Source organism: Vulpes vulpes, chromosome 3, assembly GCF_048418805.1.
Source record: "Vulpes vulpes isolate BD-2025 chromosome 3, VulVul3, whole genome shotgun sequence".
NCBI lineage: Eukaryota > Metazoa > Chordata > Mammalia > Carnivora > Canidae > Vulpes > Vulpes vulpes.
The window spans coordinates 80,968,368-81,038,626 of NC_132782.1; the positions used below are offsets into that span (position 1 = coordinate 80,968,368).

Here is a 70,259-nt window from a genome sequence, read left to right on the forward strand (position 1 = left end):
GCAGCAGAGGAGAGCCCTAGACTAGGGTCCCCAGGCCTATACCCTGCTCTGCTACCGGCTCTGGGGCCTTAGTTTCCCCATCTGTAAAATGGACATGCTGTCCCAGTGGCTCCTTTGACCTGTTTTCCCGCTCTTCTGTTCTCTGCTGCTGTCAAAGCCTCCCTTAGGGGAAGAGGGCTCTTGCCCCTTACAGAAGCCCCTTTCCTGCACCCACTCCCCTATTCCGTGTGGCCAGGATGAGAAGGAGCAGCTGGCTGGGTATAAGGGGGGTGACACCAGGGGGCCTAAGCTGGGGAAATAGCCTGGAAAGGCTGGGTGGGGAGGAAATTGGAAATTTTTTAAACCTTGACAGCTGGAGCCCTGTGAGTCAGTGGGGCAGATGGAAGTGATTAGGCACTGGCGGGAGGTCCAGTGGGGCGGAGACAGGAACCCATGCGGTGAGCTCTCGGAGCTCAGACCTAGGCGGGTGGCTTCCTCCCAGCCACACTGCCTCCAGGGACGCAGGGCTGCTCCTCGTGTTTGGAGGCACTGAGCCAGGCTGTGCACCAGGCTCATGTGCTGGGGGCTGAAGATGCTAGAGATGGGGACTCCAGGCAAGAGAGGGAACCCCAGAACAGGAGAGAGGCATGGGACACTGGGTGTCCTCATCTGGACAGCAAGCATTATGGATCCAATAACAGGGGGTCCCCTCGTACCCACTCCCCACCCCCAGAAGGTCCTAGGACCTTCCCTAGTGATAATACAAACATCCCCAAAAGTCCAATCTGTATTCCCTCCTTAGGAGGCTATGCTTAATGTCCCGCAAATGATAACTCATCTCTGAGTGAGAGGAAAGCAGGGAGTAAGCCATTTCACAAAGAATTCCACTTTCAACCATTTATTGAGCTCTTCCTGGGCCAGCCTGGGTTCAGCTCTAAGGAATGTGAGAAAAGCCCTCTCAGTCCCTGCCCTTGAGAAGTGTCCAGTCAAGTGGGGAAGACTGCTGCACACGGCTATGGAGAATCAGAGTGAGAATACCCCAGCGGAGCCATGAGGAAGCATGCAGGATGCAGAGGCTGTGAGCTGGGGCTGTGGAGAGCTGGGTATGGTCCTGGGGAGACACTGAGGAGGGGGGCCGTGGGAGAAGCCAGGAGGAGAAGGAGGGATGTTGCACTTTGATGAATAAGGAGGTCCCTGGTCTCACTGGAATAGTGGGCAGCAGTCAAGTCAGAGTAGATATAGGGGTGAGGACAAGGAGAGGAAGTAGCGGTGAGCCAAACCCAGCTGCAGGGGCAAGGGGTAACTGACAGGTGAGCCTGAAGGGGAGGGCTGCGGAGGGTTGGAGACACATATGCAAAGCCTCTCTCAGGGCCCAGGCCTAGCTAGAGCCACATTAGCCATCCATCCTCAGGCCCTCCCCACAGACCCGCCAGCCACTCCCCGGATCACCACAACACTCAAGCATGACATGACTGTGGGGTACCAAACCAGCTGTGCCAGAGCATTTTGTGGCTACATTCCTCCCCAACCATCCCAACCACCCTCTCAGTGTTCGGCAAACATTCGCCAATGGCCACTGTATCCAAACCTGTGTCAGGCTCTGTGGCACGGAAAAAAGACAAGCATGGTCCTGGCCAAGGAAGTGAGGCAGATGGAGCCTCCATGGTTCCATGGTTGACAGTTGGAAGGAGGGGACCATTCTACCTGGGAGGGGGGGATGCTGTGGGAAGGAGGTAGCTCTGGAGGCAAGACTGGTAAAAGAAGCAGGAGTTTGCCAAGCAGGCCCAGATGAAGAGCTGTCATGGGCACAGAGATGGGGTGTGTGTACAGGGGGCCTCATAGGGAATTCAGAGCAGGTACCCAGGACCATTCCCTGGAGGCCATGGGGCCAGTCATTAAAAGATTTTAATCAGGGTGCATCTATAGTGTAGAATATTACTCTGGTGACTAGATAAAGCCTGTTTAGAAGAGGGGACAGACATAAGAAGGGCTTAGGAGATAAAATTTATAGGATTTGGTAACAGAATGTAGGGGGTTGGGAGGGGAAGAAGGAGGCATCTGGATAGCAGGGAGGAAGGAGGCACTGCAGGTGGAAAGAGCTGATCTGGTGCCATCACCGAGCTTCTCCAAAATCCAATGGCTTTGCAGCATCTGGGACATCTCAGCGATGACGTCCATGAGGGCTGTCAGCACACAACTGGCAATGGAAGTCTTTAATGAGGATGAAGGGTCTTAAGCAGAAGGCCAAAGAGCTCACAGTGTTCTCATGGCTAAGATGGGGAGGCACTGGAGGCTGTAAGCAGGGAAATGACACAATCAGATTTAAAAAGATCATTTCAGCAGTAGGGAGGAGGCCTGGGCAGAGAGAGAGACTGGAGGCAAAGAGACCTAGGATGAGGATGCAATGTCTGCCTTGAGGCCAGGCCTCCAACAGAGGCCAAGGTCAGAGAAAGGGTCATAGTTCAGACCCTCGAAAGCAACTAACCTAGGTTTCAAGGTCACAGTGGATCTTGCTTTTTACAGAAGTAGGGTCTTGACAAGTTGGGTCATAAAAGATGCTACACTGATACTTTATGTTAAATCCTATTTTATTTTTTTTTAGGGATCCCTGGGTGGCGCAGCGGTTTGGCGCCTGCCTTTGGCCCAGGGCGCGATCCTGGAGACCCGGGATCGAGTCCCACGTCGGGCTCCCGGTGCATGGAGCCTGCTTCTCCCTCTGCCTGTGTCTCTGCCTCTCTCTCTATCTCTCTGTGACTATCATAAATAAATAAAAATTAAAAAAAAAATTTAAATCCTATTTTATTTTTTTTAATATTTTATTTATTTGACAGAGCACGCACAAGCAGGCGAAGCAGTAGGCAGAGGGAGAGGGAGAAGCAGACTCCCCGCTGAGCAGGGAGCCTGACATGGAGCTCAAACCCAGGATCCCGGGATCGTGACCTGAGCCAAAGGCAGACACTTAACTGACTGAGCCACTCAGGTGCCCCAAAATCCCATTTTAAATGACTCAACCCAAAAACAAAATCAAGAAAGCAATTCCATTTGCAATAGCATCAAAAAGAACAAAATATTTCAGAATAAATTTAACAAATTTATTTTGTTACACCAAATCTTGTTACACCAAAAACTGCACAACATCATGGGGGAAAAAGAATGAAGATCTAAATAAGTGGAAATATGGCCCATGTTCGTGGATTGTCTAATTCATAAATATTGTTTAATATACTACCAAAAAACAGATTCAGTGTAATCTCTATCAAAATCGCAATGGTATTTCTTACAAAATGGAAAACTCATCTTAAATTCATATGATAGTTCATATGATAGTTGGGAGCCCCAAATAGTCAAAATAATCTTGACAGAGAAGAACAAAATCAGAAGGCTCACACTGCCTGATTTTAACACTTACTACAAAGCTATAGTGATCAAGGCAGTGTAACACTGGCATAAGACAGATATATATAGATATATAACTCAATGGAATAAAATTGAGAAATAAACCATTACATATGTGGTCCATTGATTTATTTTTTAATTTTTATTTATTCATGAGAGACACACAGAGAGAGGTAGAGACACAGGCAGAGGAGAAGCAGGCTCCATGCAGGGAGCCTGATCCAGGACTCAATCCCAGGAATTTGAGATCACGACCTGAGCCAAAGGCAGACGCTCATCTGCTGAGCTGCGCACATGCCCCTGGTCCATTGATTTTTGACAAGGGTGCCAAGAACGTTTATTAGGGAAAGAATAGTCTTTTTCAACAAATGGTGCTGGGCTGTTGGGGATTTACCCCAAAGATTCAGATGCAATGAAACACCGGGACACCTGCACCCCGATGTTTCTAGCAGCAATGTCCACAATAGCCAAACTGTGGAAGGAGCCTCGGTGTCCATCGAAAGATGAATGAATAAAGAAGATGTGGTCTCTGTATACAATGGAATATTCCTCAGCCATTAGAAACGACAAATACCCACCATTTGCTTCGACGTGGATGGAACTGGAGGGTATTATGCTGAGTGAAATAAGTCAATCGGAGAAGGACAAACATTATATGTTCTCACTCATTTGGGGAATATAAATAATAGTGAAAGGGAATATAAGGGAAGGGAGAAGAAATGTGTGGGAAATATCAGGAAGGAAGACAGAACATAAAGACTCCTAACTCTGGGAAACGAACTAGGGGTGGTGGAAGGGGAGGAGGGCGGGGGGTGGGGGGGAATGGGTGACGGGCACTGAGGGGGACACTTGACGGGATGAGCACTGGGTGTTTTTCTGTATGTTGGTAAATTGAACACCAATAAAAATTAATTTATTAAAAAAAAAATGGTGCTAGGGCGACTGTGTATCCACATGCAATAGAGTGAAGTTAGAACCCCCTACCTCACACCACATACAAAAATTAACTCAAAATAGATCAAAGACCTAAACATAAAGGTAACACTGTAGAACTCTTAGAATAAAACAAAGAGGTAAATCTTTGTAACCTTGGATTTGACGATGGTTTCTGAGATGTGACACCAAAAGCACAAGGGAAAAAGAAAAAACATCCATCGGGTATCATAAAAATGAAAGACTTCTGCACATCAAAGGATGCTATCAAGAAAGTGAAAAGACAATTCACAAGATATTTGCAAACATATTTCAAATGACTTAAGAGAATATGTTGCATAAAAGTCTCCTCTCAAAAACTTCTCCATGGTGGGGGTGGCAGAAGAAGACTCTTCCCTAACATACAGGGTGCAGGGTATCCTGTCCTGCCCTTCCTGGAGCGCGTTTCCCCAAAGGCGATCTGCCCATCTAGGAAATTAGGGAAATAAAAATCAGAGAAGGGTGGGAAGAAGCAGGGACACTTGCCCCTGGGGCAGCCACAGTTCTCTGGGAACTTACTCACAAATTCCCCGAATTCCCCCATATTAATTTTAGAACGAGTCCTCGAAACCCGAGGAGGCCGGGGACGCCCCGGCGCCAGTTCAGGCAGCTCTCAGAAAGGGGACAGTGTGAGGGAGAGGCTGTCTGGCCTGGCCTCCTCTCCCGGCCAGACCTCGTCCATGGGAAGGTCACGAGAGGCACGAGCCAGGGCCAAGCCCCGTGCAAGGCGCGGGCTCAGGCAACAAGCCAGAAAGTCCTGGGGCCTGAGGCCTCAGTTCCCAGTGACATCAGTGCAAGGTGTCAGGGGGCCTGAATCATCGGGGCCAGGGCCAGCCCCCTCCCGGGGGGAGAGCATAGCAGAGGTATGAGGCAGCCCGGGCCAGGCAGGCGGCCCTGGACTGGGCTGGACACCGTGACTGTTTTATAGAATTAGCAAGTGGGACCCGCCACAGGGGGGCGGGTGGGGATATCATTGTCCTGGATTCCAACAGGCTGCATCCCCCCGCCACCTCTTTCTGATTCACAAAATTAATTCCAACGGCTAGAGAGAGGAGCCTGTCAGCAGGGCCAAGGGGTCATAAACACGGGGAATATTAATAACTGCATCCAGGCTGCCTGAGGGGCTGGGGGGGCCTGCTAGAGGGACTGACTTCTCCTCATCAGTGATATGGAAAGAGGAGAGTTTACTCAAGCCTGGGGCAGGTGCTGACCTCCATCAGGGCAGGGGTTAACCCAAGCTGAGGACAGACCACAGGGGTCTGTTCGGGCCTCTGTTTCCCCCCAGAGAGGATTTCTCTCTGCACTACCAGGGTGCTCCTGGCCCCAGAATGCAGCCAGGTGTAAGCTAGGGAGGCCAGGGGTGTACCCTGGCTACGTAAGGATGAGACTCTTCTCGGGCTCAGGAGTAACTCATCGGCATATATGAATGCGAACACACACACACACACACACATCTGTGCATATCTCTGAAAACAGGACTAGCTGTAGCTCCCTACTTTCCAGCCAGGTGGACCTAACCTGGGTGTGTGGGATCAAGTCAGGATACAGTGTCCCACCACCCCAGAGGTGCACGCTGACCAGGCAAGGATGGGCTCCTTCTTTAACTAGACCCCGACTCCCCCAGCCCTTCCCTGCAACCTCTCCCTGCCATGAATCAAGCTTAGGGGTACTTACTACTGGGAGCTAAAGAAAGCCTCCTGTGTGGACACACACACACACACACACACACACGTCTCCACGTCTCTGACCCCTACTCCCCCACACTTAGCAGGGCACAGTCTGTCCCACTAAGGGGAACAGAAATCAGGGCAGTTGGCACGTTCCGCCCCCTCCCCAGCCCCTTAGGTCCTGAGAACATCATTCCAAACAGACTTCAGGACCTCAGTATCAGGGGGTCACCAGCCAAAGAAAGGAGTTGGTGAAGAGAGACAGCTGGAAAGGCAGAGTGGGTTCGGAGGCATGCCCAGGGCCCCACTGCAGATGGACTGGGAGAGCCCCCGCCCCCCGGGAAGCCCCCAGCTCCCAGCTGCATGGCTCCTGGCTGCCAGGGCTGGGACAGACACAGACGGATGGGGACTGGCAGCAGCCGGGGCTGGGAGCCTGCCGAGTCCCAAGCTGGAATGAAGAAGAAACCTGTCCAGCGATGAGATCAAGGGGATGGCACCAGTGTCTCCCCGGGGAGCCGAGCTCTGCGTCCCAGGACATTCCAAACTGCGAACAAAACATGGGTGGGAGGCCAGCCAGGCTGGGCCAGTGCCAGGTGGGCCCCCCCACCCCACCCCTCCCACCCACGGGGAGGCCGGCCCGCCAGTGGGACCGGCTGGGAACGTAGCATGAGCTGCTGGGAATGCTGCCCGTACAAGTCGCCTGGGGACGCAGCGTCCAGACACCTGCCACGTTCCCTCGGCGGGGCGCCACAGCCGGGCCCTATATGGAGCACTGTGGGCCACCGAGCCGCACATCCACCTGTGCTGTGCCATCCCACTGAGCAAACACCTTCAAAGCCATGGTCGCATTTAATAACCTCTGAAGGAAGCCAGGCCTGGCAGTTTTCCCCGTTTTGTAGGAAACTGGGGGCCGGAGTGGAATTTGCTTGAGGCCACACAGTTACTAAGAAGCCGGTGGAGGTTCTCACCCAGGACTTCTGCCTCCCACATATGAGTCCTTTCAACCACACCCAGTGCAGGCAGCAGGAGGCCACCAAAACCCTGGCCTCAGCCTCCCTGAACAAACCCCCATCCCACCACAGGGCCCCAGAATTCAACAAGTTTCATGCATTCGTTCTATAAATAGATAAACTGGAGCTAAAAAAAGACAAGGGCTTGCCCAAGGTCAGAGGACACCAAAGGTAGAGGTAAGAAAGATTCTGATGATGGTGTTCACAGGTACCATGCCAGGCAGGCTGATGTCAAGACAGCCAGATAGCCCTCAGCATCCATGGCTCAGAGAGCTGGGGAGTAGGGAGAAATCCTGATGGCTTCCTGGAAGAGGTGTTCTCCCCAACAGTCCAGTCCTCTGTGAAGCCCATCAAGGTGATCCTTGGTAGAGATAGCAATAGGTCAATAAAAGGAAAATCGCAAAGAAGAATCAGAAGCCTTTGGGGTGAGCTGTCCCTTCTGCTGTTCAGGCCTCAGTGGTCTCATTGGTGCAATGGGGGCAAATGAGGCAGGCTCCCACTACATCCCACAGTGACTTTCCGGGTCAGACACTCATGGTGCAGGTCTCTGAGGGCTAGCCCAGGGCTGCTCAGATACTGACCACCAAGCAGTTAGGAGACCTCAAGTTGTAGCAGGGTGCCTGGGAGAGCAAGGCAGGTTGCCCCCAGTTTAGCTTAGGCCCCGGGGAGGAGCCCTATAAAGCCTCAGAGATATGACTGGCGCCGGCAGGAGCTGATGGACAGGAGATATGGAAAGGATGAGCGTGGGTAGCTGGTGTCAGCGGCTTGGATCCCATTCCATAAATGACAGGAAATGGAGGACACTGAGTAAGGCAGCGTCATGGTCACATTTGCCATGGCATGGGGGACACTGGCTTAGGGAGGGAGTCATCTGTACGGCCCAGCAGTGCCATGAGATAGCATGCAGAGATGGAGAAGGAGGACGAGAGAGTGGCTGTGGTCCCCCTGGGGCGGCCTGGAGAGGCAGGGTGGGCCTGATGACGGTATGCTGACCCTCAGGGAACCTGGCAATCACAGTCCTCTGCTGGACCAGGTCATGCTGACCGAAGACACAACCGACATCTGGCTCTGCAGGCTCCTCCCAGTGGCCACTGCTTGCGATGCATGAGAGAAGATGGAGATTCAAGGAGGAATTCATCCCTCCTGACCCAGCAAAGGCTCACTGGGCACCTACTGTGTGCCGTGCTTGGGGCTGGGTGGGGGGGCGGGGGGGGAGTTGCCTGGAGACTAGGAAGATTGAGCCTCATCGGGGAGGGAGCACCCAGAGACCCACAAGCCATGAAGCACTAGGGGGACTGGGCAGTGAACAGTGGCATGAGAAGGACCTGGAAGACCGGGACAGAGATGGGAGGAAGGAGAAGGGGCAGAAGAGATGGGGGTGGCAGGTGGGGGGCGGTACAAGGGACAGTGGGAAAGCACAGGATTCTGGGGCTTGGCAAGCAAGTGTGGGGTTGTGGGGAGACTTCAGTGAGTTGGGGGCTCAGCAGTCCAGTCCATCTCCGGACTAGGACTGGGACCCCAGAGCCCACCTTCCCTCCAAACCCCCTGCCTTGCCAGGTTTTGGTGGAGACACAGAAGCAGGGCTGTGGGCCGTTTTCACCTTTTAAAAACCACAGATATCCGACACTGGGCACCAGAGCCAAATTTCTGGGAGAGACAGAGGCCCTGTGGGCGCTTCGCCTGACGTCAATCGGGGCTTCTCTTTTGTGTCTGCGGCTTTGACAGGAGGAGGCCAAATTAGGGGGCTAAGCTGAGAGAGGGAGAGAAGGACAGAGGCCAAGCATGGCCAAGCGTGGCCCCTGGTTCTTCTGACCTGCACTCCTGCATGCAAAACCCTTGTTGTGGTCGTTTGGGGGCCCTGCTGAAGAGCGGGACAGGTGCCAGGTACTGGCGAGGGGCCGGGGGCATCTGGAGTCCAGGGCCAGAATCTGGACCCCTTGCCCGGCTCCATGCCTAAGCCCTAACATTAAAGCCACACTTGTGGTCTGGAAGACTCTGCACCAGGGAAGGAGCTGTTTGGCGACAGAGGTGGCACCATCAGGGACTAAGAGACAGTAGATGCCTCCTTGGCTACTATCCGGTGGATTCCCAGGAAGGTCTGTCCTGCCTGCCTCCTCCCCCTGCCTATCCAGCCAGAGCTCCTGCAGAGGACTTGGACTGCCCATGCACCCACCCTGCCAATCCTCTTGACACACCTGCCCAAGCTGCTAGCTCAAAGCTTCTGCAGAACAACCCAACTCCCCAACTCCTGTCTTTCTCAGACAGGAAAACTGAGGCCTGGAGAGAGCCAAGGGGCTAATTGGCACATCCCATGTCCCCAGGTCCAGCACAGGCATCAAGACACATTTGCTGAAGTGCCTTCACCACCCACCCAGCCCAGCCCTCATTCTGCCTCTGGGCTGCTTAAGAGCCTTCAAGGGGTCAGGGACCAGCTAGTTGTGCGGGTAGGGGTCAGGGACAGGGATCACCTTTGACACAAACCCACCTTAATCAGCAACACAAGGGTCTCATCCTCATACACACTGGGCACTTAGTCTGAAACTTGACCCCCAACCCAGTGTGACCCCAACACCCACCCTAAGCTAAAACCAACCACAACCCCAGAATGAGCCTGAATCCAAATTGAAACCTAACTTCACCACTAGACTGAACTCCAGCCGCAAATACGGGCTGACTGTGGAGCCCACTCTGACCCTAATCCCAATCCCAGATTAAGCCCTACTTCTGATCCTAACCCCAGATTGAACCTTCAACCTGACCCCAAGGCAAGGCCCTTCCCAGGGAAGGCTCCAAGGACACCAGGATATAAGCCCCAACTCCTCTGCTGTCAGGGAGGGCAGCACACTCCTCTGAATGCTGCCCCCCCCCCCAGGTATGAGGAAGGGGGAGACAGTACAGGCCACTACAATATTGGGTCACACTGGCCAGCACCATATCCCGGCCTCAGGTTTAACAAGTCAGGGGGGAAGGGAGTGTAGCATAGCCTGCCTGCCTCAGTGCAAGGTGACCCTGGTGGGATCAAAGTAGGGTCAGACAGGCCTGTCCTGGACAGAACACTGGACCCATACATCCATACAGGTCTTTCAGGAATGGTGGCCTGAGCCACTTGCCACGGGGAGGTCCTGCTCCAGGAGGGACCATTCCGCAATGGCATCGAGCCCTCCTTCACGAAGAGCAGAGCGTGCCCAGAGCCATGCTCCGCAGAGGATACAACAGGCACGGCCATGCATGAGGCTCAGGCTCAGGGGTTCAAAGCCTAGCAGTGTGGGAACCTCCAATCTCTGGGCCCTGCCTAACAGCAGGAGATGCAGAGTCCGGGGGTAGAGGGGGGAAGCAGTCTAAGTTCTCGGGATGGCTAGGTACTGGAGAACCCCCAGCCTGAGGGGTGCTCCTTCCTCCCCCCGATGCCCTTTGGCCTCAACGCAGAGCCAGACCCAGAGGAGGCCTGCCTGAGCCCCCTTCTGCATCACCCCAGGCCGCGGCCTCCCTTCCCGCCTCACTGTGAGAACGTGCGCCTGCAGCCGCAGAGAAGAAATCAGCACGAAGGAATGTGCTGTCTGGGGGCCAGCGGACAGGATGGGCTTGCCGGAGAGGGAGCGAGCAAGGAGAGCTCCGGGACATCGGGGCGGGAAGGAAAACAGAGATGTGCTGGGGCAGCAGGCCAGGCAGCACCGGCACAGCAATTGTTCCCAGCCCCAAGGGTCAGGTGCACTGGGCTCGCCGCCGAATCCCAGCCTCTGCTCCGCGTGGCCCCAGCCTTCCCCACGCCCGCCTGCCTCCCTCCTGTCCCAGACCCTGACCTCCGGGGCCTGGCCCAGCCTAGGAAGAGGACAAATTTGTCCTCCGTGCTCCCAACCAGCTCTGGGCCTTTGTCTATCTCTTGGCACATGTCACCTCTCCCCACTGAGGTCCGTGACCTTCCATAGCCTTACTTTGTCCAGACCTCCCCGTGGGAGGAGGCTTCTGGTTTCAATGGCCTGAGAAGCTGGTCCAATGTGCACATTAGTAGCTGATAATAGCTTAGACTTAACCCATCAAAGTGTGGTCCCCAGACTAATAGCATCGACATCACCCGGAAACTGGGTAGAAATGCGAATTAGCAGGCTTCACCCCAGACCTACAAAATCAGCCCTTGCGGGGGCTTTCCCATGCATGCTCAAGTTTGAGGACCACTGACTTAGGGTGTGACCAAGGTCAACTCCACAAATGTTGATGGAAAGAATAGGTAAGTGAATGAACATGGACTGGATGACTTTCCAGAGACCTCAGCAGAGGCTGGAGTAGAATGGTTCCTGTCTGGCGTCCAAGCCTCAGGGACAGTTGAGAGCTACAGCCTGGGACAGCAGAGGACTGACCAGCTGGACTCCCTCGGAGGTGGAACAGGCTCTCAGACAATGTCACCTGCAAGGAGCCCATCCAGTGTGTCAGGCCTGGGGCCCAGGCAGACTCAAAGTGGATGATGAGCCAGAGTCGACAGGAAGATGGGGTCCAGCAGGTCAGTGGGATGTAGCCGCAGGAATCTGGGACTTAGGAACCGGGCAGGGTTGGGGACGTCCAGCAGCAGACAGACAACAGGGGCCCCAGGAGCAAAGCTGAGCCTCCATTATCAGAACTGTGACATCAGGGGCACCTGGGTGGCTCAGTGGTTGAGTGTTTGCCTTTGGCTCAGGGCATGATCCCAGGGTCCTGGGATCTAGTCCCGCATCGGGCTCCCCGCATGGAGCCTGCTTCTCCCTCTGCCTATGTCTCTGCCTGTGTGTGTGTGTGTGTGTGTGTGTGTGTGTGTGTCTTTCATGAATAAATAATTTTATTTAAAAAGGGAAAAAAAATAGGGAATCCCTGGGTGGCTCAGTGGTTTGGTGCCTGCCTTTGGCCCAGGGCACGATCCTGGAGTCCCGGGATCGAGTCCCGCGTCAGGCTCCCGGCATGGAGCCTGCTTCTCCCTCCTCCTGTATCTCTGCCTCTCTTTCTCTCTATGTCTATGATAAATAAATAAATAAATCTTTAAAAAAAGGGAGGGGGAGAACTGGGACATCAGATCAAATGCCCACTACCTGAGCATTGATTGAACTCAGTTCCTTCAGAAATTCCCTAATTGAAGTCAGGCCAGTCCCCCAGAGTGGGGTCCGGGGACTCCAGCTGTGAGGAGAGGGCAGGGATCTGCTGGATGAGAACCCAGCAGTGGTACCAGTCTTGTTAACTCATCTCAAAATCTGGTCGTGCACTCAGATCTCTCCTGAAGCTGGGACCGCTCTTTCTAGAACTTCACACCAGCTTGCTGAGGGAAGCCCTCCCAGCTTTCCCTGCTGCCTGGGTCTTGCCCAACCTTGACCACAACTGACCTAATTGTGGCTCACATTTTCAGAGTCAGTCAGAGAAATGGGCAAGGCCTATCCTTATCCCCTTGTTCTGTCCACCTGCCAGCTCATCTCCCTTCAGTGCCAAGGAAGAGAGGACAAACCCTGTGGCCAGATCTCCACACTAGCTTGGCCAACCTCCTGTGGCCAACTTCATCCAACATTATAAGGATAATTTCCCACTTGACATAAAAAGAGAAATATCTTCACCCACAGCCACCATCTCTGCTGGGTGTCCTGAAGTTTCAAGTCCATAAGGTGTCCTCTAAACACACATGGCCCAGAGTATGTCCCACTTGTCCTGGAAAAGAGTCTATTAGGAAAAATGGCATCGGTATCAAATAAGCCTGGGAGATACTGTGTACCAGGGCCTCTTCTTAGGGGATCAAGTCCCTGTTAATAATTTTTTAAAAGATGTATTTATTTATTTGAGAGAGAGAGAGAGCACAAGTGGGGGTGAAGGTGGGGCAGAGGGAGAAAGAGAGAGAATCCCATGCAGACTCCCTGCTGAACACAGAGCCCGACTCAGGGCTTGATCCCATGACCCTGAGATCACGACCTGAGCCGAAATCAAGAGTTAGATGCTTAACCAACTGAGCCACTCAGGTGCCCCACAAAGTCCCGTTAATAATTAAAGGCTCTGATAAGTCCTGTCAAATTCAGTGTTTCCCTAGTTTCTTGGATCCAGAATCTTTTTTTTTTCTCTCCCCAAACAATGTTACAGGAACATCACCTGGGATACACATCCAAACTGCAAGGTGACATAGCCTCCCCACCACAAGCTTCCTTCTGGAGTTCCAGGGAGGAAAAGCAGAAGTCGAGGAGTATCTTGTTCAGAGGCCCCGTGGCGGAGAGAGCAGGAGACTCTGGAGACCCATGAGGGATCAGCATGGATGTCCTTCTCTCAACCTCCAGGAGACCCCAAGTCTAGAACCACTGTCCCCAGAAAAGGTGTCATTGAGCAGAAGTCTCAAAAGAAGGGCAAGCCTAGCTGAGAAGGGGGGTTGGAGGGGCTGCTGCTCATAGAATAGAGGCATGGGTCGGCTGGAGTGCCCAGCCAGCATGACAATGACACGCAACTCCCAGCATCCCCTGGAGCAGGCCAATGGCATCCTTTGGCTGGACTTGAACCAAAGACCAGTTCATGTCTCTATCTCGCTGCCCTCCTGCCCAGCTGGGCTCCCCATCCTATCTGGTGCCAATTCCTCTGCATCCCCCGAGACCTGGGACCAACCTCCCAGGCCCCACCCGTGTGCCTGGAGGGGTCCTCTCTGGGGCGGAGGGGAGAGAGTCCTGCGGCAGCCTCCCGGCCTCCTGCCCAGACTCTTGGCTGCCTCCTGAAGCCGGACAATGCAGGGAAATGTTTGCACCCAAACATCTCCGCAGTTTCAGGAACTGCCCGACCCTGCCCAGGAAAGCGCACTCCTGCAGCTCCACCCTCTGCCCCCTCGGTCTGGTGACCAGAGACCAAAGCTGGCAGGGTGGCCCAGCAGAGGGGTCGGCAGAGCAGAAGGGGTCCTGAGCATCCCCGATGTGGGCAGGAGCCGAGCCCCGGGTCACCTCTCTCTAGGCATCGGGGCTTTCCTTCCTGCCTACATCAGAGAGAGCTCTGCCCCTGCCTGTGGGGTATGCAAGAGCCAGATTGTCAATATTTATCTGGAGAGCTGCAGCCCTGGATTAATCTGGCCCGGAGATAATGAAAATAGCACTTTGATGTGATTTGAGAAATACATTCATTCATTCGACAAGTATTTGCAGCCCTTGGGGCCTGTGCCAAGCCGGGCATTGGGGATGCAGGGTTGGCTTAGCCCCTCCGTGCCCTGGAGAGGTCGAGGGGGAGACACGGGCACCCAGAGAGAACAGGGGGCAAGTGGGCCCGTCATCGAATGCACCCACAGCTGTGGCCACCCAGCTCGGGAAGCCACGGGCCGGCACCACTCGTAAAAGTAGAGGCCATCGTCCCCGTGTTTGGTAAAGACTCAAATGCCTTCTGGTGGCTCCCCAGCCCTCAACCCTGCCCATCCACTCAGACTCTGCCCTCACCAACCCCAACAAGCCCTGAGCTGACAAACACCAGGTGCGGGCCCACCAAGGACGTTGGGAAAAGCAGAGAGGAGAAGGCAGGTGTGCCGGACCTGTCCCGCGTGACACTGCCACGGGGTGACCTCTGGGCATTCCTGTGCACGGAGCTTCGGGGCGCATCAGCTTCCCATTTCCAGCAGTGGGGAGGAGGGGAGTGGAGGGGAGAGAGCCAGTGACCCCAAGCCCCAATGGGGCTTGCACAGCGGCCGGCCGGCCTCTTCTTCTTAGCTGGGAGGAGGCCGAGGCCCAGATGGAAGGAGCCAGGGGCCAGCTAAGGTCAAGGCAGCCAGCCTGCTTGTCGCAACCCCTCACGCCCACCTCGCCCTTGTGCCAGAGGCCCTGTTTTTGTCTTTCTTGATGGGGGGTGGGGGGTAGGGGTGTGGCTCAGGGCCTCAAGTGATGAGTTAAGTGACAATGAATTTGAACCACATGGAGCTCGGGCTTAAGGGGGAAAGTGTTTTGGTGAAATGCAGCTGGGATTTCATCAGCCCCCACCAGCCCCCCCATAGACGGTACAAAAATAGTCCGGGCCAGGCAGGCTCTGACCCACAGGCCTGGCCCAATTTCGCCGCCCCCTGTCCCGGAGAGACGCTTGGAGTGGCCTCTTTCCCTGAATTTGGATTTCGTAATCTTTCCTTGTTGTTTTGGTCGCCTGTTTGTGAACTGGCCAGGTTCGTATGGGAGAAGTTGCTCCCTGACGAGCTCCCCGCTGCTTGGCTTGGAAGAGAGAGCGAGGCAGGAAGACCCTCTCTCCCTGTTGGTAACAAGGCCCTGGGCTGGGGACAGGGGGCTGGAGGCCGGAAGGATGGTTGTGGGCACAGCCCTGGGGACTGGTCAGGGAGCCCTGTGACCTTGGGAATGCAGGCGGGCGGTAGGCTCCGGACACAAGGGCGAGAAGTTGGGCTTCACTAAGCAAGCAAGAGCCAGAAGGTTCTGTGAACATCTCAAATCCAGCCCTGTCTCTCAGAAGGGGAGAGAGGCCAGTGGCAGGAGGTAGGAATCACCTATGACAACCTATTAACGGCACAACCGGGACTTACCCCAAAGCAAGGACTTCTGCTTCCCAGCCCAGGGCATGGCACCAAGGAGGCATCCAGGGTGTTGGGGGATGGAGAGATGCTCAGAGCACTTTGCCCCAGGCTTCAGCTGGGAGGAAGGAGACAGAGGGGGAGCCGGACACCCCGGGGCAGACCTAGAAGGTGGACAAGCCTCTAGCACTCTGGGCACTGATCATCCCCTTCCCCAGATGGGAATGATGGGAGCCGCTCCCAAGGGCCCCTCCTGAGGGTAGGAAGGGGAAGGGATGCTACTGATGCCCTTGCAGACCCAGCACCAGGGCCTGTGGGACAGCAGCCCCCCGAGGGAATGAGAGGCACCCATGGGGAAGCCAGGCGCCATTGGGATGGGGACAGAGCCCTCAGCAGCAGTGTCTCTTAGACCAGCTGACAGAGCTGCTGACCCGCCAGTCCAAAGTCAGGTGCGCTGGACCAGGGCTGGACCCTGCCAGGCTGGGGCGGGGGGGTGCAGCCAATGAGCACTGGCTCTGAGAGAGCGGGGCTGCAGAACCACAGACCTACAGAGGCCACCTGGGGAACCAGTCTCTTATGCTGGGCACCCGAGTGTCCCTCCAGAGCACCGAGGCCCAAGGAGACTTGGTCCTGGGGAGCAGGATGGACATGGAATAAGTGGTCCAGGCACTGGGACCCTGGCAAGTGGCAGCAGATGGTTCTGGGCTCTCCCCCAAGCTACTAGCTGAGCCACACCTTGCCCATCTGACTCAGGCACTCGGTGAGGCCCGAGTAACATGATGGACATCGGAGGACAGCATCCCAGGTAGGGCCCTAGGAAGTCTACCTGGTGAGCCTGTGAGGGATGCTGGGCCAGCTGGGGGTCAAGCCAGGGCTCTCTAGGCAGCCCAAGGCATGGGCACTGAGTCTACCACCCCTCCTGGCACTCACAGCCTGCCCAGGGCAGACGAGGGAGGAGCTGTCCTGCCTGAACTAGCAGCTTCCTCCTCTTGCCAAGTTCAACCATGTAGAGTCCAGTTAATCTGGGTTTTAGCAGGAACCTCCTCCACTTCCTTTCTCCCCAGACCAGAGCCCCCCTCGGAGAGAGCCAAGTCCCCTAGGACCACAGGACAAGACCAGCATCTGTCCTTCCTGCTTTGGTCTCCCCACACTGGCCTGGGCCACAGAACTGCAAATGCATGCAGGAGACATGGCCTGGGGACCCCTTCCCCCCAGTCACTGCCTCCTGCCCCTTGCCTGTGGAGCCTGGGACCCAGTCTGTCTAGAAAGCGCTGCTGGCCTGGCCTGACCTGCCCCCCTTCACTTCCGAAAGGGGTTCTGCTCCTCCCATTCCTATTGTCCTACCCCTTGGCCCTCGGCCAGCCCCCTCCAAGCCAGCCAGCTAGGGAAGGGGGCATCGAGCAGGGGCTCTGGGAAGCCTGGGTCTACCCCAGGAGTTTGGGAACTGGAGGTCTCTCCTCAGCCTTCCTGGCAAGGGTGGGAGTTAGGGGCTCAGTGAGAGGGGTTGGACAAGTCTGGATTTAAATCTCTTGTCAGCTTTGTGGACAAGTAATTTACCTGCACTGAGCCTCAATTTCCTCATCTGTAAAATGGGAATGAGCATGACACCTTCCTGCCATGTTGTGGGGATTGAGATATTACACCATGTGAAAAAAAAAAAAGTCCTTCTTGTGGTGCTTGGCACATAGGAAGCACTCAGTGAGGTCAGCTGCCACATTCATGCTGAAGAGGGAAGGGGCTCTGGTTGAGGGGAGAGGTTGCTAGAAGGTAGCTGTGGGATGAGGAGGGTCAGTCAGCGTAGTCCAGAGGTGAGGCCGCAGAACGCCCTCTCCTCCCTCTGTCCACTTAACTCCCCAGGCAGGTCAGTTGATGGCAGAAGGTGGGAGGGAGGCCCCCCTCCCAACACATGCATATCCCAACCCCCAGCACAGCCCCCAGCACAGCCCTAGAAGCTCTAAGTGACCCTCCACACACGATCAGGCCCTGCAGACGGTGCCCCTACCTCAAGACCAGGTGTTCCCCCAGAAGATAGAGCACAGCAGATGGGCCTTCTAGAAGAGCCAGGGAACTGGCTCCCTCCCTGGCCAGAAGGACACAGATTAAGGCAAAGCCTCTGTTTGACTTTAGAGGCCTTGACAAGGCAGGGACCGCTCCTCACACCTGGACACCTCATGCAAAAGCCTGGGGGGTGAGAGGGAGCAGGGACAGGACAAGGCGGTCCTGTGACCGTGCTGCTTATCCTTCTCCTCCTGAACTGTGGGGATGGCAGCATCACTCCTTGGAGCCTGAAAGCCACCCTGTCTCTGACTCCGTCTCTTCTCCATCCTGCCTCCACCCCTTCTCCCCTGCCCACGTGCGGAGAGGGGCAATGAGGAGCAGTGGTTGGGTGGCTCAGCGGTTGAGTGCCTGACTTTGGCTCAAGGCATGGTCCCGGGGTCCAAGATGAGTCCACATCGGGCTCCCCACAGGGAGCCTGCTTCTCCCTCTGCCTGTCTCTGCCTCTCTGTGTGTCTCTTATGAAAAAATAAAATCTTAGAAAAAAAATACAAGGGAAGCCCTCAGCACGGTATCTGGCCCATAGTGAAGACTCAATAAATTCTAGTCCTTGTGATTTTTTTTTTATTTATGTCTCCATCCTGCATGTTTGTTGAGTCAAATTTTCCATGGGTAAGGAGATAGAGCAGGAGGCATGAGGCTCTGTGGTTTCAATTGCCTGTTGCTCCAGGTCCTCCGGGCTGGAGGCTAGAGCAATAAAGGATTCCTTTCAATTTGGGCCAGTGATGCTCCGATAAAGCGCGACCACGGGATGCAGAGTCGGCAGGCTCTGTGCTCACATCCCAGGCCTGGGAGGCTGGGCCAGCAGCCGAGCTGAGGCCATTCTGGGCAGGGAGGCCACAAGCTGGAGACCCTTCTTTGCATGCCCAATGCTCTTTTACCCCCGGCCTCCCCCACCGTCTATGCCCAATATCTGGCCTCCACCCAATGGCTGTTTATACCTCCTGTTGCAGAAAGCTCAGAGTCTGACAAAGCAGAATCTCAGAAGCCTAGAATCTTGGGATTCTAGGGCCTAAGTGCAGTGAGAGTTCACTACTGCCATTACTACAATGGCGAGACTCCTGTGCTTTGACTCAGTAGGGCCCTGTGTCCCCAGTGAGGTCAGATGGGCAGTCTGAAGATGAACCCCTCCTGGCCAGCACTGGGCAGTTCCCATAGCTCACAAGTTTCCTGCAACCCAGACCTGTGTCCCTCCCCTGACTGCCCCATGGTCTGTCTCTGGCCCCCCACAGAAGCTCCTTGCCCCACAAAGTCGTTCCTGCATGCCAGTCCTGGTTCCCCTGAGCAGCCTCCTTTTCCAGGCCCTCTTCTCTGAATCTGGGGTCTCTGAGGAGACCTCTACCCCCATCCTGCCAAGCACAGGGATTGGCAAGGAATTGGGGAAGAGATGAGAAGTGACAGCCGGACGCATCGTGTGAGGTGGGCTTCGTGACAGAAACCCAGTACGGTTCCCCCACAGCTGATGCCCATACCCTGTGGTACCCTCAGCACCCTGCGGGGGGGGGGGGGGGAGGAGGCAGGCCGGCGACACTAGGGGCCCCGGAGGCCCTTTCAAGCAATGCCAAGGGCTGCCGGGTTGAGTTGGTGCAGAGTGGCAGCTGTCACCACTCCTGGTAAGGGACATGTGTCCACATTATGTCAAAACTATGCTATTCCCAAGGCAACTCCCAGGAGAAGCCCCATGAGCTGTGTCATCCAAGAGAGGAAGAGTGAACCCCTTGTGCACAGGACCCCCACCTCCGGGAGGAAACCCCAGGCAGCATGAACCCTGGACCTGCCAGGCACGGGCAAGACAGAGGGACTGCAGGGCTGCAGCCGTCCAGATGTGCAGCCAGCATTCCATTGTGGAGACAGGGTGGAGCAGCAGCCAGAGGCCCAGATGGGCCGCGTTAACCTGGGAGCAGGCTCTTTGGGGCCCAGATGCTCCGTGTTTAGCCGGCTAGCCGGCTTTGGGCTCCAGATGTGGGTCTGGGCTGGGGGTGGGACACAGCTCCAGATGTATGCAGTCTGAGCAGGAGCGCTGCAGGGCTCAGCCACAGCGCCTGGCCATAGGGGTCTGGGGCTTTGAGGACCGGGACAAAGGGCCTCCGCACTTGCCCTCTCAGGCACCCCCAGCCCCAGGGCCAGGGGGGGTTCCAGGCTCACAAAAAAAAAACAAAACAAAAAAATTAAAAAAAAAAAACACTGATGGGGAACCACGGAGCCCAAAGGGTCATGCCTCCTTGCATGAGCAGGGACTGAACCCGGAGACCTGCCTGGGTACACACAAGCCAGGAACAGGCAGGATGCCAACGGGAGCAGAGGGTCTGACATCTCTCAAATCACAGGCAGCTTGGGGGAAGGGCGCTTGGGGGACAGTTGCCTGCCTGTCCCCACCTACACGGATGCACTCAGCCCCACACAGTTAGGTGACCCAGACGTCCTTGTCCAAGCATTGAGAAGAGGCTCTGTCCTATCGAGGCAAAATCTGGGGTGGGGGACACAGTCCAGCCCCAGGAGAATCCTTGAGAATACTGCCTTGCTCTGGACCTGGCTGCCCCTCCCCAGGCCACACAGGGCTTTTCCATTTGGAAGTAAAGGGACAGGAACACAGCCAGGCAGAGGACCTGGGCTAACCGCTGGCCACCGGGCCCCAGGCACCTAGCCACAAGGCATCGTGGTCAAAGAGATGTCCCTATTCTCTGAGAACCCACTATGTGCAAGCCCCTCACCTGCCTCATTGGGTCCCCACAACTCCCATGCAGGATGTGGGGTCTTTATCTTGTAAAGGGACAGCTCTCAGAGGAGCCAGCCTGCCTAAGACCCCCGGGCTGGGCCAGGCAGAGCCAGGCAGGGCCAGAGGAGCATCAGGGACCTGCCACTGGCCAGGGCTTGGTCATGGACTTGGGTCTCTGTAGGCCGTGTCTCAATGTGGCATCTGGGGGAACCTTTGTAAAGAAGCCCAGGTGAGGTGATGTCCTAGCCCTCCTGTACCCATAGAGCACATCTGCCCTGTATGGTGAGGCCACCCCAGAAGCCCAGAGAGCCCTGCCTGAGCCTCAGGCATGCAGCAGCCCCACCCTCCACCCAGGGGGCCCTCAGCCTAGAAAACTGGAAGTTCTCAGTGTTTCCTCCTCAGTGTCAGGAGCTGCCCCTCCACCCCCTTTCCCCAGACCCTAGATGTACTGCTGAGAGAACAGGGATAGGGCAAAGAGCAGGTCCAGGGCCCATCTCTGCACACTGCCACCTCTTGAGCTCTGAGCCAAGAGGGCATGGAGGCCACAGAGGGCAGGAGTCAGAGGCCAGACCCAACTGACCACGGGGCGGGGGGGCGGGGGGGGGGGTGGCTACCAGGAAACTCAGCCCAGGAGAAGCCTCAGGGTAGGCTCCCCTTCGCCCCTGAGGGGAGGAGAGTAAGCAGGCCCAGCTGCTGGGCATGGTGGGCCTGCAGGGCTGGTGGGCACCCTGCAGGCTCCTCTAACCCTGCCTCAGCAAAGCCCCCGGGAGGAGGGACAGCAGGACAGCACAGTCGGGCCTGGGTGGGGAGGCTGGCCAGGGAAGCAAGCTGAGACAAAAGCACTAACAGGTTATGTCAGGGGAGTGCTCTGGGGCGGGGGCCATGCCTCCCAGCTCTGGGGACCCACTTGGGGCCCACTCCAGCCCTCGAGAGAGAGCTCAGAGCCTGGAGAGACAGACGCTGGCTTGTTTCTGAGTGCAGCATGCGGGCCTGGGAGGGGGCTGCTGGGCCACTAGCAGGGAAGCCTCTGCTAGCCAGCCCCTCACTTCCCCTGCTGCTGCCCACACCCCACCCCAGGCTCTAGGACCCCATCGCCCAGGCAGGGGACCCAAATTTCTCACTCCGAGGCTCTGCCTGCATCTGCCCAGCGCTCCCCCTTCCCTCAAGCTTCACCTAGACAGCACCTGACACCCCCTGTTTCTCCTGAGGTCAGGATGGTGTCTGAAGCCAGGGGACAGGGAGAAGCCAGCAAATGAACCCCTTTCTGAGGGCTGTGGGCTCAGGGGGTGAGTGGGAGCTCAAGGAAGCGGAGGGGGCGCTCACTGCAAGCAAGGTCAGTGAAAGGCCAGCAACTCAGGCCAGCGACCGAGGAGGGGGGCCCTCGCAGTTGTGGCTGGGCAGCCAGGGCCCTGTGTGTCTTGGCGGAGCGGGACCCCTGGGCGGCCAGGTATGTAACAATTCCAGCCATTTCCTGCCCTATTAATGAGAAAGGGGCTGATATAAATATACGCTCAGCATAAATAAATACAGGCCAGGCCCAGGACTGCATAGCAGACAGATTGCGTGGAGCTGCTGGCCAGCCCTTCAGCCAGTTCCCCCCACCCTGCCTGCAGCAAAACCCCCCCCCCCACTGCCCCCTACTTGTTTTCCTCAGGCAGGCCAGGGCCCCTCCATACACACAGGCTCAAGAGCGGATGGACTGACCACCCTGGCCCTTGGCCTCAGAATTGAGTTTCTGCAGCCCCTGGGAAGGCAGCAGGCTCAAGAGAGGGAGCTGGGGTTCCCCGTCCCTCCTGCCTCATGCATAGACCCCCTAACAGCCCTGTGAGGCCTAAGGTGCTATGATCAGTCCTGCTCATAGGTAGGGAAACTGAGGCCCACAGGATTAAGAGACTTGCCCAAGGCCACACAGCCAGGAGGCTGCAGATCCAGCATTCAAACCCGAGGCTTTCTGACCTCAAGGCCTCTGAGCTGCCCACTGTGTGTGAGGGGCAGCCAAGGGTAGGTTCCCGCCCTCCTGCCTTCCTCCTAAACCTTCACAAGGTCCTGGAGGACTTACAGTCAAGGCCTGGAAGCATAGCCAGACCCCAGCTTGGGTAAGATGCACATGCAGGCCCAGCCTTGCCCCACCCCACCCCTGCTCCAGACCACCTCCCAGCAGGAGCATCCAGGTCACTAAGGTCCTCGGGTGCTGGCTGGGGATAATCTAGGGATTATCTGTCATTGGGGATAACCTGATCACCTCACATTGCACAGACACGGAAACTGAGACCCAGGGCAGAGCTCCATCCAAGGCCGCAGCAAGAAGCCAGAGCCAGGGAGCCAAGTGTCTGCTGCCAGGCCTTCTCATCAGGCCCTGGGAGACCCTCTCACAAGCCCCCCCCTGCTCAGTGCCACCCCAGCTCCCCGGCCTGGATGCTTCCCAGGGTGGATTCAGGTGTCAACCTGTGTCTTAGAACCTAGTCAGGGGCCTTCCTCTAGGCACAGGTCAGCAACAGCAGCTAGGGAAAGCCAGGTCCAAAGAGGTTCAGAGCCTGACAACATTCACACAGCACGGGGCAGATCTGGGGTCAGCACCCAGGAGCTATGGTGCATTTCTTCTCTCGGAAACCCAATTCAAATGCCTCCTCCTCCAGGAAGCCTTTCCAGCCACCCTGGCCCTGAAGGATGGGCTCCTAGTCTGCTCTCAGGCCTACTCCGCCTCCCAGGCCTTGAGGTATTCTTTCACTAGTGTGTCATGTGAGTGGGCACTTAGCCCTGGCAGCCACACTGGAATGTCCCCCCACCCCCCTCCCATGCAAAGCCCCAGTGTGGAAAGTAGAGGCTAGGCCTTTTCCAGCTGTGTCCTCATTCCCGCCAGCAGCCAAGGATTCAGAAGCCAGCTGTTTGAGGGGGCAAGTCAAGCAGGTGCATACTCAAGAGCAGCAGCATCCTGAGTCCTAGCTGGTCTGCTGATCCCACACCACACCTCCGGCCCAAGGCCAGGCTAAGCTCTCTGCCTCTGCAAGCGCAGCCCCTTCCCCAGTCCTGGTCCCTCATGCCCAGAGGTCTCAGCCCCAGACCCCTAGGGATCTGGCAGGAGGGGTGGGAGCTTGGCAGGTGGAGGGTCACAAAGGGGCTCCCCAGGGCAGGGGCTGCCTCCCAACATGCACCCCTCCCCGCCCCCAGGAAATTTATTTGGGGCCCACCCCCTCCAATGCTTTGCATCTCCTGTGGGGGTGGGGGGCAGAATTGGAAGCTGACCCCAGTGCAGCCATTCCAGAGACTGACTTGGATGGGTGGGTGGCATGTCATCATAGGCAAAAAAGCCTTTCTTCGAACGATGGTCATAGTAGGATTGGTCTCCGCCAGAGACTGGTCTACAGGTTTAACTCAGAGCATACCTGCAGGCTTGCATAGATGCAGAGTCTCAGCTGGAAACACACAGCACACAGACCACCCTGCTTCTCTTAAGTTTCAAAACAGAGAGGAAGGAAACACTGGTACCTTAACATGTCTGTATTGTGGGTAATTTTTAAAGAAGTTACTAGAAGCAAAGATACTAGCATCACATACACAGTCTCACCTCTAGCCCCACCACCCAGGGCAGGGCCCAGCCGCCAGCCCAGCCCCCAGCTCTGTCCTGGCTCCCCGTCCTTTCCCACTCCCTGCCCCCCACCCTGCGCAGGCCATCACCCTCCCTGGCCCCCTCGGCCCTTGAGGCCCCTCTCCATCTACCCCTTCCCTCCCTCCCAGCACCCCGGGCCCCTCAGGCCACAGTCCTGTCAAGCACTGGTGTGCCTCCTCCCCACCTCAGGACCCATGCAACTCCAAATGCCTGCCCTGGGGCCTGCTTCCCAGTCCCCCTGTCCCAAGCCTCAGCAATGGGCCAACTCCACACACCAGCACACAGCTTTCCCTACAAAAGTTGGGTATTCTGGAATCTCAGCGTTTAGTGCAGCACCTTCCCAGCAGATGTTCTGCCTCTGGCCAGATGGGAGTCTTTCAGATGTCTCCCTGCAGAGGCAGGCGGGTCTGCTCCTCAGATTCAGAGCAAAGGTCCAGAAGTTTACCCCAAACCTACCCTGGGCCATCTGCAGGTCCATATGGGAAGCAGGGCAGGAATCTGGCCCTAATTTTCCCAGGCACCAAAATACAGAAGGCGAACATGGGGCAGGACTCTGTGGAACATCTTCCCACACTCACACCATCCTTGGGCTTGGGAATGAATGGCAGGTGATTGCTAACTCCCATGAAACAATCCCTTCCCCCTCCTCTCACAGAATCACTAAGCTGAGGGGCAGGGGAAGTCTGACCCACTGCTGTCTGAGCTTGCCTAGCTCCATTGGCTCAGATTTGGGCTGTTTCTCTCCCTGGAGGAGATGGATAGATGGGTGGATTTGTGGGTGAGCAGTGGATGGATGGTAGGTGAGTGGGTAAACAGGCTGAATGGATAGATGAGTGGATGGGTTGGTGGGTGGGTGGATGGGTGGATAGATGGGCAAATGAATGGATGGCTGGATGGATAAGTGAGTGGTAAAGTGAATGGCTAAGAGTGTAAATGAATGGTTGGGCTATTTGCAGATTAGCTCAGGAGTCACTAGTTCTCAAAGGAACTTTCTGAATCTCTGAAATGTGAGGCCTTGGCACCCCCCAGAGGCCAGAGTTTCTAACGACCCATCTCCCTTAAAGCCCTGGGCACCGACAGTCCTGAGAATCAAAGGCACAGACCTAGAGAAAGTTAGGGGTTTGGGGAAACAAGAAATCTAGGGTCTGGTGCTGGCTCTTTCCCTGACTTACTCTGAGACTTTGGGAATGTTCAACCTCCTGAGGCTCAATTTTCTCATCTGGAAAATGGAGCTAATCAAACCTGATGCCCGTAATGCTATGAGATTTAAACAAAATTATATATGGAAAGTGTCTGGGAGAGTTATCTGGCACAGATCAGGGGCCCACAGAATCTGAGTTCCTTTCCAGAGGCAGTCCTAGGGCATGCATGCGCACACACATGCACACATACGCCAGTAGAGGAGAGGGACACAGAGTGAGACCCCAAGCCAGACCAGATCCAGAAAGACAGATGGGGACACACTTATTCTCCAGGGATCCCATGCTCTGGCAGGGCTGGCCCGGCCTCAGGGCCCAGAGGTTCAGGCAGCGGGGACTCAGACAAGGGTCCTGAGCCCTTCAGGGGTTCAGCCTCTTGGGCCTGGGCCAGCTGGGCCGTGTGCTCAAAGGCAGCTTGCAGCAGGTGGGAGACAAGGCAAGTGGTCCAGGTGATGAGATAGGCTAGGTGCCAGGAGGTGAACGCTGTTGTGTTCTCCACCCACCAGTACAGACGTTTCAGCAGTGTCAGGAGCTCTGGCACCACACGGTTGCCCAGCAAAGCCTGGAGGGGATAAGTGGAGGGGCAGGAGGTGGCCACCAGGAGCTCCCACAGTGGCGCTGCCTGGCTGCCAGGCCCAGTGTCCCAGGCCTGCCCTTTCCATCCTGGCCTAAGCCATGCCCACCCACCTTGCTGAGCAGCCAGCCCAGGCCGCAGCGATGGGCATTCCGGCACAGCCTCCAGGTCAGCAGTGACAGCAGCAGGACCGCCAGCATCAGGCCATGCAGACAGGACAGAAGCAGGTCCATGCAGGTGGCCGCAGACAGGCCTAGCCACTTCGGGGCCAGGCCCAAGGCACGGGCACAGCGCAGCACGGCCACCCCCACCAGCCGGGGCGCCCGCAGCCCCAGCCACATGGGGACTTCCATCAGCATCAGCCCTGCCCGTAGCACCCGGCCCAAGGGGCTGGCTGCAAGCCCAGCGGGGGGATGGACCTGGCCGCTGCAGGACCCCCAAGCCTCCTGGGCCAGCCCCGACAGCCAGTGGTTGAAGAGGAGAATCTTGAGCAGGAGGAAATTGTAGAGGTGGACTCGGTTCTGGACCAGCTGCAGGAGGGAGAGCCACACCATTGTCACTCATGCACCCTACCTGTCCCCGGTTTTATTGTAGGGGTGGGGCTGCCAGGCTACCATAGGCCAGGTCCCCCCTCTCTGGAGGTCTCAACTTCTCCAACAAGAAAGATCTTTATCTGCCTACTTCTAAGGACTCCATTCTCAGTCCATTCGCTTTAGAAAGTATTTCGTTTTATCTTGGTTTTCTTTCCCTTGAAGTGATTATTGATAATAGTCTAGGCAAAGCGGAAAACCTGCACCCCGATGTTTCTAGCAGCAATGTCCACAATAGCCAAACTGTGGAAGGAGCCTCGGTGTCCATCGAAAGATGAAGGGATAAAGAAGATGTGGTCTATGTATACAATGGAATATTCCTCAGCCATTAGAAATGACAAATACCCACCATTTGCTTCAACGTTGTTGGAACTGGAGGGTATTATGCTGAGAGAAATAAGTCAATTAGAGAAGGACAAACATTATATGGTCTCACTCATTTGGGGAATATAAAAAATAGTGAAAGGGAATAAAGGGGAAAGGAGAGAAAATGAGTGGGAAATATCAGAGAGAGAGACAGAACATGAGAGACTCCTAACTCTGGGAAACAAACAAGGGGTGGTGATAAGGGAGGTGGGAGGGGGGTGGGGGTGACTGGATGATGGGTACTGAGGGGGGCACGACGGGATGAGCACTGGGTGATATGATATATGTTGGCAAATTGAACCCTAATTTTAAAATTTTTATTAAGCAAATATTTATGCTTATATGAGAAAATATCTTGTAATTTAGATAATCTATGATTACTATAACCTCTTTTGCCAATAAATGACTGAAAAAAAAGAAGTCTAGGCAAAGAAAATGGTTCATTATGATGATAGAAGGAGTGACCATTCCCCCTCAGCCCTCTGATCCTGCAGATTTGAACCCCAGGCGGTTTTTTCTCCCAAGCACTTGGGCTTTCCTGCCCACCGGCTACCTGTTGGTGTCATGAGGGCAGCTGGGGACAAATGGCAGTGGCATTGGGGTAGAAAGATGCGAAGTGCAGGGGCAATGACTGAGTGACCTCTAGAGAGGGGTGAAGGAGAGAGTGGGACCCAAGATCTCCAGGCTTCTGTCCTGGGTGACAGGGTGGATATGATGCTTCCCATCTAATGGAATAAAAGTGCAAGCTTGAGTGGGGAAAGAGACTATAACGGGAAAGTTCCACCATTCCTGGGGCTGAACGGGCCCTCATCAGAGCCCTAAAGCACCCCATCTAGACCCCACACACCTTTGTCCAAAGGACCACCTGGAGCCCTAGGGGGCAGCATGGGAGACGGCCATCTGGGACTGGCTATGTACCCCACTACGGGCACTGTGGCTTGTGGGTGAGGCTTCTGAGGGAGGCAGTCACCTAGTTCCACCGGATGGGACAGGTCCATGGGGTCCAACAGCTCTGAGGTAACTGGGAAGGCCTGGGGGCCCCCATTTCCCACTCACCAGCACTGAAAGCCTCACTACCAGCAGCAGAATTTCCAAGAGGCTGGATCTGACCGGAGGGACGGCCTCCATATCTGCCCCTTCTCCCCCTCCTCCAGCTGGGAGAGGAAGGGTGACCTCACAGATACTGCAGGGTGGGGCTGAGTTACCGTGGTGACCCAGTTGCCATAAAAGACCCCCTTCTACCTGCCTCCCCCACCCTGCAATGTGCAAAAACTAAGGTATTTGTCTTCTACATCCTGTCCCCTTCCTGGTTGGAGACTGCCCAGACACCCACACAAGCGCCAGAGAAGGTTCTCAGAGGGACAGCCTCGGGGCCTGCAGTGGGAACTGAGGCAGTCCTTGTGTACAGAAACTGTGGCTGAGGGTGGCTGGGGGCTGCACCTGCCCACGTCTGTGGAAATCCCAAAGAATCAAAGGCCCAGGAAATAGATATCTTGACACCATTCCAGGGCTACAGGGGACACTGTATTTGGAGACAGATAGGAGCCTCAGCTGCCCAAACCTGCAGACCCCTACCTAAGCCCCTCTATGCATCCCCACATACACACACACCCCACCACGAAGCAGAGAAATGAAGTTGCTAGTTTTCCCCTCAGATCTTAGTGACACCTAAGACTCCATTACAGCAAAGCAGGGGAGAGACAGTGTGCTGACCTGAATGCTCCAGAGAGTTCTGGAGAGAGGAGGGGGAATGAAAGAAAGGCAACAATTTGCTGAACTCGCCCACTCCACGGAGGCCACAGGCTGCCTGGAGCATCTTGCAAAGCTTGCCCGAGGCTGCAATTAGGATCAAAGGCTTAGGATTTTCTGGGAGAATCCAGAACTTTGAGCACAGAGTGCCTCAGATTGCTTTCCTGTCTGGGTCCCATCCCCCCACCTCCCCACACCCCCACACTCCTCCCCCCCGCCCCCCCCCCTCGCAGGTGCCCCAGGAGGCCACAAGAGGAGGCTCTCACAGCCTTTTAGAAATTTTTAGAAGCACGCCCTCTGCTGGAAAGGCTACTGTAATGCGGGGCTCGGTGACTAGAGGGCACCCTGGTGCAGGTTGGAAAGGGTGGTTGCCACCCCAGCCCTCAGCCACACCGTGTCTTCAGTCCTCATTTGTACCTCGGCCAGGCACCCTTGTGCAGGATGTAACCTGCCCAACTGGACGTGGGAACCCAGTCCCTGCAACATCAAGGATGACCTCAGCCCAGTCTGTCCACCAATTCCTTTCCTCTCCTGGGACAACAGCTGGGGTCTGGAGGGTGAAGTGTGCAAAGTCCCTCCACTCTGTCCTCTGCCTTTCCTATCACCCACCCTCCCTCTGTACCTGCGACACTGTGGCACTAAAGGGTCACCAGGGCTTCAAAAAGGCCTCCTTGCATTAAGTTTTGAAGGATGGCTAGGAACTTCCCATAGAAAGTGTGAAGGACGGTCCGGACAGGGGAAACAGCATGATTTGAACACTTCTGAGAGCAGAAAGCGAGAGGCAGGGAGGAGCACAAAGCAAGTGGTGAGGTCGGCAAATGCCAAATCTTTAAAAATAATAAAAAGATTTTATTTATTTATTCATAAGGCACAAAGAGAGAGGGGCATAGTCAGTGGGAGGAGAAGCAGGCTCTATGCAGGGAGCCCGATGTGGGACTTGATCATCAGGACCTTGGGATCATGACCTGAGCCAAACGCAGACACTCAACCACTGAGCCACCCAGGCGTCCAGCCACAGAATATTCTATCACACAATGAAAGCCGTGGAAGAGCTGAGGCAGCAAGGAGATTCCTGTGTGCTCTAGGACTGAGGAGGTGAGACTGGGGAGAAGGGGTCTGAGCTGGCGAGGGTGGGGAGGAGGTAGGGCAGGGGACGGATCAGCTAGGAATCCACAACAATAAACCCTGAGAATGGAGAGAAGTGGACAGATGCCAAAGACACATAGAATGTAGAGCAACACGGTGGGAAGCTGTCATGTACCAGGAAAGGTCCAAGGTGGTACCCTACTTGCAGGCTGACCAGCCAGCCTCCCCGAGTGCCTTGGCTGCTGGCAGAAGCATGAGATTCCTGGGTCAGAAAGGAAGGACCATCTACTGCTCACAGCACTAGCTGCCAAGGGTTTAGCATTTATTCCTCAGAGTCCCAAATCCCACAGGGGGATGTGACCCTTGTCCACCCAGCAGGTATATTATGAGAGAGTAAATCTAAGCTTACAGAACCCAAATCTTTTTAATGGGCAGTAAGCAAGTCAGCCCTTTGCTCCTGGGATAGACATCATTTTCATCACACTGGAGCATGCCTGTGCTTTGCCCCAGAGGGGGACACCATATATTTATTCCAAGGTTGTCTGACACACAGATATCCTGAAAAAAAAAAAGCAAAGCAGGGGTTAAGGGACCCCTCAGAAGGCTTGAATGAAGGGTGGTTGGTGAAGCTGTCCACCAATGTGGTGGTGGAGAGGAATGGTGGGTTTGGGGAAGGGCCTGACAGGTTGCTGGGAATCACATGGTAGGGACAGAAATTAGGATTTGTGATTCTTTTTCCCCTCTTTTGTCTCCTCCCCTTTTTGGCTTGCCCCCCCCCTCCAAGCTATCACCCAGCACCTCCATACCAAGAATTCTACTATCACTAAGCTGAGTTGATGGTCTTCAATCTCACATCAACCAAACTCCCTGGTCATGTGGTCCAGGCAGGAGATGGGGTCACAAGGACCTCACTCTGCCCCAGTGCTGCCAGGGCAGCCCCTCGGGGTATCTCTCAAGACCAAGCTGGGTCTCAGTCCCAGCTCCATCAGCTATGCCCTCCCTCCCTCCAGAGCTTGGCCCCCAAGCAAAATTTCAGGAAGTCTTCTTTGTGGCTCTGTACTTGCTAACACAGTCGCCCCATAACCTAGCCTCAGCCATGCAGTACCAGTGACCAGAAGCCCCAGAGTCACCCCTGTCATCTTCCTTCGTTACCTTCCTGCCAAGCCACCTCTGAAGGCCAGGACCATGAGCCTTGTTCACGACAGTGCTCCATGCCTGGAACAGTGCCAGGTGCACAGCAGGAGTTCCAGAAGTATTTGTTGAATTAACCAACGAATAAGGGAGTAACTGCCTGGAGATTCAGCCCCTTGCCAGGCCAAGCTGTTGCATAAGGAGCCCCTAGATGTGGGTTCTTAGGCTAGGAACCCTCCATCCTCTTTTCTTTCCTACTCAACACCTAGGCTCAAGGCCATCCGTGCACTATGTGCTATGTGGCCTTGGGCAATAACCACCTCCCCTCCCTGGCCCTGTCTACACCTTGCAGGTAACAGGGAGGACCAGGTGGGTTAACCCAGTTATCAGTGGCCCCGCTGCACAGACTCCTTCCCCAGCCCAGGACCCAGCGCTAGAGGAGGGCAGGCAGTCTACCTCGGGCTTGCTCCCATTGCCGGCAGCCCAAAGGCTCTCAGGTGTGCTCAGGTGCGCTACTCTGCAGGTGCAGGACAGCAGTGCGGCTGCGCAGGGGAGCACACACTGGGGGTGCGGAGCCCAGCGCACCTGCGCTCGCTGCTGGACTTGGAAAACTTTTCATTTGCTATTTTGTCCCCTGCCAGTCTGGGAGGCTGGTTTCCCTGTGACAACAACCGTGCGTCATCCAGAGGAGCTGGCCTGGTGCGAGTCACGTCATGTCTGGGTTACTGGAGGCAAAACCACAGGGAATGATCCAGACCACTTTTCTCCTTTCACATACCAGTGTTAAAATCTCACTTTATTTCAAATCGTTATATTCCCCCCCCCAGAAGTACATAAAAATGATAAATATCCCTTTCATATGTATTGCAATTTGTATTTTTGACTTTCCAAAAATGGCTTTATCAGAGCCACTTAAATACAAAAGTAATAATTAAGAACTGATGGATGCAAGAGGAGCCTATCCTGGTTAAAGGAAAACGTTTTGCCCTCGGTTTGAACTGACCTCTGACATTTAATCACAGGTCCTTGTTTCGGCCCCAAGTTCCCTCATCTGGAAAACTGGGATACATTTTGTAGAATCAAATGGATGAGGTTATGGGGAGAAGTCATTCCAACAGGGTCTGGGAAGTGCTTGGAGCAGCACCCGGCCCCACACCAACGCTTTGGGGTTGATGAGTCAATGAAGCCAACCCCTGTGGATTGGAAAGTTAACTCAAGAATTTTAAAAAACAAGGGGTACCTGGGTGGCTCAGTGGTTGAGCGTCTGCCTTTGGCTCAGGTCATGATCCCAGGGTCCTAGGATCGAGTCCAACATCAGGCTCCCCGAGGGTAGCCTGCTTCTCCCTCTGCCTCTATCTCTGTGTCTCTGATGAATAAATAAAATCTTTTTTTAAAAAAGAATTCTTAGGGATCCCTGGGTGGCTCAGGGGTTTAGCGCCTGCCTTCGGGTGAGGGCGTGGTCCTGGAGTCTTGGGATCGAGTCCCCTGTCGGGCTCCTTGCATGGAGCCTGCTTCTCCCTCTGCCTGTGTCTCTGCCTCTCTCTCTGTGGGTCTCTCATGAATAAATAATTTTTTTAAATAAAAAAAGAATTTTTAAAAACAAAATAAGCTACAGGCTAGGCAAAAATGCTTTAAAACATGCACAAATGTGTAAAAAGAAACGGCCTCCAAGTGCACAAATTGTATTGATTCATAAGGCAATATGTGGAAATTTTTCATCTCAACCAAACTACTTTCTGGCGATTTACTTGGAGGCTGAGACTACATTTTGAAATTCCAGAACAATCTGACCAAATATAAAGAAGGGTCCTTGATACCTTAAAATTAACTAAAAAAAAAAAAAAGCCTCCTTCCCAACATGGTGCAGTCAGTTAACATCACCGAGCTGAAACTGCCACAGCTAGAAATGCTCAAGAACCAGCTGGACCAGGAAGTGGAGCTCCTGTCCACGTCCATTGCCCAGCTCAAGGTGGTACAGACCAAGTCCGTGGGACCAAGGACTGTCTGAACGTGCTGAACAAGAACAACAAGGGGAAAGAGATACTCGTCCCACTGACAACTTCTATGTGTGTCCTGGGAAGCTACATGATGTGGAACAAGTACTCATCAATGTGGGAACAGGCTACTATGTAGAAAAGACAGCTGAGGATGCCAAGGACCTCTTAAACCATGTTGTTGAAATAAATTCTGCAGACATCTTACTGCCACCACCAGCCACTGGCCATCTAGCTTCTGCCCTTACATCCCCACCACCACTGTCCTGGTCCAAGTGACTGATAAGCTCTTTACCGCTGAACCTGGTATGGAGACACCATGAGCAAAGCCAGAAGGTAGCATCAGCCTAGGAGAAATGTTTGCAACTCAAGAAACAGTCCAAGAATCAGTATCCAGAATACACAAAACATTTAAGGAACTCCTACAAACATAAAGATAAATAAGACCAAATCAAGTGACTCAATAGAACACATAGGCAAAGACAATTCACAGCAGAGGAAACCCAAAAAGCCAATAAACTTATGAAAACTTGTGCACCTTCATTAGTAATCAAGGGAAATGCAAATTAAAATGAAATACTCTCTCCTACTCATTTGCAAAAACCAAAAAGTCTGATAAAGTGTGTGAGTCCATGGAGGCAACCAGAGCATCTGATGTGATGTGTGCCCCCACCTGGCACTTTCATGTTAGTTCTCAGACTCTGAGAGCCAACCATGCTAAGAAAGGTATTATTCACAGCTGCCCGTTGCACACATATGTGAAACTGAAATGAGCTCACGACAATAATTGCCCTTACTATGTGCAACGTGAATTTTCTATTCATTCTCTTTTACAATGAACTGAATTGTTTTCGTTACCCCATACCAGGAAGCAAACACCATTCTGTAAAGCACTACTTCCAGAAGTATTCATTTGTGAACAACAATAACAACAACAAAAAAAATGTGCAAGGCTATTTGTGGCAGCATCATTTTCCATCAGTAGGAAAATGAATAAATGAATTGGGTGTATCTGTTTGAGGGATGACTAAGCAGTGGTTACCATCAATGCAACCTGTACACACCAATGTGGAAAGATCTCAAAAACATAGTAAAGAGGGAGGAAGTTAAGTAAAAGAGGGAATTTACAGAGTAATAGCTATAAAGCAATAGCGATCATATACATGTTCTCAAATCCATTAAGCAATATAATACGTTCCAGACATATATAGTAAAAATATAAAAACAAGACCTGGAAGGTCCCAGCCATTCAGGGTGGTAGCTGGGTCCCTGCAGCAGCAGAGGGAGGAGGGAGGAATTCAGAAGGAATTTCAGTTTAATCTGTTATCTTGTCTTTTTCTACATTCACATATTCTGAAGCAATAATGACAAAATGCTAATATTTGTTCATTCTAGGTAGAGGATACCTGAAGGTTGAGAACAAGCCAATCAAGCAGAGATCTGAAGGAAGAGTGATCTGGGCCCAAAAACAGAAGTGCAAAAGCCCTGAGGTAACCATGGCATGTTCTAGGAACAGCAGAGACAAGGATGGTGGAGTGAGGAGAGAGGTTAGGGATGAGGTTGGTAAGGAATTTGGATTTTTTTTTTAAAGATTTTATTTATTTATTCATGAGAGACACAGAGAGAGAGGGGTGGGGCAGAAACAGGCAGAGGGAGACACAGGCTCCATGCAGGGAGCCCGATATGGGACTCAATCCCAGCACTCCAGGATCATGCCCTGAGCCAAAAGCAGGCACCAAACCGCTGAGCCACCCAGGGAGCCCAGGAATTTGGACTTTAAGCTGGGGAGTAAGCTCAACAAATTTGTACTGTAAAAACATCATTCTGGTTGGGTGTATTTTGTTAACTAAAACTTTGAAACTGAGTGATGAACCAAAACATGGGGCTAATCTCTTATGTGTTTGTAATTTTCCATTAAAGTTTTGAAAAACAATAATCAATACTACCTCTGGCTACTCTGAGGAAAATGGACTGCGGGTGGGCCCAGAAGGGTGGCAGGGAGGCCAGTGAGGAGGCTGCAGCAGGGGTCAGAGTGAGAAGAAAGGGTAAACAGGACCAGAGTAGCAGAGGCCCAGGTAGAGGGATGAGGCCACGGGATTTGCAGACACAACAGAAAGTGGGATGGGAAAAAGCTGGCTTGGGCTTAGCCTCTGGGTGCACAGTGGTTCTGGAGGATGAGGAAGAGGAGAACAAGGAAAACTGGATTTGGAAGAGATGCCAGAGAAAGGCTCATGGCCTCCATGGGGAGATAGCAGGGGCACAAGTCCAGAGTTCAGGGGAGAGTCATGGCTTGGAGTCACCTCTTTGGGGATCGCTGACATATAAAAAGTATTTGAAACCACAGGACAAGATGAGATCACATAGGAAGTGCGTGGAGCTAGATGCGGAGAAAGGGCCCAGGACTGAGTCAGGGGTGCTCCCTGACTGGAGGAGGAAGAGGAGAGAAGAAAGAGGCAGCAAAGGAGACAGGAGACCAGAAGAAGGGAAGTTGCTCTCTTGTCCCCAACCACCCTCCGACCTGTCAATCCTATGGCAGCCTCAGCTCTTACCCGGATCATTACAACAGGCTGGGAACCCAGGACGCACTTCCTAGGCTGCCTTCTGGGTGCCTTTTGAAACACAGATCTGACGCTATAACTCCCTGCAGCCCCATGAAGGGTTAGAAAGCCAGTCCCAGCCTGGTGACCTCGGGCCCTGAGGCCCGGGCCCTGCACACGTACCCTGGGGATGCTCCCACCCATCAGACTCAGATGCAGGTGGAAGCACACGTGTTTGCACACACCCGTGAGCAGCGTCTTCACTTTGCACCAGCAGCCACACCCCCACCCCCCGCCAGACCACCACCCTGGCCTGCCCTCTCCCTGCTTCCCACAGGCAGGGCTTCACTTCCCACGCCCGAGCCTGGAAGTACCAGGCTTTCCCAGCCTCTGGGGCTTCTGGGAAAGCATCCTCCCTCCAAAGAAAGAAAATGAGAGAGAGTCAAGGAGACAGGGCCCAGCCTGCCTTGGGGTTTGTATGTGAGGACACACGAATGTCAGAGCTGCTGCCACCATCCTGTGACCGGAAGGAATTCTCGTGGCAAACACACAAATAAGACACCAGAGCCTAGGTCCCTGGTGAAATCAGTGGGCCACGGGGCGCATGGGGGACTCAGTCGGTTGAGCATCCAACTCTTGGTTTCAGCTCAGGTCATGATCTCAGGGTCGTGAGATTGAGCCCTCATCAGGCTCCATGCTCCGTGAGGAGTCTGCTTGAGATTCTCTCCCTCTCCTTCTGCCCTTCCCCCTGCTTCCTCGATCTCTCTCAAATAAATAAATAAATCGTTAAAAAAGAAAAATCAGTGGGCCCCAGAGCCAGCCTTGTACTGTGGACCACCAGACTTCTCATATGACTAAACAATAAACCCCAATTATTTAAACCATCTGGGGGCAGCCCCGGTGGCTCAGTGGTTTAGCACTGCCTTCAGCCTAGGGCATGATCCTGGAGACCCGGGATCAAGTCCTATGTCAGGCTCCCAGCATGGAGCCTGCTTCTCCCTCTGCCTGTGTCTCTGCCTCTCTCTCTCTCTCTCTCTCTCTCTCTCTCTCTCCCTCTCTCTGTGTCTCTCATGAATGAATAAATAAAATCTTTTAAAAAAATTTTTGGGATTGGGATTGGGATTCCAACCCCAATCCAGCACTTGCATCTAGAAGCATCCCAACTGATCCGCACATCTTCACGCATGTAAACATCCCACCCTCCCACACCTGGCTCCCAAAAGTCATGCCATCCCCCTCAGAACTCTTGCCCATTGGCATCCCTATGTCTTGCCTGTGGGCCATCTTGACATAACATGGCCTCACCTTTGTCCACTTGACCCTTTCCTGTCACTCACTCTGGCCACAGGGTGACTCACTTGGCCTCAGCCACCTGCAGTCCTTGACCTCTGGCTTGCCCATCTGTGAGGTCATGCAATAGTTTTGAAAAATAAACTGCTCCTTTTCACACCCTGGATTTGGGGGCAGACTGGATGGTGTCCAGTGTTTCGGGGGAGGGTCTTTGTCAGCAAAAGACACAGGAAAGGCTTTGGGGTTCCAAAGTTTAGGACTTAAGGGGGCTGATAACAGGAAAAAGAAAATGTCAATAGGTCAGAAAAATACCTCCTTCCCTGAGGCTAGGATAGTTTCCTGGGGCTCTGGAGGAGAAGAAATGGAGTGGGTTCTGGGGCAAGAAGTCAGTGGGGCCTGGGGTCCATGCTTGGGAGTAGCAGAGCACATCCTGAGACCACCAGCTCCCACCAGGACCCCGCATGGCAAGTCTCATTCTCCACAAGGGCCTAGGAGCCATTGTTATAGGAGCCATGTTGGTGTCCACAGACCATGTAGCACCCCATCAGTGAGTGGAGTACCACTGAGCAGAGGCACTGAGGGACTCTGGGGACAGATATGCAGTCCCTCTAGGGCCTCCCCTAGATTCTATCCTGGAGCCAGACAGGCCACCCTCTGATGATCCAGCAGGACTGCCTTTAGGGCTATCCACTTTACATAAAGGGTCAATCCTGGCATGCCTGGGTGGCTCAATGGTTGAGAGTCTGCCTTCGGCTCAGGTCATAATCCTGGGGTCCTGGGATCATGAGATCAAGTCACATATCGGGCTCCCCACAGGGAGCCTGCTTCTCCCTCTGCCTATGTCTCTGCCTCTCTCTGTATGTCTCTTATGAATAAATAAATAAAAATCTTTAAAAATAAAAGAGTCAATCCTTCCAATAACATCTTTCAACACCACAGCACCTACCACCAGACAAAAGAGGGGTCCTGGACACCAGGGAGGGGGCAGGTGACTTAGAAGGAAAAGCCTGCATTCAGATACTGAGGAGATAGTAACTAGAGCCTGAAGAGGAGAAGACACCCATCTCCCCCACCCCACTAGACCAGGGTAGAGTGGGGGCTGTTTCTGACTCATCTCTGACTCCAAGTGCCCTGCCCAGGGCCTGATAAACAGTAGGTACACAATAAATATTTATGGGCCTAAACAGAACATGAGGCTGTAGAGATGGGGCCCACACTGTCAGCTGACTGAGCCAGTCCCCATTCCCAACCTCTCCCTCCCAACTCACCTGCTAGTGATGGCTCAGGGGCAACCATGTGACCCAGAGTGGCCAATAGGATGAAGTAGATTCACGATCCTGTGCTTCCAATAAAGCTTTTGTGATGATGTGTAGTCTGAGCTGGCCTAGCTTTCTGCCCTTTCCTCTGCCTCTTGTCCTGTCGGGAGATGCAACAGCCATGAGATGACAGTCATGAGCACAAAGGCTTCTGTGCAAAAGGTGGCAGAGAAGGAAGATGACAAGAGTGTGGGTCGCTGATGGCATAACTGAGCCTCTGATTAGACTGCCCAGTCTCAGCTTCCTTGATGAACCCAGTCAATCTCTCTCTGTGTGTTTCAGCTGTAGCTGTGCCCACGCTCTGTTATTTGCAGCTGAACACAACACACTCACTGTACACTTTTGGACTGAAACAGATCTGGGTTTGGATCTTGGGAGGTGACAGCTGAAATTTGGGTTTCCTCCACTCCCCCAAAACTGCTCTTGCCAATGTCACTGAATTAATTGAGAGAAATGACAAGTTATTGTCACAGACAATCCTGAAATCTCCATGGCTCAACACAATGAAATTGATTTCTTGCTCATGTTACAGTCCGATGTAGGTTGGTGGAGAGGGCACGGCTATGCACAGTCCTTTAGGGTCCCAGATTCTGTTATCTGGGAACCCCATTCTCCTCTGGGTGCTTGGCGCCCCTCCACAGAGGATCAGATAGGGGATGTTTATGGTCCATGTCTGGAAATAGAGCATTTCATCACCATCTGCCTTTAATTGGCCAGAATTCAGCCATACGGCCACACCTACAGATAAGGGAGGCTGGGACACGATGTCTAACTAGGGAAGAGGAGGTAAATAGTGTACACTTTCAAGGTCTCTCTCGGCCCCAAAGACCTCCACATCCCTATAGCCAGTGCTCACTTCCAAAGCCTCATTTTAACCACCTCAGTTGGCCATTCCTTGTCTTTTTGAAACACTCTGTTCTTGGCATCCTTCCTAACTTTGCTGGGTTTTCTCCAGCTCTCCCAGACACTCCTCTTCTTCCCTGAAAGGTTGGGAGTTCTCAAGCTGGACCCTGAGCCCTATCTTCTTCTCTTTATCTTCTCTCCCTGCACATCTCACCTTTACTGGCTGCCTCAATCATCACCGGTTTTACTCATGACCCTGAATCTATCTCCAGCTTGATCTCTCTCCTGAGCCCACGACTGGCATCAAACAGCCTCCTGGACATCTTCACGTAGACACCTCAAATTCAACACCCCCAAACTGTTATTATCCTCTTTACCCCAAATCTGCTCCTCCTCTCCAGCTTCCCTTGTGAATGGCACCACATCAACCCAAAGGCTCAACTCCCCACAGCTTGCTTCCCCTCCCCACACCACTCACTCTCAATCACCAAAGCCCTGCTACTTCTACCACCAAAACATCTCTGAACTCCATCCACTCCTCTCTACAGCCATGACCACTGCCCAAGGTCATGCTACCATCGTCTCCCTCCTGGACAACTGCAACAGGCTCCCAGACTCCATCTGCCCAAACTTTGATCCCCAAGGGTTCTTTAACCTAGTGCTTCTGAACCTAGAGGCACAGAAATCATGAGAGGGGCATGTAGATGGCTCAGTCAATTAGACATGTGCCTTTGGCTCAAGTGATGATCCCAGGGTCCTGGGATAGAGTCTTCCGTTGGGCTCCCTGCTCAGCAGGGAGTCTGCTTCTCACTCCCCCTCTGCAGCTCCCCCTGCTCATGCTGTCTCTCTCCATCAAATAAATAAACAAAAATTTTTTTAAAAAAAATTTTTTTAAAAGAGGGGCACCTGGGTGGCTCAGTTGGTTTCTCATCTGTCTTAGGCTCAGGTCATGATCTTGGGGCCCAGGATGGAGCCCGCATTGGGCTTCCCGCTCAGCAGGGAGTCTGCTGCTCCCTCTCTGTCTGCCTTTCCCCCTCCCCATCGTGCCTGTGTGCTATCTCAAATAAATAAATAAAATCTTTTTTTTTAAGATTTTATTTATTTATTCATAGAGATGCAGAGAGAGAGAGAGGCAGAGACACAGGCAGAAGGAGAAGCAGGCTCCATGCAGAGAGCCTGACGTGGGACTCGATCCAGGGTCTCCAGGATCACGCCCTGGGCTGCAGGCGGCACTAAACCACTGCTCCACCGGGGCTGCCCATAAATAAAATCTTTTTTTAAAAAATTGAAAAAGAGAAATCACCTCACCTGGTGAATCTGTTTCAAGAGGATTTTCTGGGGGCTCCCTACCCCCTTACAATCTGATTCTGATCCACTTGGTCTGGGGTTGGGCTCATTAATTTGCATGCCTAACAAGCTCACCTCAGGGCATCCCCTGGAGCAACCCAAGCTAAAGATGCTAGGACAGAGGCTGCAAGTGTTTGGACTGACTTTAGGTAACAAGAATCCCCAAACTGTCCGATATGGAGGCCACTAGCCACAGATGGCTATTTAAACTATTAAAACAAAACTTAAAATTCAGTTCCTCAGGAGCACTGGCCACATTTCAGATGTCCAACCGCCACATGTAGCTAGTGGCTACTATATCAAACAGCATCCAGTATAGAACATTTCCACGGCCACAGAAAGTTCTACTGGATCGCGTTGCCCAGACCAAGGTGACTGTTCAAAAAATGAAGGCCGATCTTAGGTCCCCCTCTTGTCCATAAGATTTCAGAGGCTCGGGGCACCTGGGTGGCTCAGTGGTTGAGCGTCTACCTTCAGTTCAGGTGGTGATCCTAGGGTCTCGGGATCTAGTCCCGGATCAGGATGCCCATGGGGAGCCTGCTTCTCCCTCTGCCTATGTCTCTGCCTCTCTCTGTGTGTCTCTCATGAATAAATACATAAAATCTTTTTTAAAAAAATTTTTTTTCCAGAGGCTCTCACTTCCTAAAAGTAAAGGCATACAAGGACCTCGAGAGGGAGCCACAGAGATGCTCCTAAAAGTGGAAACCCTGCAAGTGCGTCTGAGTCTGATCTTCCCGGGCTAGAGAAAGGCCAAGAACTTTGAGTTCATTGGCTGATGGCGGAGGGGCGGCTGCCAGCGCTTTCCTTTGATTGGGTAGTTGCTCATAGCGGAAAGCCAATCACCGTGGGCGGCGGGGGAGGGGCCAGGCTCGCCCTGCAGGCCCCGCCCCACTTCCGGGGCTCCCAGCCCTGCCGGCGAGTGGGATCCGCGGTGAGTTCTGGCTCCCTCGACCTTCTTAGATCCCGTGGGTGATGGAATCCGGCTCACTGCGTCAGGCTCGCCGCCTCGGGAGCGGGCAGGTGGGGGCAGGTCCTCCCTCCCGCTGCAGGGAGCACCCCCCGCGCAGCCCTGAGCCCCACGTGTCCCGTCTCGCCCTCTGTGTGCTGTGGCCGCCCATGCAGTGGCCTTGCAGGTGTCGGGCGGGAATGGGAGAGGCCGCAGTGGGCCTCGAGACACCCAGGCTACGTATCCGCAGGAGATGGCTCAGGCGGAGGGCGGGGACCTGGCCGAGGCGCGGGCTCGGGTGGGGGCCTTACACGGCATCACCGACCTGGACCACAAACTGCACTTCTATGAGCGCTGGGCTCCGGACTACGACCAGGTAAACTGGCCAGGCTCCTCACTTCCACCTCTTCGGCTCGCGCAGCCCCAACTTTCCTATCTGCAAAGTAGGAACAGTTAGCCTCCCGTCACCCGAGGGTGGCTTGTAAGAATGAGGTGAGCCCTTGGTCCTGCCCCCTCAAGGCCTAGCCCCTCCTCGCCTCGCCCACAGCAGCCCTGCCCTCTGGCCAACCCCAGGCTCCACACTGGCAGCCCCTAGAAATCAGGTAGCAGGACCTCGCCACCCTGGGACTGCAGCCCAGCCAGAGGGGCTGCCTGGAGGGAGTGCCACTTGAGGCATCACTGTGGACTAAGGAGAGAGCACTACCTTGGCCAGCAGAGCGGTTCCCAGCAGTGGGCTGGGTGCTGACTCTCTAATCCTGGCCCCTTGACTGAGGAAAGCACCTCGTGCTGTATCCCCATGGGGCTGGAGCCCTAGTGAGCCCAGCACACACACATAACACCACACACCACACACATGCACACACAGTTTGGACTGCCTGACTCCTAGACAATCTTACACAGAGGTCCCCCAAATGCTGGGGCAGAGGGTGCCAGTTGGCTCAGCACTCTGTCCCCAGGACGTGGCCACCCTGCAGTACCGTGCCCCATGCCTCGCAGTGGACTGCCTCACTCAAGCCCTTCCAGTCCCACCTCATGCTGCCCTGATCCTGGATGTGGCCTGTGGCACCGGCCTGGTGGCTGCTGAGGTGAGGCCTCCCCAGATCCCCTGTCCTCTCTGTACCCACTTGCTCAAAATTTTCCTTTCACCTCTGGTCCCAGAACTCTGCCTCCCCCATCAGACTCACTGTTCCCAAACATTTGGACTACAATTTACTGTGGGCCCACTGCCCTCCCTAGATGCAGGGACCCAGCTGAGAGATGACAGGTGTGAACTGTGACTGAGTTTCCTCCTCCTCCATCTCAGCTGCAGGCTCGGGGCTTCCTCCAGCTGCATGGAGTGGACGGGAGCCCAAAGATGCTGGAACAGGCCCAAGCCCGGGGCCTCTACCAGCACCTCAGCCTCTGCACCTTGGGCCAGGAGCCTCTGCCCAGTTCTGAAGGTACCTCCTCTCCCAACCAGACAACTTGACAGTGCCCCTTTCTCTTGCCCAGCCCCCAGCCCCCTGGCTGAACCCTCCACAAGCTGCCTCCCACACTGAGCCCCCCAAAGCCTCACTGAGACCCTCTCTGAGCCCCTCTGTCTGAGCCCTCCACCCCATTATCTGACATCAGCCCAGGATACGGCCACACTTATCATATCCCCCTGCCATAAGTGGCAGGCCTGGTCCCTTCTGATGGGCATCATGAGGCCATAACAAAGACAAACCCTCACACCGCATCTCCATTTTCTGCATAGGGACCTTCGATGCAGTGCTGATAGTGGGGGCCCTCAGTGATGGCCAGGTGCCCTGCAGTGCCATACCTGAGCTTCTGCGAGTAACCAAGCCAGGTGAGGAGCAATCTGTTCAACCCCAGGCACACACCTTCCCCCTACCCCCCACATGAGGAGACACCAGCCTCAGAACCTCCCAGGGAAAGTGAGGTGCAGCACCCTACCCAGGGTCACATAGCCTAGCTTCACATCCCAGCCACCAGCAGCCACCATCAACAGACCCAGGCAAACAGACAGGGCAGGTAGGTAGCCAGCCTGCCTCTTATCCATTGGGCAACTCCACTCTCCTCTCTGGCTCTATCTCCTTGCCTACCCACCTGCCTGCAGTGGCGGAGCCCCTTCCCCCACAGGACTGGGGTGAGCGCTTTCTGTAAACTAACTCCCCCATAGGGGTCGATATGCAGCTGAGAATTGGATTTGCTTTGCTCCAGCCATGTGCCTTGTCCCTCACTGGCCTTTGCCCTCTGGGCTTCCATCACCAACCCACTGCCATACCTGAGCTTTCTGTGAGTTGCCAAGCCAGGTGGGGACCTGAGGAAGAGGGCCAGGCCACTCTGAGCACCCAGAGAAGAACGGCACTTCTGGGAGCTGTTTGGGGACGGAGGGCAGCACACACAGGAATGCAGCCACAGGCAGAAACAGGGAAGACAGCCACAGGAAGTCACAGGCAGGAGGGAGAATGGCGGAGTAGGAAGATGCTGAGACCCTGCCTTGGCTGTGGGACAGGATCGGAAAGCCCCAAAGGTGCTCCGATTGCAGCAAGGCTGCATCTTCTCCCTGCCCCCCTCACCCCCACTGGGCCCAGCAGGGCCCATGGCTAAGCCTGGGCAGGTCTGGGCAGGTTTCAGCCTTGGGGAGCTGTGGAAGCTGACAGAAGTAGGGTCTTGAGTGGGGTCAGAGAGAAAGGTAGTAACTGGGCTCAAGAGAACAGGGAGCTCCCATCAGAACCAGCTCAGCCCGTGCTTGTCAGGCCCCTCAGCTGGCCAGAGCCCTGTCTGTCCAGCTACATCATACAGGCTCTTAGGAGCCTTTCCTCTCACAGAGCCCCATCTACCCACCCCACAGGGCCCACTTCTCACCCCTTCCTCCAGGAAGCTCTCCAGACACCATCATCCCTATGTGTATCTGAGCCCGCACTGGGCATGCTGTAGGTGCCTGGAGAAGACCTATAGCCATAGGTCAGTCATTCATGCAGCCAGCATTTAATGACGGTGCAGTCGTTCCTGTGACCCCGGGGGAATCAGCCCCACTCCATAAGCTGGGAAAATAGGCTCAGAGAGGTGAGGGGACTTGCCAGAGGCCCAAAGTGCTTCCTTCCTGTGTCTCCAAACACAGCCACATCCTCCAACAGAAGGGGCTGGGTGAGCAGTAAGGACGGAGTCCCCTCCATCCAAGGGCTTAAGCCAAGAATTCCCAGCGTAAAGGACACATCAGCCTGGAAGGGTGTGTAGGGGGCTGTCAGGCTGAGGGGAACAAAAGGGTATTCCTTGGGGCAGGAGCAGTGAGCGCCAAAGGCATGGAGGTGGGGAAAGGCAGGCCCAGGGACAAGGCTGGGAGGACATAGCCCTTGAGAACACCCTTGAGGACTGGAGCAGAAAGGGACCACCCTCCCCAGGAAGGGGTGGGCCTTGAGCCTGGAACCATGGCTCCTGCCCCTCCCTCACTCAGCCCGCCCCCTTCCCCAGGGGGGCTGGTGTGTCTGACCACCAGGACCAACCCATCCAACCTGCGCTACAAGGAGGCACTAGAGGCCATGCTGGACAGGCTGGAGCAGGCCGGGGCATGGAAACGCCTCATGGCCTGGCCTGTGGACCGGTGGGAACTGGCCACCTCCGAGCTTGAGATGGGCCCTGGAACTTCTGACAGGGATGGCTTCATTTCTGGCATCATCTACCTGTACCGAAAGCAGGACATGGCCCAGGAGGAGGGAGTGGGGTCCAGTCCTCAGCCCCCGGCCAACCTCTGACCCTCTACCTGACCTCAGCCAGGCCCGTCCTCGGGCCTCCTGTGCTTCGTCTGTAAAATGGGGCCCCTGTGTCCACTTGCCCCTCCGGGAGTTCTACTGTATTAAATGAGCCCCAGAAGGGGTCTCAGGACTCTGGCTCTGCTTCTCTCACCCAGGAACATGACATCAATCCCTGAGATGGAGAGAGGTTGACAAGAAAACAGATGACGCCCTATCATGCCAGGCTGTCCCTGAGCCAGGCATGATAGGGCCGCAGATGTGATGTGACTCCTCCCGGGGTGGCAGGTCCTCTCACCCTAACAGGAAGACCAGGAAACCCATGCCCGTGCTTCTGGCCTTTGAGCAAATACTTTCGCGTGTCCAGGATTCTGTTCCCTCATCTCCAAAGAGTTGGGAAGCCTGGCTCCAGGTGTGTCTTGGAGGCTCATTAGGAAGGAGCCCTAGAGCCAGGCCTTCAGGACAAGCAGGATTCAGAGGGCTAGAGAAAGGGAACGGGACATTCCAGACCCACAACAGGGACAGCCTAGGCCAAGACCAGGACAGGGGACCTGGAGGGTGAGCGGACCACCATGGCCTCCAGACAAAGCCTGGACAAAGAGGGGAGAACGGCAGGTGGCCCACTCCCCAAGGTTGAGTGTTCTCACTGGGCCTCCCTCCTGGGGTCCCCAACCCTTTACCACAGTCCTGGGCACACAGTGCATTTCCTACGTAGGGCTTCACCTTCAAACAAAAGAACGGCTTTGAGCAAGGTTGTTCCAAAGGTGAGGCTAAGTTCTGTTTTTTTAAGTGTTCTTGTCCTGGCCACCACACAGTGGTCCTGCTCCTCACTGACCCCCTGCCCAGGCTTCCAGCCCTGCCCTGCCCACTTTCACAGCAGAAATCAGAAACAATAGTCTTCCTGTGCACAGGTCCCATTTATTGTAGAAAATAATGGTAATTACCATGACAAACAGATCTACATAAGTTACAAAACCAACTACAGAGGAGGCAGCGAAGAGGCCCAGGACTTCCTGGGAGTGAAGGCCCTAGAAAGACAATCCCCCCCACCCCAACACAGCGGGTCCCCAGGACTCCCAGTGACCTTGGCAGGGGTGGCAGGATCCAGATGTCGCCCAGTCACAAAAGGCCTGGGGGTCCTGCTGCTGAGGCAGAGCCCTGAGGCTGCAGGGTGGGGGCAGGAAGGGGTGCGGGCGGTCTGGGCAGCCTCCCCTGCCTCCTCCCCACCACTACCCAAACCAGTTTGTGGCACCTTCACCCCTCCCCTCTAAACCCGTCTGTCAACTCTGTGTCAACTCTGGCTCCATGGTCAGGTGGGTAAGTGAGGCCCCAGCCATCCTGGCCAACACAGGAGTGGGCAGGGCCCCATGGGGAGGCAGAGCCTGAGCCATTTCAGGGCTGAGCCGTCCTGACCAGCAGGAGCCAGCTCCTCCTCCCCAGCCACACCCTGTCACTTCTGTCCCCTTTCCGAATCTGCGGGTGGACGGTGGCACAGGAGTCTCTTGCTGGCGTAGAGGGGGCCTCGGGTAGACGTCCAAGGGGACTAGATGGGGCCCGGCTCAGTCCCTGCTCGCCCAGCCCCAGGCAGCCTGTGGCCCACGCAGGGCCATCCTGGGCTCGAGGGCTGCACCTTCAGTCCGGGGAGAAACGAAGACGGCGGGACAGCGCAGTGGCGAGTGGCAGCACCTTACACGTAGTTGCTGGCTGGGGCGGAGCGGGCTGCGGCCGAGTACTTGGCTGAGTAGGGCTTGTCCGTGCGGGGAGGGCAGTTGCAGCAGAGGAGGGCCCCGCCGAGCAGCAGCAAGCCCGAGGCGGCCCAGCCCACGTAGAGAGAAGCGCCCATCTCCCGCTTCTGGCCGGAGACCACCAGCGGGTTGTAGAAGTCCCGGATGATATTGTTGGCCGTCCAGGACACCGGCACCATGACCAGCAGGCCGGCCAGCAGGAACACCACGCCTGCCACGATCATGGTCTTGGCCTTGGCGCTCTCGTCCTCCACGCAGTTGGTGCACTTGCCACCCACCACGGACAGCAGCACGCCCAGCACGGCCAGGATGATGCTGACGACCATGAGGGCGCGGGCCGCCTGCAGGTCCTGCGGCAGCGCCAGCAGCGAGTCGTACACCTTGCACTGCATCTGGCCGGTGCTCTGCACCACGCAGTTCATCCACAGGCCCTCCCAGATGGTCTGCGACGTGACGATGTTGCTGCCGATGAAGGCCGTCACGCGCCACATGGGCAGCGCGCAGCTCAGGATGGTGCCCAGCCAGCCCAGCACGGCCAGCGCCATGCCCATCACCTGCAGCCCCATGGAGGCCATGGCTCGCCGTCCGCTGGGGTCTACGACCTGGAAGCCTGTGCGGGTCCGACCCAAAGGGCTGTAGGAATCCAAGCGGTGAGGACAGACACTCTGCGTCCACAGGGAAGACTTTCACTTGGAGTCCAGAGGCAGAGGCGGTTGGATCAGCTCCCCAGCTCTCCGGAGTCAGAAGGACAAGCCAGGTGAGCGTACCCAGACCAGTTCCTTTCAGCCAGTGGCTCTCGCCCCAAGACAGGAGCAGTTATATGGCTGTGTGGGAGGGCGGGAGCAGAGGGAGGGGTTTCGGTCCCTGGGGCCTGCCCCCTGACCAGTTTATCTGGATTCCTGAGCCAAGGCCAACAAAGGCACTGCAGGACCTCAGCCCTGGGCCCCTGAGTCAAGATCCTGGAGAGCCAGTCTCAGAGGAAACTGCCCTGTCTCCCAGCCCCCAGGCCCATGCTGAGGTCAGCCTGGAGAAAGACACTGAGTCACAGACCACAGGCCCCTGGACGCATGGGGTAGCCAGCCCCAGCCAGGGTCGGGTCCTAAAGACCAGGATCCCCAGCCCTAGGGGCACCCTTGTTCTAGGCTTGGGTGGGCAGACAGGGTGGGGAACCGTCAGAGAGAGGATCTGAGGGCAGAGTCCTGGGAATGTCAAAAAGCCCCACCCTGATTACTGTAGCCCCATCCTTATCACCTTCCCCTCTGGCCTGATCACTCTCATCATCTGTGCACTTGCCTCACCAGCGATTTTGGTGTTGGCCTAATGAGGGCACTTTGGGGAACTCAGCTTGTGGGGGGAGGGCAGGACTCCTGGGTCTGTCACCTGTTGGCCCTTCCCTGACCACCGCCAGGCTTCCTAGCCCTGCCAGAGGGATGAGGTCTTTTGGTGGAAGAGATAAGGAAGCCTGTCTCCCCCCCACCAGGAGAGTTTCGGCTGGTTGCTGCCAGGATGGAGGCCACTGGGCCAGATTCTGGGGAAGGTCACCCAGAGCAAGCCATGGCCCAGACCCTGGGAGCACAAGCCCAGCAAAAAGCTGTTTACTCTGTGAAGACACACAGAGCAGTGGTCAGATAAAACCAGGTTGGGGGCAAAGTCCCACAAGACTTGGAAGGGGAGGCAGGACTCCTACCACATGGAGAGAGGGGGAGGGGGCTTGGAAGGGAGAGGAGCCCTGCTATAGTCTTGGGTTCTGTGCACAGGTCATCGAGGGCAAGAATCACCACGGATGGGTCCCCTGGGAGTTGTGCAAGGCAGCAGGGCTGAGTGAAGGAGGACATTTGGGGGGAAGAAACATGGAGGGCAAAGGTACGGGAGCTAGGGAAATGCAGCTAGTTCTAGGAACCTGGAGGAATCCAGTCAGACCAGACCTGGGGTTGGTGGGGGGAGGGAGAAAGGGCCAGAAATCTCTGTCCCAAGTGTCACCAAGCCCCAGGATGAGCAAGGGCATTGGATGCCAGGCAGAGAGGTGTCCACACATCTTAGACATCTCTGGAAACTGAACAGAGGCAAAAGAGTGCAGGGTGGGGTTTGCGGGGGTCTTTATGGGGGAGAGTGGTTGGGCCTCACCCCGGCTAGATCAAGGGAACCCCTCACCCTCCACATGGTCACCACCAGACTGGGGGCTCCTCAGGTACCAGGGCTCCAACACATCCCTTAGCTCCCAGCATTGTCCAGCACCGAACCCGGCACCCTGGGGTGGCCACATGTCCTCGTGTCCTAGAGTTTCTTACGGGACAATCAGCAAGCTTGCGTGATTTCGATTGGAGTCATCTGTGGGCCCTGGGCACACTGGAGGCCGTGGAGGTTCCGTGTGGATGGCTTGGGAAATCACAGGGCTGGCTGGGACCACCTGGCACGGTGGGGAAGTTGAGGTCTTGCATTGTGGTTGGCAGTAAACACAGCTGGCCCGTCTGTGAGGTGGGGGGCTCCCCGAGAACAGAAGCAGGGGTGCTCAAGGCACTCAGGAAGGCAGGAGGCATTCTTGTTCCCAAATTCCCACCCCACCCTCCCCTACACTTCCCCTCTCCACCCCCCACAGGCATACACAGCAAGCAATGTAAACAGGGATGGTTTCTGCCTGGACCACACCTACTGGGTTTTCCTTACAAGGCTCAGAGGAACAGCACACGTGGAGGTCTGTGGGCTGAACAACAGAAATAAGTACCCTTCGAGATTGACAATGAGTGCTTTCCTGTGATGACCTCATCACAGCCTCCCGAGAGTAACTAGGGCAGGGACTCTTACAGCCTTTGTACAGATGGGTAAACTGAGACCCAGAGAAGGCCAAGAGCTTGCCCAGGACAGGATGGGCACTCCGTCATCAGAGCCTACTTACTCAGGTGCCCCTTACCCATGGTCCCAGGCCTTCGGTAAGCTGAGTCCAGAAGTGGGCTGGCCAAATGGACAGACCCCACCCCACCCCTGCCGACTTCCTGCCCTTGTTTTCTTGGGACACAGCCAACTGGCACTTGGAGAAATAGGAGTGGGGGAGGGGGCATACGGGCCCTAGAACTTTCCACTTGTGGCCTAAAGAAGTGACTAAGAAGCTGTCCTTCCCTGGCCAGTTCAGTCAAGCACATCAGAGGTGGGGGAGGGGCTGCACACAGGGGAAGGGCAGGTGCAGGAGGGGCCCAGAGCCGGCAAGGTGGACGAGGTGGACGGGGAGCCCAGGTGTGCAGAAGGAATGGGAGCTGGGGGAGGGGGTCCCCGAGGACCGTGAGCAGCTCTGCACGTGAGTGGAGCTGGAGAAATATTTGTGGAGGCTTGACTGGTGCCAGGAGGCACTGGCGGGGTCCCACCCACCTGTTGCAGGAAAAAACCCACAGAGACCAGACACTTCCTGCCCGTGCTCTGGCTCCCTGAGCTTGCCACCCCCAACAGCGTGGCTAGCGCTTTCTAGTGCCATCTTCTGATGGGTCTGCCATCCGTCATCTTTGCCTCTGGGGTGAGGAGGGCAGGGTTGGCACTCACTTCGTTTTCTTTCTCCCAATATTCACTGTATAATTTTATGCCCATGGAATTGTATCAGACATGCTGGTTTTTATCAAGGTCAGCCCTCTCCCCAGATCGGTTCACCCATCCCTGTCCACCCCATAAGCATCTTGCCAGCCATGTGACCTTGGAGAGACCGGTTCCCTCTCAGCCTCAACTTCCCTCTTTGTCAAATGAGGACATCGGCATTCCTCCCCTAACGAAGACAGCTGTCAAGTGAATGAGGATGTGAAAATGCCTTGTCAGCTGGAAAGTGCAGTACCGTGAGGATGACCAAGCCATCCCTCGGCTCTGGTCCCACTCACACCAGGTGGGAGCAGGGACTTCTTAGACTCCTGGTCCCCAGAGCCTGAGGAGCTCAGCAAGCCCAGGATTACAACCCCACCACCACCACCACCACCCCACACACACATACACATCTTGTGCCCTGCTCCCGCTCCTGGGGCATCCCTAGGAAAAGGACAGCTACAGTCTCCCACCCAAACCTGGCCATTCTGCTGCCTACTGAGCCCAGAGCCTGTGTCCTTCTAGGGACTGTGTCTGGCCCACCAGACCCCTACCAGGATGGCCAGAAGAATCTCTATGGGCCAAGCAGACCAGACCAGGATCCTGGGACCTTTACTCCTTGTTTCCTAGAGCCAGCTCAAAATTATTCCCCCACCCCTTCCCCACACACCCCAAACATAACATTTCAATCCTTATAAAATCAAGCAGCGTTTTTTTGTTTTTTTTTTTTAAGACAAAAAGGAAACAGCTTCACAGCTCAATTAGTCTAGCTGAAAGTTGGTCCAAAACTATTTACTTGGGACACCAGGGTGGCTCAGCAGTTGAGCATCTGCCTTTGGCTCAGGGCCTGATCCTGGATTCCCAAGATCGAGTCCCATGACGGGCTCCCTTCATGGAGCCTGCTCTTCCCTCTGCCTGTGTCTCTGCCTCTCTCTCTCTCTCTCTCTCTCTCTCTCATGAATAAATAAATAAAATCTTAAAATAAAATAAAAAACTATTTACTTCTGCAGAAGTTCACAAACTTCTCAGCCCATGGCCAAGTTAAGATCCTGTGTTTTATTTGCTTGCTTGTTTTTTTTTTTGTTTTTTTGTTTTTTGTTTTTTTTAAATTTTATTTATTTATGATAGTCACAGAGAGAGAGAGAGAGAGGCAGAGACACAGGCAGAGGGAGAAGCAGGCTCCATGCACCGGGAGCCCGATGTGGGATTCGATCCCGGGTCTCCAGGATCGCGCCCTGGGCCAAAGGCAGGCGCCAAACCGCTGCGCCACCCAGGGATCCCTACTTGCTTGTTTTTTAAGATTTTATTTACTCATGAGAGACACAGAGAGAGAGGCAGAGACACAGGCAGAAGTGGGAGCCAGAAGCAGGACTGGATCCCAGGACCCCAGGATCACGCCCTGAGCCAAAGGCAGACTCTCAACCACAGAGCCACCCAGGCGCCCAAGATCCTGTTTCTTTAACCACAGACAATGCCATTAAGTTCTAAAATGTTTAAATGTCAGTAAATAATCTGCAATGGAATGGTCACAGTCTTTGGTGAGTGTACAGATAGTGTCACCAGGTCACTTCAGAGCCATCTCCCTGAATTGTTCCAAGGCAGATCTCCGGGAGGCTTCCAGCAACAGGTGGTCACTTCCAGATCTGGGCCGGGATGGACTGGCCACCTCCTGCATGGCTCTGGCAGCAACAGGGATCTCCCCAGGGTGGCTCCCACTCCACTAGCACTTTCAGAATCTGGGGGAGGATGTGATGGTCCCTTTGTGGCTCTCATCTGAAATAACCCGAGCCCTCCCTGGGTCGAGTCCCAGGTCTGCCATTACACGTTCTGTGACATTGAGCAACAGAATTAAATTCTCTCAACTGATTTCTTCATCTGGGTAAGAAGAAATATAATGCCTCTTTCCCAGGCACTGGGAGGCTCAAGGAAGACATGGAGTCTTCCTTCCTCAGTCAGGCCACTGAGATTCTTCTGGCCACCTCAACAGGAGTCTGGTGGACCCAGGACAGGCCCCAGAAAACCACAGTTCCCAGGCTCAGAAGTGAAGGCCGAACCCCAAGCTGAGTGAGTGGCCCTTGGCCCTTGGCCTGGCAGCCCAGTCCAGCGGCCATCCTCCCCACCGGCTCAGGATGGGGTAATGACAGGCCTGGCTGCCCAGGAGACCTGACTGCCCAGCCTGGCCAGACTGGCTGAGCCTGTGCTGCCCCCAGGCTGGGGCCCCGTGTGGGCTGAGGGAGAAGGTGGGGGTGGAGGGTGGCAGCTCCAGGGGAGGGAGGCCAGGCCACACTGCTGCCTGCTGCCAGCGGCAGAGGGACAGGGATGGGTTCAGAGAGAGGAAGGGGCTGGAGGCCCCCTGACCGTGCTTGCTTAGAGGGTCAGAGGGGGTGAGGATTCTGTGAGGGGAAGACTTACGAGAGAGGACGGGGCTGAGTTTTTAAGTATTTCCCATTAAATTTGGGCCTTGGATCCCCGCTTCAGTGTGGTGGTTTCAAAGAGCCCTCCATTTATGGGGACCTTGGCCATCCTCACCATCCCACCCCACTGTCCAGCCATCCATGGGCTATGCCCTACTCCTCAGGTCCATCCCGGGCCCCAGACATGAGACCTGCTTCCCACTCACCCCTGTCCCTCCCCACTGTGCCCCCTCCTCCCTTCAGGGCACCCCTGTCTCTGTGGAACGTGTCTTCATTTTCCAGAAGCAGTGGAAGGAGGATCCTAAAGGCCAGCGGATTCCTGAGGACTCTACTCTGATGGAGGAGTCAGTCTTCCCCAGCCCCACCCCTCCCCACCTGGAGAACCTGCTTCCACCAGACTCCTGCAGTCAGCTGGTCAGCAAATAGTTTTCAAGGACCCGACATGGGCCAGGCATTAGGCTGAGGGCCTTAGTATTATGAGAAATAATCTTCTCTTACTACAGAACTCTGTGGGAGTATCATCATTCCCATTTTAGAGATGGGAAAACTGAGACTCCGAGAACTGATGTGACCTGCAGGGCCACCAGAATAATGACAAGACCAGAATTTACAGCTAGCCCTGCCTGATTCTGGGGCTTGTCCCCTGAGTCCACCCTCTCTCCTGCATTGGACAAGCCCAGGGCTGGACATGGAGCTCAGTGGGGAATCTGGCTCGCACCTGCCCTCAAGGCCCCTAGATCTGAAGAGACGATTTCCTACACCAGAGAGGCCAGCTCTGTGTGAACTCTGCAAAGGAAAGGGCCAGCTCCTCCTGGGGGCCCAGGGTAGGCTTCCTGGAGAAGTTGGCAGGTAGAAGAGAGAGTCCTGGGGTGGGGGCCAGTTTGTGGGATCTGGAGCCAACAGATGATGGAGCTGGGCTGGAAACCAAGTTGGGCACCATCAGGGGAGGCCTTGAGTGCCCAGCCCAGGACTCTGGGGGCACCACAGAGCCACAGACAGGCTTTGAACAAGGGCAGGCCCAGCCAGCTGTGACTTGGTGGGGAGGTACCTGGGCCAGTGTGGCAGGTTAATTGGAGAATGAGAGACAGGAGGGCTGCCCTGCTTTCAGGTAGAAGAAGGAGCCTCAGGGAAGGGGAGATGAGGCTGCATGGGGGTAGGAGGGCATCATCTTGACCCAGAACTAGCCTGGACCCCCAGAGCAGCCCACTGGCCCTGGGCTAGGCTAGGCCCTGTGTCCAGTGGGCAGAGCCAGGGGCTGGGGTCGTCCCAACCTGCTTCCTCTCCACCCCTGCTGGTGGGAGCCTCAGAGGACCCTGGAACTCAGCACCCCTGCCCTCCAAGCAGCTGGGGCAGGGCACACACCTGCTGACAACAGAGCAGAGAAGCTGTTTTGTTTCTATGACACATCGAGAGGGAGAGAGAAACCAACAGGCGGACCTGGGGACTCCCAGTCTGGCAGCTGGTGAGTCAGCAGTGATAGGCCAGGGACAAAACTATCCATAGTCTAGGAATCCTGAGTGGCATCTCACCCCAAGCCCAGGTGACTCAGAGATCACATTGCACTACCCTTCCAGTGCAGAGGCCCCCAGGCCTGGCCTTCCGGGCCTCCTTCAGCCTTTCTCCCACTTGCATGCCTCTGGCCCGGATGGGGTGGACCCCACCCACAGATCCTGGCCACCACCACCACCCCCGCGACTTTGGACCCCATCAGTCCAGCTGCCAGATCTTGGTCCTCCTGCCAGGTGCACTCATGGACCCAGCGCAGCCAGCAGCCCTCATTCCCTGTGGCTCCTGGCCCCCCGAGAGATCTAGCCCCGAGGAAGGGCACGTGACCGACCTGCCCCAACAGCTGGGGAGCGGAAGGTGGGGTCAAGCCTGGGGCAGCCACACTTGTGGTTTGAACTTTTTTTCTTTTTCAATATTGTTTTTATGGCAGGGCCTCACCTGCATGGTTTGAATCTCGGAGGTGTGCCCAAGTACCCACCCACAGCATTCAATCGTGCCCTCCCCTCTTCTCTCCACACACGCTCCTGCTTCTCTCCAGTGAGGCCAGGGGAGCTACAGATGCCCAGGGGGCAGGGTCTCACCACCCTCCCTCCATGGCTCCACCACCCGCACCCCCACGCAGGCGACCTAGGCCAGGCCTTGCCACCCAGGCAGTAAGAAGCTCCCTACACACACCTGGGCATGCAGCCAGGCTCCCTAGTTTTCCCTTCTTTGCTTTCAATCACCTTCTCCCAGCCTTTACCATCTTGGCAGGCTGGCAGGAAACCAAACCTTGCTCCTTTCTGCAGCTCCTTCTTTACCCAGGGATCCCCTCCGTCCCAGGACCCCCATGAGTCCCTCCTTGTCCCATCAGCAATTGCCAGGCCCTGGCCCCCAGAGCCTGGGGCTCAGTGGCCTCCCAGCTACATGGAGGAATCAGAAATCACTGGCCAGGAACCATACGGCCATCACCTAAAAGGTATCACCTGTTCCTGAGAATAGCACTGGCGGGCGTGTAGCAGGAGCACACAGTGGGAGCTTCCCTGTCATGGCCCACAGCCCCCTAAATCTTGGCCTCCCCATGGAGGCACCTCTTCCCCGTCCTTTCAGGCTGTCTCTACTCCAGAACTCCAAACCCAGGCTCTTCTTGACATTGGCTTCTACGTCGGGGTCAAGCTTAGGGAGGGCTTCTGCCTCTTAGAGGCTCCTGTCTCCCTTCCCACCCTAGTCCCAGCCTGGCCAGTGGAGGCCGGCAGCCGGGATAGGAGAAGGAACAACACAAACTGGTGTAGGCAAGAATCCCCCACCCCAGCCTCCTCACTGGCCTCTGGCGGCCTCATCCTCCACACCCAAGGCCACGGTGACATTGAGACACATGCTGGCCCTCACTGCAGAAGCCTTCCCGGGTGCCCCAAGTGAGCTACAAGAAGTCCAATCCCGGTAGCAGACCATAAAGTCTACCCAGGCTCTGACCCAGCCTTCCTCTCCTGCCACATATCCTAATGTCCTGATGTCCCAGCCGGCCACCATGTCCACTGGCCACTTGTCCCTTATCACCTCGCTCTGAGCATACCACATCCTTCTCAAGCCTCCTACCTTTGCACAGATGGAGGCCTCTGCCAGAGGAGCACACTCATCATTTTGCCAACATGGCAAAGCCCATCTCATCCTTCAAATGCCAGCTCTAGGGCTGCTCAGGGATGGCCCGCGATCTTGCCCACACGCTTGTGATCACCCCTGTTGGAGTGCCTGCCACGCTGCGTGTGGATGTGGCTTCTGTTGCCCCCACCCACCCACCTACTACTAGGCCGGGAGCTCCTTGAGAACAGGATGACCACCTCCTGCTCTCTGACTCTCCCAAGAGGAGCCCACGTGTGTCTGAACAGGTGTCAATGGCTAGCTACTGAATTCTTAGTATCACCGGACATGAGTGAAAAAAACAAGGCAGATAGTAATAGAAATAAATGATTGGGGCAGCCTGGGTGGCTCAGTGGTTTAGCACCGCCTTTGGCCCAGGGTGTGATCCTGGGGACCCCGGATCGAGTCTCACATCGGGCTCCCTGCATGGAGCCTGCTTCTCCCTCTGCCTGTGTCTCTGCCTCTCTCTCTCTCTGTGTCTCTCATGAATAAATAAATAAATAAATCTTTAAAAAAAGAAATAAATGATTGAATACGTAAAGGGAGGAAAAGAGAAACAGAAAAGTTCCCAAAAAATGTATGTAAAGGCTTCATTCTCATTCAGGGGAAACATAACCCCCTTGCCTCAAATGTGGGCTGCAAAGTCACTTCCTTCCAAAGAGAACAGTCCGGGAAGGGGGAGAAAATTAATAGAGTAGAAGAACCTGACAAACACTCTCCCAGCCAGGTGGTCAAGGTCAACACCAACAGCCATGAACCATGTTGGTCGTCTATATCCTGGATAGTATGTGAAAAAAAATTGTACTTTCCCTCTGTGATCTTGCTTCCCTCCAAAATAGTCCCAGTTTAATAATGAGAAAACATCAGACCCATCCCAATCGAGGTGCATCTTACAAAATACCTGATCAGAACCCTTCAAAACTGTCAAAGTCCCCCCAAACAAGGAGAGTCTGAGAAACTGTCGGAGCCAAGAGAAGCCTCGCAGGACACAATGACCAACGACTGGACGTCATGTGGTTTCCTGGATGGATCCTGGAGGAGAAAAAGACCCTTAGGTAGAAACTGGAAATTGGGGCACCTGGATGGCTCAGTGGTTGAGTGTCTGCCTTTGGCTCAGGTGGTGATCCTGGGGTCCTGGGATCGAGTCCCACATCGGGCTCCCCACAGGAAGCCTGCTTCCCCCTCTGCCTATGTTTCTGCCTCTCTCTGTGTGTCTCTCATGAATAAATAAAATCTTAAAAAAAATTTTAAAAACCTGGAAATCAAAATAAAGTATGGGTCTTGGTTAACAATAATGTATCAATATTGGCTCATTAACTGAAAAAATATGCCATACCAATGCAAGAAGTTAATAATAGGAGAACTGGAATTAAAATAAAACTGTTAAACCTGAGTGTGGGGATGATATGGGAACTCTTGTAGTATTTTCTCAATTTTTGTAAATCTAAAACTGTTCAAGAAAGTACAGTCTATTTTGGAGTGCCTGGCTGGTTCATTCAGTAGATCATGTGACTCCTGATTTTAGGTCCTTGAGTTCAAGACCCAGGCTGGGTGTGAAGCCTACTGAAAAAATAAATTAAAAAAAATAAAGTCTGTTTTAAAAAGAAAGAAAGTGAGCAAGCCAATTAGCTGAGCCCAAGCCCCACCTCCTCCAGGGAGCCTTCCTGGTTTCTGCTTGGGCAGTGAAGGGGCATTGAGGTTGCCAGCGGGCAGGACTCAGTGTTCAGTACTGCTCATGTTCCAGAACCTCTCTCACGGGGACCGTCATGTTTTAGGAGATGCATGCTGAACTAGAGGGCAGTCAACTGTCATGGTGTATTCATGGAACTCTCAGATGGTTTAGAAATTTAAAAAAAGTATGTGTGTAGGGAGGGGAGAGAGTGAGCCAAATGGAGCAGAAGACTAGCAATTGGTGAACCTGGGCAGAGGGTGAGTGTTCATTGCACTATTCTTGCAACCTTTCTGTAGGCTTTTAATTTTTCAAAATAAAAAAGTTAAGGGGACACCTGGGTGGCTTAGCTGGTTAAGCATCTGCCTTTGGGGTCAGGTCATGATCCCGGAGTCCTGGGATCGAGCCCCAGATCGGGCTCCCTGCTCAGTGGGCAAGGTGGCTTCTCTCTCTCCCTCTGCCTGCCGCTCCCCCTGCTTGAGCACAATGTCTCTCTCTCTCTGTCAAATAAACAAAATCTTTAAAAAATAATAATAAAACGGCTTCAAAAAGAGTAATAATTACCACTTTCCCAAAGCCTGTCGAGTGCCAGGCACCCCCACATAGCTGCTGTTCACCCTCAGGAGACTCCCATCTGGTAATACCGGGCTGGTCCACCAATGAAGAAGCCGAAGCTCGGGCATTACAGAGACTTCCCGGGGACACACAGCTGGTGGAGGCAGAATCTGAACTCAGAACCGACCAAAACACAAAGTCGGAGTGTGGAACCACCACCACAAGCCTCAGGTCTGCTCAAGCTTCTTTCAGAGACATTATGGAGCCCCCAGCTCGCTGGAACTGGGGAGAAACTCAGAAGCCCAGGGCCCTGCGGTCAAGGGCTGCGGGTGGGCTGTGGACGCCGAGGAGCAGGTCCGGCCCGCCGGAAGGGTGGGGCTGTGGGGCAGGGTGCGGGAGAGCAGCAGGGCCGAAATTCCAGGTGCCTCTGCACACCCCCGCCCACGGCCCCTGTCCGGAGTGCTCGGGGACGCCCAGCACGGAGCCGGAGCCGCTGCCTCCCCGCGGACAGGTGACAGGTGCGGGCTGTCCACCTCCGGCCAGGTGGGGCCAGCCCCGGCCTGTGGCCTCCCTCCCGGAGTCGCCCCCGTGTGTTGGCCTGTGGGAACTGCAGCCTCCAAAGGCGGGGCGGCGGGGGGGGGGGTGCCCCCACCCCCCGAGGTGCGCCCCCCACCCCGCGCCCCGGGTGCAGAGTTTGGAAAACCGCTCCTGTGCTCTAGGGCAGTGGGAGCGCTGTGCCCCGCAGGGGTGCGATGTGGCCGCCCAAAGTGCCCCCGGTGGGGTTCAGGGAAGGGAGGGCGTGCAGTGTAAATGGTCAGCCGTAGGTGGGGTTGACAGATATTTCATCATGATGGAAAATAAAAGCTGATCGGTGCCTTGCGGGGGGTAGGGGTAGGATCCAGCGGCCAGGCCTGGAGTGGGCACCCTTGGGTGTCTCAGAGGGCACAGCAAGTGTGGCTGACTGAGGCCCTGAAGGAGAGGGTGGGGAGCTGACCATCCAGGGCAGGGCTGTGAAGTCCAAAGGAAGGGAGCAGCCCACATCTGATGGGTGGCCCCAGAAGCAAGGGAGAGACCCCAAGGGAGGCAGGTGACACTGCAGCCCTGGCACTTTGTCCTGGATCGGTGGGGAGGGATGGACCCTGCCTTGGATACCACCTGCAGCCTCCCTGGGTCCCTGGGGAGAAAGAGCTCAGTGAAGAGACAAGGCACAGCATAGGAGGTTCAGTGCAGGAGGGGAAAGCCCTGAGGGATGGGCTCAGGCTGCCCAGTGCCAGAAAGGCTGGGTCCCATCCAGGCAGCACCCGCGGCACCACTTCCAGGCAGCCCCCAGGCTGGGTTTCGACAGGCCAGGAAAAAACGGAAGAAACCTGGGCAGGGCAGGGCCTCTTTATGGCTTTTGGTGAAACCTGGCCCTGAAGACAGGGAAGTTTCCGGAGCAGGTAGGGAGGGAGAGTGACTCATTCCTCCCTCCCGGGCTCTATGACACTGCAGAGCCCAGGAATCACCCAAAAGCAGCCAACCAGGCCAGGCCAAGAGAAATCAGCTCCGACCCCACCCTGGCCACTCTCACCTCCCACCGCCACCCACAGGAAAGGACAGACCACACCTGGAACAGTAGATTCCTTGGATGAGAAACACTCACCCTCTCACACAAGCACAAACCCACACACACACAGACACACACACACCCCAAAGTAAACACTCACTACCCACAGATACTCACCTGGGTGTACATACAGGCGATCCCAGGTTCCCACCCAGAAGCCCACCATCACTAGCTCACGGCCCTCAGTGAGTGACTGGAAAGCCCGGCTCAGAGACACAATGAGACCTGGGAAGGGGGGGGCACCCCGGCTGGCCCCAAAACCAGTTCTCAGCTGGCCAGAGGCTCTTAGGGACAGACAGGGAAGGAGATAAGGCAGCAGAGGCGGAGGGGAGGCCAAACCGGGCTGAGGAAAGAAGACACACATTGGGTTTTAATTTTTTTTTATTATTTATTTATGATAGTCATACAGAGAGAGAGAGAGAGAGAGGCAGAGACACAGGCAGAGGGAGAAGCAGGCTCCATGCACCGGGAGCCTGACGTGGGATTCGATCCCGGGTCTCCGGGATCGCGCCCTGGGCCAAAGGCAGGCGCCAAACCGCTGCGCCACCCAGGGATCCCCACATTGGGTTTTAGACAAGCCAGGGCCAGGCATCTTTTGACCACGAGAAACTGAGGTGCCCCGCCTTCACTGCCTTCACTGACCACCCCCCAAAGTCTCCCTCCCTTGGGCTTAGGTCTCCTATCATAAATTCTTATATCCCAGCTCACATGTCCACAACAAAAGCCGGCTGCAAAATCACCCTCCAAGAATCCCTGGAATCGACGGCACCTGACCACACTGGCTATTTCTGTCAGCGCAGCCCAGTGCTGGCCTACAGGCCCAGGCCTCCCAGCTTGTGGTATCTGTTGATCTCTTTGGCAGCTTCTAGTGCCTATGATTCCTTCATATTTTCCCACTTCAAACAGGCTTCCCAGGGCTGGGCCTGTGTCCCCTCAGAAAATTCTCCCCAAATATAAAAAATAGTGAAAGGGAATAAAGGGGAAAGGATAGAAAATGAGCGGGAAATATCAGAGAGGGAGACAGAACATGAGAGACTCCTAACTCTGGGAAACAAACAAGGGGTGGTGGAAAGAGAGGTGGGCGGGGATGGGGGTGACTGGGTGACAGGCACTGAGGGGGGCACTTGATGGGATGAATACTGGGTGTTATGCTATATGTTGGCAAATTGAACTCCAATAAAAAAATTAAAAATTAAAAAAAAATTCTTCCCAAAGACATGGCCACATCTCTCTAATTGGACCAGGGCCCCCACCCACACCCCCATGCTGATGATAGCAGGTATGCTAGATATGATTATTTTGATTGACATGATTATTCTTTTTATTGAAAGCAACAAAAACTGACCATGTTTAACCTAAGTCAAAAAAATAGTGAGGGATGCCTGGGTGGCTCAGTGGTTGAGCATCTGCCTTCAGCTCAGGGAGTGATCCTAGGGTCCTGGGATCGAGTCCTGTATTGGACTCCCTGCAGGGAGCCTGCTTCTCCCTCAGCCTATGTCTCTGCCTCTCTCTGTGTGTCTCTCATGAATAAATAAAATCTTACAAAAAAATAGTGAGAGAACTGGGGAAAATGGTGATAGCATGCATACTGAGGTTTCTCATGGGCAGTGAAATGCACACAAAATAATGAGATGCCACTTGACACAGGATGACTAAATAAATAAAAAATAAAAATAAAATAAAAAGTCTGACTCTATGAAGTATCGCAGGGATACTCTCCAATGTGCTGGAGGAAGCACCAATTAGCACAACCATTTTTTTTTTTTTTTTTAGCACAACCATTTTAGAGAATTATTTGGCAATATCTGGTAAGGTCGAAGGTGCATATACTCTGTGATCCAGCAATTCACTTCCAAAGAAACTCTCACGCATAGGCACCAATAGGCATTTATAAAGACATGTGTCTTTGTGATAGCAAAACAGTTGGAAACCATCCAAATACTCATGGAGAGAAGAGATAAACTGTGGTATACTCACATGATAGAATGCAATACAGCAGTTATAATGAATAAACTAGAGCTTCTTGCATAAACGTGGATCAATTTTGAAAACATAAAGTCAATGAAAAAAAAACAAGTGGAGAATGATATGTATCATCTAAGACCACAGACGTAAAATTTTTAAAAGCACAAAATAGAGATAGAGCTAAGCATTATAAGTGGATGTATAATTAAGTAGCAAAAATATAAAAACATAAAGAGGAAGATGACATGTCAACTTTAGGACAGTGTTCCCTGGAGGAAGAGAAGGGAAAGAGATAGTGAAGGAACACACAAAAGGGCTTTAGCAGAAGATTTGCAAGGGATGCCTGGGTGACTCAGTGGTTGAGCATCTGCCTTTGGCTCAGGCTGTGATCCCAGGGTCCCAGGCCTGAGTCCCACATTGGGCTCCCTGCAGGGAGCCTGCTTCTCCCTCTGCCTAAGTCTCTGCCTCTCTCTGTGTCTCTCATGAGTAAATAAATTAATTAAAAAAAAAAAAAAAAGATTTACAAAGTCTGAGTGGTGGAGTCCCATGGGTGTTTCTTACATTATTCTTTGTACTTTCCTGTGTGTTTGAAATATCTCATAACTCCAAAAATACGTTTGAAGTTCAAGAGGGCAATTTTACAGCATAGTGGCAAGATAATGGGTGGGCTGAAAACTTGGTTTCTGCAGCAGATGCCAGGCTGGGCCTTCCCTCCTTCCCTCCACAGCTCAGCTTTGGAGGCTGGGCCAGCACTCTTCTCCCATGGAGATGGTTTGGCCTTCGTTCCTGGGCCTCCTAGCCTCTGGTGGTCTTGGAAGTGGGCTTCTTTGAACATTTATCAGTGCTGATGGCAAAATGTAGATTCTCAGGAGAGTCCCTGAGCTATTACTGCTCCAATGCCCCTCTGGTAACTGTGACTTGATATACGTTCCATGGTCAGAGTCAATTACCTAATCCATCGTAAAGATTCCCTTTGGCCTGTTCTTATAGGGGCACAAGGAATCCCAAATGGCCAGGAGTCCCCCTCCCTTCCAGTGTAGTGGGCCTGTGATCATGTGGTCCCCCAAGAGAGCATTCCTCCTTTGGCAGAGTTCAGAAAACAAAACTGTTAAGAGTGGACTATTGAGTGATGCTCCCTCGTGTTTGCCCCTCAGTTCCTGGGCCCACATACAACACCAAAATCCTGGAGACCTAATTCAGGCCTGGTTTAATGTCCCATTCACAAAGTATGACCTAGAAGTATGTAGGAACTCCCTACCCCATCCCTGCCTTTTGAAACATGCCAAAAGTATGGAGATATGTGGTCTACTGCAACAGATGAGAACCTCCTTTCCTCTCCTCTCTTCCTCCCTCACACCTCAAACTGATCCTAAGCAGATCAAGAAGCTTCCCACAGAACCTCTTTTCCACCCCCAGTCTAAAGAGCTCTGTCCCCGTCCTGCTCATCTCAACATTTTATTATGTATATCCACATCATCTTTCCCCCAGCAAGCAATTCTTCCTTCTTCCAATTGATGAGATGGAGGAGCAAATCCCATTTCAGTTATTGAATCCTCTTTAGCAGACCAGGAGGAAGGAAGTCGATGAACCCACTTGTGTTCTACCTACAGGAGAAACAGCACAAGGTGTAAAAGCATCTACCAGGTGGCAGTCCAAGCTCCCAGGCTGTTGTGTCCTGGGTGGAGCCACTGCTGTCTTCTGAAGGCCATTTCATCATCCTGCAGGGCCAGATGCTTCTAGATGATGGTGTTTTGATAAAAGCAGGACTCTTAGGACATTACCCATGCTTCTTTTGCTTAAAGCAGCTTCTAGATCAGAAGCCATATTTCAGGATTCACCAGAACAGTGTATGAGGCATTAATAAGTTCACAAATGGTGCTACTGGCAGAAGCATGACATACAAGTAAAGCAAATACAAATAAGCATCGACTGTGTTATGGACAAATTGCTGACATCGCCCCAACAGGAGTCTGGAGTTATGGGTTTGTGTTAGGCTAGCTGGTCCCTAAGGAAGGAGGGGGCCACACTGGATTCAGGATCGGTGCTATTTTGCTGCCAGTGGGCACTGGGGTAAGCCTTGGTGAGAGGAAGCCCCTCCCTCCCTGCCATAGTGGCCTTTGCAGGCACAAGCCCATCAAGCCAGCACTAGGCTGGCTGGGGGAGAAGGTTACCTTTGGCAGTAGGACTGTCCTTTGCGCTGGAGCTCAGAGTCAGGGCACCAGTGCCCCAGGACTATGCTGACTAGGGAGCGTGGCCTCTGTCAGTGATAAGGCAAGAAACACTAAGGGTTGAGTAACCTCTGATAGAGCCCTATCTTAAATCAACTTCTCTCTCCTTGGGCCTCAAAAGCTGCTTTGTTTAACTTTGTGCTACTTGGATAAAGATATGATAAGGTCCCCAAGGTTTATATAAACTTAGGAGGCAACAGAGTCTATTACCCTCCATCCCCGAAGAGGGAGGCTTCACGAGGTGAGGACACAAGATCCTGCAGAAGCTGAAGATGGAGAGCACGTCCCTCTCTCTACTGCCGCACCCTCAGCCTCAGCCTATCCCCACTGAGTTTCCCTTGGGTTCCTTTCCGTTTTTCTCATTGTGGTTGCCAGTAAGGGATCCAAGGCCAAAACACAGAACTATAAAAGCTACGTCAGGATCTCAAACTAAAGTGGTTACAGGGGTTGGATAGGTAAAGAAAATGCATAGTCAGAGCCAGGTGTAAGATGACAGGTGAGGGACTTCCACTTCTTAGGAGATGGAGTAAATATATATTTGCCTATTCCTTCCGCCAAGTACAACTAAAACCCCTGGACTTTATAGGTAAAACAAACGTGAGAAGATTTAAAGGTAGAGAGAAGACAAATCAGCTAGGGACCTATAGACCCATGGACATATTATGCCCTCATTGTCACCATCCTGCTAGCCACCTCCAGGCTCCTTGGGACACATGGTGAGTCTTCTGGGTTTTCTTTTTCTTTCCTGTATCCCGGACATGGAAATGAGGAAGCAGGCAACTGGGAGATGCCAATGGACATAGACAAAGAAAGCCCCAAAGAAAATTCTAGTCAAAGGACCATGAAAGGGACAGCCAAGACAGAGAAATTTTAGACAACAACCACCATACTCACACCATTTCTACCCTCAAAAGGCTGTACCAAAACAAGCAACACCCCCACCACGGTGGTGTCACAACCCCCACTCCTTCAGTGTCAGTGGAGACCACATGGGGAATTTAGTCGTCTACACTCACCAAGGAGTAAAAAGACACCACATGTGTTCCCTCACCGGGTTGTATCAGAGGAGGTCATTCCCACCATGCCATTGGTGGAAACTACTGGAAGACCCAGAACTTTCATCCCTGTCCAGAAATAAAGACAAGCCACCTTCCTCCCTGCTCCAAATGCCAATCAAGGTCAAATGGGGAACTTGAAACTTCTACTTCTATGAGAAAGCCCCTTGCCCTTCTCCTGTAGTGTCACAATAAAACACCTAAAACAGAAGGTTTAAATAAGACCCAGACTCTCAGAACATAGTACAAAAATGCCCAGGACTAAACTGAAAATCATTCATCATACAAAGAAACAGGAAGGTTTCAAACTGAATGAAAAAGGCAATCAAAAGATGTCAACACCATGGTGACAGAGATGTCAACATTTCCTGACAAAAATCATCCTAAAGCAGCCATGGTAAAAAATAATTACATGAGCAATTATGAATGCACTTAAATAAAAAAGAAATCTTCAGCAAAAAATATATAAGATATAAAGAAGAAACAAATGGAAACCTTAGAATGGAAAAATATGATAACTGAAATTTAAAAACTGAGTGGATGGGGACGCCTGGGTGGCTCAGCAGTTGAGTGTCTGCCTTTGGCTCAGGGCATGATCTCGGAGTCCAGGGATCGAGTTCCGCATCAGGCTCTCTGCATGGAGCCTGCTTCTCCTCCCTCTTCCTGTGTTTCTATCTCTCTCTGTGTGTCTCTCATGAATAAATAAATAAAATCTTTAAAAAATAAAAAAATAATAAAAACTCAGTGGATGGGGTCCAGGGCAGAAGGGAAAGGACAGAAGAAAGAATCCATGAGCTGGAAGATAGAACAGAAATTACCCAATCTGAACAACAAGAAAAAACGGACTGGAATAAAAATGAACAGAGCCTGAGGTATCTGTAGGATTATAACAAAAGATCTAACATTTGTATCATCAGAGTCCTGGAAGGATAAGAAAAAGAAGGCAGAGCTGTAAAAGTAATTGAAGAAAATTTCCCAAATTGGGCAAGATTCAAGGAAAGCAAATCTCAAACAGGATAAACCACCCCAAAAATATACACAAAGAAATGTACTTCAAAAAACAAAAGACTGAGGGCAAAATTCTTAAAAGCAGCTGGAGAAAAACAATACCTCATCTTTGAGGGAAAACAATTAGAATAACAGCAAAGTTTTCATCAGAAACCATGGGAGCCAAAAGAAAGTGGCACAATAGTTTTCAAATATTGAAAGAAAAGAACCTAGAATCCTGTATTTGGTGAAAATACCATTCGGGGATGAAGGAAAAATCAAGACATTCTCCTATGAAGGGAAAATTAGTGGTGGAGCATACAGATACGATCCCTACAGTCATTAAGTTTACATTCCATTGATTCCCATCTTTGAACAGAAATTACTAGAATAGGGTCTTGGGACTTATACAACCAGATGTCAATAATGGTATCTTTAAGTGGATGGGATTATAATTTTTCTAATGTTCTTTTCCACTTTGATTTTCCTGTATAAAGAGGTATTGCTTTTATATTTAAATAAATAGCCAAATTCAGCTAATTAAAGATACACACATAAGAAATATAGATAATATTCACAATAGATTTACTTCTTTGCTTGAGTTTTCTAACTTATGTTTGGCAGTTGAAGCAAAAATTATAAGGCTATCTGACGTGATTTTAAATGTATAGAGAGACGGGAACCCTGGGTGGCGCAGCGGTTTGGCGCCTGCCTTTGGCCCAGGGCACGATCCTGGAGACCCAGGATCAAATCCCACGTCGGGCTCCCAGTGCATGGAGCCTGCTTCTCCCTCTGCCTATGTCTCTGCCTCTCTCTCTCTCTCTCTCTCTCTCTGTGACTATCATAAATAAATTAAAAAAATTTAAAAAAATTAAAAAAAAATAAATGTATAGAGAGGGACCCCTGTGTGGCTCAGTGGTTTAGCACCGCCTTGGGCCCAGGGCGTGATCCTGGGGTCCCAGGATTGAGTCCTGCATCAGGCTCCCTGCAGGGAGCCTGCTTCTCCCTCTGCCTGTGTCTTTTCCTCTTTCTCTGTGTGTCTCTCATGAACGCATAAATAAAATCTTTTTAAAAATAAAATAATAAATGTATAGAGAAAATATTTAAGATAATTATAAGTGGGAGAGGGTGACAAGGCATAAAGGGAGTTATGGTTTCTTTCTTTACTTCACCGAAACTGGTAAAATGACAACACCAACAGACTGTGATAAGCTATATACACATAATGTAATATCCAGAACAACCACTAAAAATGCTATACAAAGTGATACACTCAAAAACCATATAGATAAACAAAAATGAAAAAAAAAGAAAAAAAGATAAACAAAAATGGAATTCTAAAAACCATTTAAGTAACTCACTAGAAGTCAGGAAAAAAAAGAAAACAGGAAAACACAAAATAAAACAAGCAGAAACAAAAATAAATCAGACTAAGCCTTAACGTATCTATAATTTATACTTTATGTAAATAGTCTAAATATACCAATTAAAAGAAATTAGCAGAGTGGATTTAAAAACATAACCCATGAGCGTCTGGGTGCTCAGTCAGTTAAGCATCTGTCTTCAGCTCAGGTCATGATTCCAGAGTCCTGGGATCAAGTCCCACATTGGCCTCCCTGCTCAGTGAGGAGTCTGCTTCTCTCCTGCCCTCTGCCCTCTGCTTATGCTCTCTCTCTTTCCTCTCTCTCTCAACTAAATAAATAAAATCTTTAAAAAATAAATAAATAAAAATAAAAACACAACCCAATGATATGCTATGAGAAACTCACTTCAAATATAATGGCATAGGCAGATCAAATGGAAAAATATAACATAAAAACATTAATCAAAGGAAAGTGAGACTGGTTAGATTAATGAGATAAAGTCAGACACCACAGCAAAGAAAATTACCAGAGACAGAGAAGGACATTATATAATGATAATATAATCTACCAAGAAGACACGGCAAACCTAAATATGGCTGCATCACCAAACAAATATGTGAAGCAAAAATTGACATAACCAAAAAGACAAACAGACAAACACAATTATATTGGAGGCTTCAAAGTCCTTCTTTTCAACAACCGGGAGAACATAGCAAAGGAATAGAATTCAATGTCACCATCAACCAACAGGATCTAATCACCATTTATAGAACACTCCACTCAACAACAAAATATAGTTTCTTTTCAAGAGCCCGTAGAACATACACGAAGATAAACCATATTCTGGGCCAAAACCAAACCTCAAAAAACTTAAAATAATTGGAATTACACAATGTGCTCTCTGAACATAATGGAATCAGACTAGAAATCAATAAAAGAATAATGGGAAAATCTCCAAACACTTGGAAACTAAACAAAAGACTTCTAAATAATCCACAGCTTAAAAGGAAGCCATAAGTCAAGGGAAATTTTTTTTAATGCACTAAACTAAGTGAAAATGAAAATAAAACATATCAAAATTGTAGGACTCAAAAAGCAGTAATGAGACGGAAATTGATAGCATTAAAGGCATTTATTAGAAAGGAAGGAAAGTCCCAAATCAATAATCAAAGCTCCCATCAAGATTTTAGAAAAAGAAAAAAAATATTTTAGAAAAAGAGAAGCAAAATAAACCCAGTGTACATGAAGGACAAAGATTATAAAGCCTAAAACAAATCAATGATCTTGAAAACAGAAATCAATGAAATAAAGAGCTGGTTCTTCAAAAGAAATGATAAAAATGACAAACCTTTAGTAAGTCTGACAAAGGAAAAAAAAGAGAGAGAAAACAATTTACCAATAGGAATACAACAGGAGTTATCATACAGACCCTATGGACATCAAAAGGATAATAAGCAAATATTATGAACAACTCTACACATATAAATTCAACAATTTAGATGAAGTGGGCCAATTTCTCAAAAAAAAAAAAGTACAAACTACAACTCACCCAAGATGAGATAGATAATTTGAATAGCCGTGTAAGTATTAAAGAAATTAAATTTGTAATTTTAAAACTCCTGGAGTGCCTGGGTGGCTCAGGCAGTTAAGCATCTGACTCTTGATTTCAGCTCAGGTCTTGATCTCAAGATAATGCGGTCAAGTCTCACATCCCGTACTGTACTCAGCACGGAGTCTGCTTGGGATTCTCTCTCCCTCTACCCTTCCCCTGCTAATGCTCTCTCTAAATAAATAAATCAATAAAATATTTTAAAAATAAAACTCCTAAAAAAGAATTTCCAGGCCCAGTTTTCACCAGAGAATTCCTACATTCATCAGGATTATCCAGAGAAAGGAGAGGGAGGGTAAGAAAAGAAAGAGAGAGAGAGGAAGATTATAGGAATGGCTCACCCAGTTATGGAGACCAAGAAGTCCCATAGTCAGCCATCTGCAAGCTGGATAACTGGAAAAGCAAGTGGTATAATCCAGTCCAATTCCAAAGGCCTGAGAACAAGGATCTCTGTTCTATGAAAAAGAGATATATGTAAAACAACCTCCGAAGGCCAAAGGAAATGTAAGATTGAAGAAAAAAGCCAACAAGTACAGCTTGACCAGAAAGGGTTTATTAAAAGGACTAACAGAAGGATGTCTTGGACTCCTGAAAGATGAGTAGATCTCCACAACCACTCCACAACCCCAATCGCATTAAGACCTGCTTTTATAGCTCTAGAGGCTGGGACTACATGTTAGAGGACCAGCCAAGAAGAGAATGTTTAAAAAGCATTTGTGTCAGGGATCCCTGGGTGGCTCAGCAGTTTGACGCCTGCCTTCTGCCCAGGGCGCAATCCTGGAGTCCCAGGATCGAGTTCCGCGTTGGGCTCCTGGCATGGAGTCTGCTTCTCCCTCTGCCTGTGTCTCTGCCTTTCTCTCTCTCTATGTCTATCGTGAATAAATAAATAAAATCTTAAAAAAAGAAAATGCTAAAAAAAAAAAAAAGCATGTGTGTCATAGTCATATCTCCAGTTCAGATCAAGCACATTATGGCCCAAGGGTGTACTTAAGGGTATGCTTAAACAAAAGGAAAGAATGGGCAGTGGGGGGTGTTGTACTCAAGAAGGTTTCAGGTCATAGAATGGTCATCATGGCAGATTTGTTAAATTTTTTTATTTTAAAGATTGTATTTATTTATTTAACAGAGAGATAGAGCCAGAGAGAACAAGCCAGGGGGAACAGCAGAGGGAGAAGGAGAAGCAGGGTCTCCGCTAAACAGGGAGCCTGTGGAGGGACTTAATCCCAGGACCCTGGGATCATGACATAAGCCAAAGACAGACACTTAACTGACTGAGCCACCCAGGCACCCCATCATGGAGTTTAAACTTTTTGTTTCATATTACCCTGATACCAAAACCAGACAAGTTCAATGCAAAAAATCGAAAACTTCAGACCACTACTGCACATAAATACAGATTCAGAAACCTTCAACAAAGTATTAGTTAATAGAATTCAGGGTACATAAAAGGAATTATACACCATGACGAGTGGAGTTTATTCCAGACATGCAAGACTGGCTCATTATTCAAAAATCAATCAATGTAAACCACCACATGAACAAGCAAAAGAAGAAAACACACAATAATTTCAACCCATGCAGAAAAAGCATTTGACAAAATTCAACACTCATTGATGATTAAAAAAAAAGAAAGAAAGAAAAAACTATCTTGGGATTGCCTGCAAGAGAGTTGTAGAATGTCTTGTGGTTGAACATCTGCATTTGGCTCAGGTTGTGATTCCGGGGTCCTGGGATCGAGTCCCACATCAGGCTCCTCATAGGGAGCCTGCTTCTCCCCCTGCCTATGTCCCTACCTCTCTCTGTGTGTCTCTCA

General features: G+C 53.0%; 3 protein-coding genes across 3 annotated transcripts; 1 reads left to right on the forward strand and 2 right to left on the reverse strand.

Moving 5' to 3' along the window:
* Positions 1 to 25,333: 25,333 nt before the first annotated feature.
* On the reverse strand, positions 25,334 to 27,726 carry TMEM270 (transmembrane protein 270). Its single transcript, XM_026019620.2, has 3 exons — positions 27,655 to 27,726; positions 25,756 to 26,172; positions 25,334 to 25,630 (listed from the first exon to the last, which is right to left on the reverse strand). Exons 1-3 carry the CDS (start codon positions 27,724 to 27,726, stop codon positions 25,334 to 25,336), a joined length of 786 nt encoding a protein of 261 aa, XP_025875405.2.
* A 13,040-nt stretch (positions 27,727 to 40,766) lies between these two features.
* Positions 40,767 to 44,704, forward strand: METTL27 (methyltransferase like 27). The gene is given in 7 exon segments (XM_026019553.2): positions 40,767 to 40,822; positions 41,088 to 41,213; positions 41,794 to 41,922; positions 42,141 to 42,276; positions 42,573 to 42,665; positions 44,294 to 44,414; positions 44,416 to 44,704. Coding segments are annotated over 6 exon segments (870 nt in total). The 5' UTR covers positions 40,767 to 40,822; positions 41,088 to 41,090; the 3' UTR covers positions 44,684 to 44,704.
* A 765-nt stretch (positions 44,705 to 45,469) lies between these two features.
* Positions 45,470 to 50,859, reverse strand: CLDN4 (claudin 4). Its single transcript, XM_026019557.2, has one exon. The coding sequence runs from the start codon at positions 46,889 to 46,891 to the stop codon at positions 46,259 to 46,261; it is 633 nt and encodes a 210-aa protein (XP_025875342.2). The 5' UTR covers positions 46,892 to 50,859; the 3' UTR covers positions 45,470 to 46,258.
* Between the last annotated feature and the right edge of the window lie 19,400 nt (positions 50,860 to 70,259).

What these genes read in the sequence shown, in the direction of transcription:
- TMEM270 (XM_026019620.2), bottom strand. Translation starts at nt 27,726, where the DNA reads ATGGAGGCCGTCCCTCCGGTCAGATCCAGCCTCTTGGAAATTCTGCTG. An exon ending in TAGTGAGGCTTTCAGTGCTG is followed by an intron (nt 26,173 to 27,654) that starts GTGAGTGGGAAA and finishes TCCCTCCTGCAG; the next exon opens with CTGGTCCAGAACCGAGTCCA. An exon ending in TGGGCTGGCTGCTCAGCAAG is followed by an intron (nt 25,631 to 25,755) that starts GTGGGTGGGCAT and finishes TATCCCCTCCAG; the next exon opens with GCTTTGCTGGGCAACCGTGT.
- CLDN4 (XM_026019557.2), bottom strand. Translation starts at nt 46,891, where the DNA reads ATGGCCTCCATGGGGCTGCAGGTGATGGGCATGGCGCTGGCCGTGCTG.